The 62,757-nt window shown below is 44.3% G+C and overlaps 3 protein-coding genes across 4 annotated transcripts; 2 read left to right on the top strand and 1 right to left on the bottom strand.

Annotated features, from left to right (window-relative positions):
• Window positions 1-597: 597 nt before the first annotated feature.
• Window positions 598-5,113, top strand: LOC100827506 (receptor-like protein 18). 2 transcript variants are annotated; one of them, XM_024454856.1, is made up of 3 exons: window positions 601-890; window positions 977-2,066; window positions 2,992-5,113. In XM_024454856.1, exons 2-3 carry the CDS (start codon window positions 1,172-1,174, stop codon window positions 4,860-4,862), a joined length of 2,766 nt encoding a protein of 921 aa, XP_024310624.1. In that variant the 5' UTR covers window positions 601-890; window positions 977-1,171; the 3' UTR covers window positions 4,863-5,113. The 2 variants fall into 2 exon arrangements, with proteins under 2 accessions (XP_024310623.1, XP_024310624.1); XM_024454855.1 differs by having other exon boundaries at window positions 598-2,066.
• A 19,667-nt stretch (window positions 5,114-24,780) lies between these two features.
• LOC100828118 (dnaJ homolog subfamily C member 28) lies at window positions 24,781-28,901 on the bottom strand. Its single transcript, XM_003576069.4, has 3 exons — window positions 28,556-28,901; window positions 25,378-25,708; window positions 24,781-25,282 (listed from the first exon to the last, which is right to left on the bottom strand). Exons 1-3 carry the CDS (start codon window positions 28,798-28,800, stop codon window positions 25,193-25,195), a joined length of 666 nt encoding a protein of 221 aa, XP_003576117.1. The 5' UTR covers window positions 28,801-28,901; the 3' UTR covers window positions 24,781-25,192.
• Window positions 28,902-29,119: 218 nt separating this feature from the next.
• Window positions 29,120-29,738, top strand: LOC100822168 (polcalcin Phl p 7). The gene has a single exon (XM_010239489.3). The coding sequence runs from the start codon at window positions 29,269-29,271 to the stop codon at window positions 29,509-29,511; it is 243 nt and encodes an 80-aa protein (XP_010237791.1). The 5' UTR covers window positions 29,120-29,268; the 3' UTR covers window positions 29,512-29,738.
• The last annotated feature ends 33,019 nt before the right edge of the window (window positions 29,739-62,757 follow it).

Raw genomic sequence — 62,757 nt, forward strand, 5'->3', positions numbered from 1 at the left:
AAAAAAGAACACACAGGAGAACCAGACCAATTCTTTTTCCTTGTGTATAAAAGCCATAAGAAAATTTGAATTTTCAGGAGAATTTTTGCTTTCCAAATCCATCTATGATGGCTGCCATGAATATTTCTTTCCAACCACTTATACATTGATCTCACAGAATATACTTCTCCAAGGACCAGCACAAATTTTCTGGTCCAGTAAAATAAAGATCAGATGTTTTGCTTTTTGTTGGATTTTACCATGTATATCTTCTTTTTGGTTAATCCTTCATGTTCTTTTAGTATATAATTGTCTGATTTTCAATAACCAGTTCTCATTCTGTTCTGTTTTATACTTTCACCAAAATGGGCAGCTTTGATCTTTCTGCCAAAATAATTTCGAAACGATGTGATGAGTATTTAAATCCTTGAAGGTAATAGGAGGAAGAAATTCTCGCAAAAAAAAAATAAGCGGAAGAAATACATCTCAATCAGGTCAAACTCCAGATTCATAGTCAAGTCTTCCCCGGCCGAAACCGAGAGTGATGTTCACCATCTCAATCAGTGGAACCTCCACCACTCACGAAAGCAATCATTCACGACAGGTAGATAAGAACAAATCAGCCATCATACACTACACCTCATGCACCTCAGTCTTAGACAAATTTACTAGCAAAATGCCTTCCACTGGCTGGCTTATATTACTTCTCCTTGTTCTTACAAAGCTCACGTTCAGTGGTGTCCATGGCAATCTTCCTAGAAATTCTGTCCATTGCCTTCCAGACAAGGCTGTGTCGCTCCTTCAGCTGAAGCAATCCTTCTCCTTCGATTTCTCTACCACCACCCTCCCTTCATGGCAAGCCGGTACCGACTGCTGTCTTTGGGAAGGCATTAGCTGCGACGTCTCCTCCGGTGAGGTCACTGCCCTCAGCCTCGCCGGTCGAGGCCTGTATAGCTATGGCATAGACAGTGCAATCTTCAATCTCACCTCCCTGCAGCATCTTGACCTTAGCAGGAACAATTTTGGTGGGTCACACCTTCCGGATGTCGGGTTTGAGAGGCTCTCTTTGCTCACCAACCTCAACCTCTCTGGTTCAGGTCTCTATGGCCAGATCCCTATCAGCATAGGGTACCTCACAAGTCTCGTCTCCCTTGATCTCTCCAACAGAGACGTGACTACTTACTTTGCAAATATGTTGGTGTTGTGGGAACCGAGTTTTATGGTGTTGGTGGCAAAACTCACCAATCTAAGGGAGCTTTACCTAGATTGGGTGGATGTATCTGCTAGTGGAGAAGAGTGGTGTGGTGCCCTGGCAAGACATGTTCCTCATCTTGAGATTCTTAGCTTGGACCTATGTAGGCTCTATGGTCCAATTCATGTGTCCCTCTCAAGAGTTCGCTCGCTTTCTGTGATTAACCTCCATAGTAACTACAGAATATCTGGTGCAGTTCCGGATTTTTTTGCAGATTTCCAAAATCTAAGTGTTCTTCAGCTTGGTGATTGTCGTTTTGATGGGCTATTTCCTCCAAGGATCTTTGAACTAAAAAAACTGAGAGTCCTTGATTTGTCCTATAACTCAAACATGTTGGTTCACCTTCCAGATTTTCTGAATGGAAGTTCTTTAGAGATATTAAATATACAAGATACAAATTTCTCTACTGCCAGCCCAAGGTCCTTCAGCAACCTCAAGTTTCTCGAGGAGCTACACATTGATGGGAAATATAAATACCTCACGGTGCTTCCTCCATCCTCATTTAAGTCCTTGAAGAAGTTGCACTTGTCTCAGCTAGAATCAGAAACACCAGCCTCCTGGCGGATTGGGGAAGCTCAGAACTTAACATATTTGGAAATTTCAAGCAGCAACTTCTCCGGGAGAACGCCATCTTGGATTGACAATCTCAGAAACTTGAGGAAATTGCAAATCTATGACTGCATCTTCTCTGGGCCTATACCATCAACAATTGGGAATCTGATGAATTTGACAGATTTGGCACTTCAGAATTGTGGTTTTTCTGGAAGAATACCAGCATGGGTTGGTAATTTAACCCAACTATCTTATTTGGACCTTGACACGAATCATCTGAGTGGTAAGTCTACATACCAAAATATTATTCCAATCACCACAAATCTATGATGTAACTGCACAATTTAGTTTTATGAGATTTTTTATTGAAAAGAAGTGTTTTACTTAGATTTATTTATTGAAATAAGTGTTTTAATGAGATTTTTCTTTTCAAAAATATTATTGCACGGAAATCACATTTGAATGTGTTATGGGTGCTTTAAAAATTCATTTGATGGACCTATATACAGTGTACTATAGGATTACACCCACCAAGTTAGTGGTTAGTTCTGATTAAGTGGTCAATATGGGAATATACTGTTTCATTTATTTAGTTTTGGTTACTTCAAAAAAACTGGAAAGTGAAGATCAGGGGCCAATTAACCTAAGAGCGAGCGTGCCGGCGAATACGAACCAAGGCCCCGAGATAGTTATAACAGTATAGGGGCCAATTAACACAAAATCCTTTTTATCCAGTATTAATTTGGAACCACGTGCATCTAAAGCATCCTTTACAAAAATCAATGTAGTTGTATGCAACCTAGAGCAATAGCATGAAGAACACGACACGAACACGAAGAACAGTTAGAACAGAACGTAATAGGAACACAAGCTAGGAAACAAAGCGGAGTCGAGAACAGAATCACAGTAGATGTAAATGATAGCCCTTTGGGTCAGATTGTTTTGCATTGAATTAGTTTAACTTGTCCTGTCGCCAGTGGGCCAGGGAAGGTACAGCGGCCAAAGAAATACACAAGCTGTCAAGCTATTCTGCTGGTGGCGACATTTCGTAGATCCGTAGAGGAAGTTGTGCTTAGCACCGACGATTGTATGATATCAATATGTTACGCATGTGAATCCTATTCTGGTAACTTTATTTCTGATGCAAATGAAGAAGAATGATTGGAGCAGATTTTAACTGAACTGACATTTATTTTGCTTATTCTCAGGGGAAATACCAGATTCCATATTTACTCTTCCAGCATTACAGATGCTGGATCTTTCTTCAAATCGACTTTCTGGCAAGCTAAGGGACTTTCTTGCTTCATCTTCTTCCTTGTATTGGATTGACATGACTGACAATGAATTGGATGGGTCAATAAAGTCACTCAGCCAACTAAAAAGATTGCATGCACTCTTTCTCGGTTCTAATAACTTCATGATAGATCAGGTAGAGCTCAATTCGTTGTTGGGATTAAGAGAACTCCGGGCACTGGACCTGTCAAATAATAGGCTGTCAGTAATAGAGGTGACAGATGGACAAGGAGTTTCAGTTCCTTCTGTATCTCGACTTCAAGTTTTGGACCTAGCATCCTGCAACCTAACTAAAATTCCAGATTTTCTACAGTTTCTGCACCATGTCGGTTACTTGGATATTTCTAATAACCATATTTCCGGCAGTATACCTAAGTGGATATGGGACAATTGGAGTAATACACTTCTCTATCTGAACTTGTCAAACAACAATTTTTCTAGCATGGAACTATCTTCGCCTTTTCTTCCAAAAGCCCTACAAATTATTGATCTTAGCTCCAATAGACTCCAGGGAAAGGTCCCTATTCCACTGAAGCCAACAAACCTACAGTTCTTGGACTACTCAAATAACAGATTCTCATCAATCTTAAAAAACTGCACCTCATGCCTTGGAAAAACTTTCTACCTTAAGATGGCAAATAATAGAATAAGAGGAGAGATCCCACACTTCATTTGCAACGCGAGCAAGCTTGTAATTCTTGATTTATCTAATAACAGTTTCAGTGGAACGATTCCATCATGTCTAATACAAGGTGGCCATCTCAGCATATTGAATTTGAGGGACAATCACCTCGAAGGAAGACTAGCATCTAGGGTTGACAAGAGATGCGCTCTTCAGACAATAAATTTGGGTGGAAATAGGATTGGAGGTCAACTTCCCTGGTCACTTTCTAACTGCAAGGATTTGGAGTTTCTCGATCTGGGTAACAACCAAATTGTTGACTCTTTTCCACATTGGTTGGGAAAGCTTCCCAAGCTTCGCATTCTGGTCTTGAGATCAAACCAGCTCCATGGCACAATAGAAAATTCTCCAGGAGATGATGACTATGGAGAACACTTTTCAAGTATGCAAATAATTGACGTTGCCTCGAACTATTTCTCTGGCAATCTGAGGTCACCATGGTTTGAAAATTTACAGTCTATGATCAAAAGTTCTGATTTCGAAGGAGACATTATAAAAGCTCAAAACGTGACAGGATCTTATCAAGATATTGTCACCGTAATGTTCAAAGGGCAGTACATGACATTCGAGAAGATATGGACCACTCTTACAATGATCGACTTCTCGGATAATGCATTCACTGGTTCCATTCCTGAATCATTTGGAAGACTTGGTCAACTACATGGACTCAACCTGTCAAATAACATGTTGACAGGAGAAATTCCAGCACAACTAGGTGGTATGACTGCTCTGGAGTCAATGGATCTATCTTCAAACGAGCTTTCTGGGGAGATACCAGAGGAGCTGACAGACCTCACTTCTCTAGGTACCTTGAATTTGTCCAACAACCAATTCATCGGAAAAATACCGGAATCGCGCCAATTTGGAACGTTCCAGAACAATTCGTATGAAGGGAATGCAGGACTGTGTGGACCGCCCTTGTCCAAACAGTGTGACAGCCAAGGAGGTGGACCAATTGGAGTGCTTGCGAGCAAGTCCTCAGATCAGGTTGATGTCATTTTGTTTCTCTTCATCGGCATAGGATATGGCCTTGGGTTTGCAGCAGGTTTACTAATCAAATGGAGTCGCATAGGCAAGTGGTTCAGGACAACAAACACGTCTTGATAGTGCGCAAGCAAAGGTTTGTCTGCGGAGTGCAACTATGCCTATGCTGAATTTTGAAGTATTTGTTGTACTTACATTGTTGTTATCAGCACCTGCAGCTTCATAATTGCAGCAAAAAAAAATGTCTCTACTGCAAGTTGTCTTTCTGTTGCTATCAGTGTCTGTACTCAGCAATCAAAACTTTGTACTACGTGATTTGCATGTTCAAGAACGATCTAAATTTCCGTATATTTTTAAGGCAGATTTTATTTCGGATGAAAACCTAAAATGTACATGAAAATTAGTTCTGGGCTCACATTAGCGATATGTACATATAGGTAAAGGAAGAACAATTGTAAAATTCAGATTTCATATATTACATGTCTTAATTGAACCAGAGTCCAGAAACAGGACCATAATAAGCTGAACAGAAACAAATGATTCTGAATCTGAATGAACAAGCATGCCAAGAAGAGAAGAGACCTGTGAACCTCTCTTGTTCTCGAGGTGGGTGCTCCATTCCCGCCAGCCATGGTCTACCTTGAGTGATTCTTCCGCCCATCACGATCACGATGCCTCCAACGGCCGGCTCCTGCGCCCTCCTTCCTTGGCGGAGCATCTAGGCGACGCGCCGCCCAATGTCGTGGTGCCCCCACCCGCGACTTGACGGCTGCGGCGAAAGGACGTGGCCGGCGGCGCGTAGAAGGCCGCCGGATTCCCATAAAAAAGAAGCGTGCGGCAGCAGCGCATCTCCGCCGGTCGCCGGAGAGGGAAGGGGAAAGGCTTCGAAGAAAAAAGGGTAGCGGGGATGATACTTGAGCCGGTCTTTCTACGCTCTTGTACAAGGCGACCAAAAAGAGCAAAATGCACCGTAGCTTGTAAAACTACGAAAGATGTGTCAATTCGGTCCTCACGACATAAGTTTGTAATGCATTTTTAGTGGTCAGCTAAGTTAGATGCTCTCTTCCTCCAAAAAATACAAACACAAATTGAAAATTAAGTGAAGAAAGAATTGACACGGTACCATTGTACAAAACCAAAGGTTTCAATATACCACTCAAATAAACATCCTTTCCAAAAAACCACTACAATTCAGTTTTTCATGCCAAAATGCCGCTATCGTCAATTGACTGTTAGTCAAAGTGGTAGAAAGATGCCAGTAATCTTACTATTTCAATATTATCCTTCTCCTTCCTCATGCGACACGATAATGGCAACTCTCTACTGTAATGGTAGATCGTAGCTTTGTTTTTTTTCTCAACGTGCGCAACTCTGAACCACTATCTTTTGTTTGCTGCTATCTAAATGCTACTGAAATGTTGAAGGTTGTCCAATTGATGTCGAAATTTGTCCAAATGTGCTACTAAAATCTGTCCATATGTGTTGCCGAAGTGTTGTTGAAATATGTCCATATTATTGTTGAAATGATGTCTGAATGTGCTGCTGAAATGCAAGCAAATGTTGTTGAATTGTGAAGAGGCGAGGGTATATATGCAGGGACGGAGTCAGAAATTTGACATGAGGGGGCGAGTTGGGATTAGGGGGGCGAAATTAAAGTCTTCACCTATTTTAAAGTGATTTTTAATGAGCTGATTAGTAAGTATTAACTAAAATGAGTCCATTTTTGTGGTTGTTAGGGGTTGTTAGTCTTTAGTGGTATTTTGACATGAAAAACTGAATTGTAATGGTATTTTGGAAAGGGTGGTTATTTGAGTGGTATTTGAAACCTTTGATTTTGCATAGTGGTACCATGTCAATTCTCTCTCAAGTGAATGTTTTCTTGTTGAAGTTTATGAGTTTTATTATGGAGTAAACATTGAGTAGATATGCAATTAAGAACCAATTTGACAAGGAGTAACGACGAAACGGATATATGTGATGGCAGCTCAATGATCATTGATCAACTTATTTTTGGATTTCTCAAATTAGAATTTGTCCTTATATTTTTTTGATCGAGTGAGTAGAATAAAACAGAACCTAAAGTTTACTGGCTCCTCTCTGTATTTTCCCACCTGAGCTCACAATCACAAACAATGTGATTCTAAGGCGATCGGATTCGGCGATTGGAACTTCGACGAGCTCGCAAACGCTTTGAACTCCTGACCATGGTGGGAGGAGACTGAGAAGTCTAGAAATAACAGAGAGAACGAAGAAAGGGGAGGAGGCCGTGAGATAAATGCAAAATGACCAAATGCTTCCGGTGAATTTTCCTGCCAAAACCGACCCTTTCTGTCTGGCGTTGGTTAACGAGCTACGTGGACAAGTTAGGTCCCGATGGGACTTACTACTTTTGTTTCACAAAACACATGTAGATTTGTTCATTCGGATAAAATCAGCTCTCATTTCTAATGTCTCACTATTTATATTGATTATTACTAAATGAATGTAAACTATTATTGGCCGGTTGCGGGAGCCAAGAGAAAAAACGAGCTATATTATTGAACAAATCAGGAAAATCTGTGTGATTTGTTTTGTGAAATGGAGGGAGTATGATGAAACACTTGATACACACGGTTAGAACTAAAATGTGCATTTTTATACTTTCAGGACTCGGTTGATACATTTCACATGGTTTTACGAGCTTTGATGCAATTAACTCGGACAAAAATGTACCAGTAGAAACTCCAAATATTGAGTTCTCTTAATATATTTCATCATTTTTTTAACTAGTACCGTGGCCCTCTCAAATAGGAGGGCAATATATTTAGTGTGTACATAGAATTAAATGTTCCAACTCAGATGAAAAGGTCACAATGATAAACACATAAACTTTACGATCTTTCATCATGTCCTTACTTCCCTAATACCAAAATACATCATGTTTTAGACACGGGCAGCACCTAAAAGACAAAATTTTGGCGTTCTGCTTTGTATGAACATGCTACTAATTTTTTGAAAAGATGTATAATTATACAATATTTTCATGATTAATCTCATGGCCTTAATTTGGTCTCTCACAATAATGTGTTTATACATCGATAGTTAAAGTTAGAGAAATATGAAAAAAAAAAGCTTTTGAGGACAACAATCTATCTTTGAACGGAGGTGTTGTTGTTGTTGTTGTTGTTGATCTATAAGTGCTATCTGATCCACTCCTCAATTCAGCTATTGTACATTCTCGTTCCCTTATATATGTCGTGTCATGTAACGTCATTATATCTCCTTAGTCTTGGCTTGAATGCATGGCATAGTCCTGACAATTAATAATCTCATTCAAAAAATAGTTATCCATTTTACTTCACCTTTACCATTCCCAGGACGAACCAAATTTGTGGTGTGGCAAAATCAGTAGCACGGCGACAATGTACAACACAACATTTCATTCATTGGGTAATACGGGTGCGAACATATTAAGATAAAGGTAAGTTACCGAAAAATACCTCATTAAGCGAAGCTCAAACAAAAACTCACCATTAATCTAATAAATCTAAGTAGGGGAAACCACTACTTATTTCTCTCATCATGCAAGCATGCCACATCATCACACAATTAATTAATTTGTTCACACATCTATTTTTTGCACATGCGTTACTTTCCATCAAGCTATTTCCATTAAGTGAAGCATGTATAATCTATCATACAATTACATTATATGTTTTCAATGCATACTCTTTTGTTGCTACTTTTTACTCATGTATGTTAACTAAGAATTTCATTCAACAACGTGGGCTCACGTATGTTAACTAAAAGTTTTCGCGACAACGTGCGGGGAATCATCTAGTTTATCTAATGTATCGGTATAAAGACTAACAGCAACGTCATACATAGTAATAGTACATAGTTACATACAGTAACAAACACTGATATACATACCTCTAAAATTTGCCGTGGCCTTGCAGCCCTTCGTCTTCTTTGAAGGTGTCGGGCGGATGACCCCGGATAGGGTCTTGGCGACACACATTAGCCGAGATGACGAAGGCAAATCCGGCACAGGCATGTACGTCGGCATCCTTAAGACAAACTAATGCTAAGCCGGCATACCAAGTGTATGCCGGCATGACTATCTTGTCTTATGAGATGGCAGGATAAGGACGGATACACTGATCTCGGCCAGCGCCGAGATGTCTTAACGGTCTTATCCTCATCGCGTGGCGCAAAGTAAAGCAACGCTATCTTTATCACGGAAAAGCAGTCGCTGCTTACGTTGTGATGGCAGACGACCGCGCAAAGAAGCACCGAAAGAGAATCAGTGACGGAAGCCGGCAGGCGGCTGGTGTACTTGTTGCAGAGCGTCAGGAAAAATACAGTTGTCTTGTCCCCTGAGGTGCCACCCGGAGGGAACCAAGGCGCGTGCCCGGCGGGACTCATAGAAGATAACGTTAGCCCTTGACCCACATGTCAGTGTGACATGGGCGGTCCATAAATAGAGCACTACCCCTCCCAGGAGAGGGATCCAACACTTAGGCATCTAGGGTTTACCCCTTCTTCTTCTTATTCTTCTTCTTCTTCTTCTTCTTCTTCTTCTTCTTCTTCTTCTTCTTCTTCTTCTTTCCTCAAGAACACTGCTCAAGGAGCGCCATTGTAGATCTTGTTATCTCGGCTTATTAAAAAAAGCAGGAGTATGAGTCTTACCTCTACAAGAGGGCTCCGAATCTGGGTAAATCTGTGTGTGCTAGTGTGCTTGTGCGTGTTTCTCTTCACGTCCTCCCTCCTCCGGTTCCTCTTTCGTCCATCGGCCCCAACTTAAGCCATCCTATGGCATCTGCCGTGACACCACCACGACAGTTGGCGCCCACTGTGGGGCCAGCAGCGGCGCTGGCTGGAGTTTTCATCCGGACGGAAGCTTCCTCGTCACCGGGGAGCGCGTGGTCTCCGGTTTGGTCTAGAGATTTGGCTCTCTGGGCTTCATCGACAACAACGCCGGCTGCTTCAACAACGCGCCGCTTCCTTGCGCAGGCCGCTTCATCAACTTCGGCATGCATGAGGTTTATGTCGCCACTGACAGTCCTTGCAGGTACCCCGAGCAGGTAGTGGTGGCCGAAGATCCCCCCACCGTCTGCACGGTTCGCGGCCGGCATGTCGACTGCCCCGCTGACCGTGTGGAGGTCATGGTGACGGCTCACGGCGTCGATGCTGGCAAGGGCACCGCAGAGAGCGGCACGGTCCCGAGCAAGTCCGGCAGAACGGCGAAGTTCCCTTTGGAGAAGCCGGATAATGTCGCTGCTCAAGCCGGCACGTCGGCTCTACCGCCAAAGTCGACTCAGCTCCAGGCCTCCAACGAACGGCTGACCGTGCCGGTGGCGTCAAACTCTAACCCGGCCCAGCTGCAGGCTGAGTTGGAGTTGGAGCGCCAGAAATTGCTGAAGGAAGCTGTTGACGTGGCTCGCGCTCGGCAAGAACTTGATATTTCGCTCCGTATAACAAAGCTCATGGTTTCAATTCTATCGCATTGACTAACCCTAGCCGAGTTGGGGAAGTGCGTAACCGAGGCAGGAACTTGAACGCCGAGATAGCTAGAGATTGCAGAGGGGTGCCTGCGGTGTCGGCAAGTTTTGCCTCGGCATTGAAGCCGAGATACAACACCCCTGTCAAGAATCTCAGGGCCACCGAGGCTGCGGCCGAGGAGTTGCCGAATCCCACGGGAGAGGCACTCCGGCTGTAGCAATTGCGCGTGAAGGAGTTACTCCGCACGGCTAACGAGCAGAATGAGGCATACATGAGATTGCACGGCAAGCCCAGTGCGTCTCAGGTCATTCACTCGGTAGCGGGCGCTGATGGCCGGGCTGACAAGCAAGCGTCCTCGCCTGATGGCAAACGGGACAAGAGTGTCAACTCAGGCCGAGATAAGCGCCTAGAGCATTATGACCCGGTTCTGGCCGAGAAGCAAATGGTCAAGAGAGTTGAAGACAGCCAGAGTGGTATGCGTCTCGGCAACAATCGCCGAGATCAGCAAGAGCGTCACTCGGCTGGTCTTGGACACCGACCTCGGGGTCCGGCACCCAATACTGTTGTAGGTCAGCAGGGTGTCGGGCGCAACCCCCTGTATCGAGGTGAAGATCGCCGGCAAGACCGTTACGATGACGGGTACTCGGCCATGGGTGATGAGGGCTCTCTCAGGCAAGAACGCCATAATCTCGGCCCGCTCGGAGCCCGAATTGGGAACAAACAAGTGTCGCCGCTGGATGCCCAACATCGGCTCGACAGAATATATCTGTCAGAGGTTTTGGAAGAACTAGGCCCTTCGGGACAGCGTTGTTTCGCACACCGGATCATGAGGGAGACACCAGCCCAGGGTTTCCAGCTGCCCAGGGGTACGAGAACATATGACGGCAGTACTAAGCCGGAAGATTGGCTGGAAGACTATGTCACGGCGGTGCATGTGGCAGGCGGCAATCGCCGATGGGCAGTACATTATGTACCCCAGATGCTGGTAGGGCCGGCAAGGATATGGCTGAACAATTTGCCGGAAGGCAGCATCAATTGCTGGATAGACTTTGAGGAAGTTTTTGTCAGCAATTTCACTAGCACTTACAAGAGGCCAAACCGCTCTCAGCGGTTCTTCATGTGCATGTGCAAACAAAGAGACAATGAGACTGACCGGAATTACCTGACAAGATGGAACAACCTCCGCAATTCCTGTGAAGGGATAGTGGAATCGCAAGCCATAGCGTGGTTTGCCCAATGATGCCGACATGGCAGCATGTTATGGCAAAAGCTGCAAAGAGAAATGCCGGCCACTCTGTCTGAGATGATCAAGATTGCCGACATGTATGCTCTCGGTGATCCGACTCAGCCATCATTGATGCCGTCAGAGCCGCAAAGGGAGCAGCCGATATACAACCCTGCTAGAGCATTCCAGAGGAACGATTATCAAGATCACCGCAACAAGAGAAGGGACGACAGGTCGGATTACCGGTATGGGCCAGCCCATGTCGCCGCTATTCAGGATCAACCTGATGCCGGCTCTAGCCAGTGTTGAAAGACTGAAAATCAGCAGTGGGTCAAGAAAGGAGAGCAAAAGAAGCCCTGGCAAGATAACCAGAAGTATATGTTCGAGGTGATGCTGGATCAGCCTTGTCGTTTTCACACGACTAATCCCAGCAAACCGACAAATCACACAACCCGGCAATGCAACTGGATGCAGCGGGCCGAGAAGGGTGAGGCAAGTCGGCTGCCCCCTCCTCCACCGCTCACAGGCGTTAACGCCCAGATCCAAGGACCCCCTCCGACAAACAATGCTGTCAATCAGGTGGAAGACCAAGGTATCCCGCAATATGCCGGAAGAAATAAATACAAGGAGCATCACGAGAGCTACATGATTTTCATCACGGAGCCGACTGACAAGCAGAGTCAGCGTAGGCGAGAGATGGAAGTCAATGCTGTGATGCCGGCGGTTCCAAAGTTTATGTACTGGTCGGAATAGGAGCTCAACTGGAACCGAGCGGATCATCCCAAGGTTATGCCAAATCCTGGTAGATATGCTCTGGTGGTTGACCCGACACTCATTGGGCCCGGCATTAACGTCAAGTTCACTCGGGTTCTCATTGATATTGGAAGAAGCATAAACATCATGTACCGGGACACGATGCTCAAATTTTGGCATTACTCATAACATGCTTGAGCCTAGCCGGACTACCTTTCGTGATATCGTGCCGGGAGTGTCTTGTGCCCCGGTAGGCAAGATCCGAGTCGATGTCTTATTTGGCACCAGGGAGAATTGTCGGACCGAGAACCTGGTGTTCGAAGTGGTGGACCTTAGCAGTCCGTACCATGCGCTACTTGGCAGACCGGCATTGGCCAAATTCATGGCGACTACCCACATAGGCTATCTGAAGATGAAGATGCCGGGGCCAAATGGTACCATAACCATTACTGGCAACTACAAGCGTTCAATGGAGTGCGCGGCGGCAGGGTCTGCCTTGGCCGAGTCACTGGTCATCGCTGGTGAGAAGAAGAAGTTACAAGAAGCTGTTGCGATGGCTCAAGCGGTACAGATTGGCCTGCGGGCTATGACCAATCCCCATGGGAGTGTGGCGTTTCAGGCAGCCAGGAGACGAAGAAGATACAGGTCGACAGTGAATTCCCGAACCGCACCGTCATCATTGGTGCCGGCCTGGGTGAAAATAGGAAGGCGAGCTCACCAGCTTCCTCTGTGAGCATCGGGACATCTTCGCATGGTCTAATCAGGACCTGCCGGGTGTGCCGAGGGAGCTGGTTGAGCACTCATTACATGTCAGACCAGACGCTAGACCGGTGAAGCAGCCCTTTCGACGCTTCGCCGACGACAGAAGGAAAATCATATCGGACAGAAGGAAAATCATATCGGAAGAGATATCCCGGTTTCTAGTTGCGGGCTTTATCATGGAAGTATTGCATCCCGACTGACTGGCGAATCCGGTCATGGTCAAGAACAAGAAAAACGACCCAACTGCTGCCAAGGTGTGGCGCATGTGTATCGACTACACAGCCTGAACAAGGCATGTCCAAAGGATCCTTTTCCGTTACCTCGGATCAATCAAGTAATCGACTCCACTGCCGGTTGTGAATTGCTGTATTTTGTAGACGTGTACTATGGTTTTCACCAGATACCGCTGAACCCTAATGATCAAATAAAGACATCATTTATCACCCCGTTCGGGGCTTATTGCTATCGCACTATGCCGTTTGGTTTGAGAAATGCAGGAGCTACTTATCAAAGATGCATGCAGAAATGCTTGCACGATCAACTCGGCAAAAATGTGCAGGTATATGTCGATGATGTCGTCATAAAAACCAAAGAAAGCGCCACGTTGCTGGATGATATCCGGAAAACATTCGCAAATCTGAGAAGATTCCGAATGAAGCTAAACCCGGCTAAATGCACATTCAGTGTGCCGGTAGGGAAGCTGCTCGGGTTCCTGGTATTGAGCCGAGGTATAGAAACGAACCATGTGAAAATCGCCGCCATAGAGAGAATGAAACTGCCGAAATGTCTCAAAGATGTGCAGAAATTCACTGGATGCCTAGCATCGCTAAGTCGTTTCATTAGTCGGCTGGGTGAAAAGGCAATGCCCTTATACCAGCTGATCAAGAAAACCGACAAATTTGTGTGGACGCAACACGCAGAAGTAGCCTTTCAAGAACTAAAGAAGATGATTGCTACAACGCCAATATTAGCCTCACCAATGGAGAAAGAGCCGATGTTATTGTACATAGCAGTAACAAATCGAGTCGTTAGTGCCGTCATAGTGGAGGAAAGAGATGGAGATGGCAAATCAGTGCAAAGGCCCGTATATTATTTGAGCGAGGTGTTATCGTCGTCTAAGCAGAATTATCCTCATTACCAGAAGATGGCATACGACGTTTATATGGCGGCAAAGAAACTGAAGCATTATTTTGATCTGCATCAGATTCGGGTTATATGTGAGGCACCCATGTCAGAAATCATGAGCAATAAAGACGCAAGCGGCCGGATCGCAAAATGGGCTATCGAGTTAGCACCCTACACGCTGCAGTATGACAGACGGGATGCCATAAAATCTCAGGCTCTCGCGGATTTCCTGGTACACTGGGCCGAGATAGAATATGAGCCACCACCGCCTGAAACTGGCTATTGGAAGATGCATTTTGACGTCTCCAAAATGAGAAGTGGGCTTGGTGCTGGCATAGTATTAACTTCGCCTAAGCGCGACCAACTTAAATATGTGCTGAAAATTCATTTTGCGGCATCCAACAATGTCGCCAAGTATGAGGCACTCGTGCACGGACTAAAGATGGCAAAAGAAATTGGAGTTTGTCGGATTCAATGCTTTGGCGACTCGGACTTGGTAGTTCAGCAAGCTTCCGGCAATTGGGATGCATTGGATGCCAATATGACACTATACCGCTTTCATGTTCAGAAGATCAGTGGTCATTTCGAAGGGTGTGACTTCCATCATATACCGCGGGCGGAAAATGAGGCAGCCGACACGCTGTCGAAGCTCGGCTCAACGCGACAAGCTATCCCGGCTGGTGTGGCATTGGAGCATTTACGCAAACCATCCATCAAGCCATCACTAGAATCGGAGTCAATCTTTATCCCGCCGATCTCAGAAGCTGACATCACCCCAATGGACATTGACAGTGGTAGCGGTTCCGGTAACTCAGTGACTGAGCGCCCTAACTCGGCGGAAGCAATGGCGGTTGAGCCAATGGAGATAGACGAACCAGACGAGCCGATCTTTGCTACTCGTCCCGTGCTGGCCTGGGCACAACCGATAATGTCTTATCTCAAAGATGGGAGTCTCCCGGAATAGTAAGTGTCGGCAAGGCAAATTTAGAGAAGGGCAAAGGCATACACTATACAAGAGAAGTGTTACTAACGTCTTGCAGCGATGTGTCGAGCCGGCAGAAGGGCAAGAGATACTCCGAGATATTCATCAGGGAGAGTGCGGTCACCATGCGTCTTCAAGAACATTGGTTGGCAAGGCATTCCGGCACGGTTTCTACTGGCCGAGTGCGATGCAAGAAGCAGAAGACATGGTCCGGAAATGCAATGGTTGCCAGAGATATGCCAGCAAGATTCACATGCGGCATCTGAGCTCAAGACTATTCCAATCACTTGGCCATTTGCTGTTTGTGTTTGGATATGGTGGGACCTTTCAAGCGGGCGCGAGGAGGCATGACACATTTCTTGGTCATGGTTGACAAGTTTACTAAATGGATTGAAGTGAAGCCGATACAAAAGTGTGACGGCAAGACTGCGGTATCATTCTTAAAGGACATCATCTTGAGGTATGGTTACCCGCACAGTGTCATCACGGATAATGGAACGAACTTTGCGGAAGGACCTTTTGCGTGATTTCGCGCGGAAAAGAAAATCCGGCTGGACATCGCCTCCGTGGCACATTCTCAATCCAACGGACAAGTTGAGAGAGCAAACGGCATGGTTCTAGCCGGCATAAAACCTAGGTTGATTGAGCCACTGGAACACACTCTAGGATGTTGGTTAGATGAACTCCCAGCTGTGCTATGGAGTCTTAGGACAACCCCAAATCGCTCTACAGGCTACACGCCATTTTTCCATGTATACGAGGCGGAAGCTGTCTTACCAGCCCACATTGAACATGACTCTCCACGAGTGACCATTTATACGGAGGTGAGGTAAAAGAGGCCCGAGAAAATGATGTCGACCTGCTCAAAGAAGCATGGGAATTGGCTCTATCTCGGTCAGCCATCTATCAACAACACCTAAGGCATTATCACAGCCGGAGGGTAAACCCGCGAGTATTCCGGGAAGGAGACCTCGTGCTCCGACTTGTGCAGCGCACAGCCGGCATGCTTAAACTATCACCCCCATGGGAAGGATCCTTCATTGTGAGCAAAGCGCTACACAACAATTCCTACTATCTTATATATGCGCAGGATCCCAAAGCAAACAGGATGGACAGGTCTGGCGAGGAGACCAAGAGGCCATGGAATGTAGCTTTACTTCGTCTGTTTTATATTTGAAAGATGAGTATTTGTATCGCTTTTTCCTTTATGTTGAATGTTTTGAAAAAATGAAATTATCTGCCGGGTTCTTAAAAAGGACTCGCAGACTCCCATGCTATTTAAGTGTTGTATTGCATTTACCGTTTTGTATGTCGGCATGTCTTAGTTGTGCAATCTTATGTCGGTTGAGTAGTCTGTCGGTATTCAAAATCCCCTCTATGACTTCGTTGTTGTGCGCAACGCAGCTTCATGGCAAGCTAGAGATTGGGTACGAGATAACTGAACACATGAAAAACGATTGCGGAAACAAACAAAAAAGCGAGCCGAGATGCGCGTCGTTTTACTTAACTCGGCATTTCATTCTTGTCTCGGGTATTTCCAAGCGAATTTGTCGAGTTTAAGTTTTTTGAAAGGATTGTTCTATGAATTCGTGATTCATACGTCGAACGCCGACAAGGCAGACAAAAGAACCGAAGTCCTAAAATCACCAACAGAAAAAATAGACACGGGGACTCGGTTGGGAGATCGGTAATTAAAAGACTGAAATAAATTAAAAGTAGCTTCATAGAACAAAAGTGTTTTAACCCGGTTACATCTGCACCCGGCATCCCGGGGATCTGATAAATTTAGAGCATTTTTCCGGCTTGACTAAGAAGAAACAGAAGGATTGGCGGCGCCGGAACTCGGAGCATCCGTTGCAGTAGAAGCCGACTCGACGACAATCTCTTCGTCGACTTCTTCTTCGTCGTCTTCCTCGACCATCTCCGCATCTGCTTCTGACACCGGGCCCTCCACAAATTTATGCACATCGGCATATTGGATAAAGGAGTAGGCCCGCTGCTGCCGCTTCGTGATGAGTTCCGGGTCTGAGAGGAAAGGGGAGCCGACTTGCATCGACTGCAGCACGTCGAGGTTGATGCCGTCGTACCAAGAGAGTACAAACGACAAAGCCTCGTCGGCACCGACACAAGCGGCCGATTCCCGCCACTCGTTCAGCCGGTCCTCCACCTCCAGAAGGCGCTTCGCCAATTCCGGGATGCCGGTCGGAGTTTCTTCTCCCGGCCACAACGCTCGGAAGGCCCGGATGCCGGCGTTGAGCATGTTTACCCCGAACGACTTCAGATGCTTAACCCGGCTTGCAATGCTGACCAAGTAATCCTCCAAGTCATATTCGAAGGGTACTGCCCCAGCTGGATCCCTCCTTCTACGGGCCTTGATCACGGCAGCTTGGGCAGTCTCAACAGAATGTGGGAAAAATTCTGACAAAGGCAAAAAGATCGTAATGAGTCTCGACACTCCATTGCTGCTTTCGGACAAATGATCAGAGGAAGAGACTTGGTCAAGGGCAACTTACTAGTCAGCATTGCGTCGATTTTGATGAGGTCACGCCGGGACACGCTAAGTAGGCGGGCGTTCTCGGCCTTCTCCTTCTCGACAGCAGTGGCGCGAGTCTCGACCTTGGCGACAAGATCCTTGCATTTCTGCACTTCGCCTTCTAGGCAGATCTTCTCGTCAGCTTGGGCGGAGAGAGGCGAGGTAAGTTGACCTACCTCGGTGTTATGCGCCTCCGCCTGAGCTTCGAGCTGCGCTTTCTGCCGGGCCACTTCGTCCCGGTGCTGCTCTTCTAGCCGAGTTTTCTCATCTGTTTAGCAGACGTGTGTTATAGAAGTTTGAGTTTAAGATGGATGAAACCTGAGATAAGGACAAGCCTATACCTTGTACTTCGGCGACACGCTTCAAGAGCTCAGATACTTGAACATTGTCCCCGGCTGTAAACAAGAGCACGTATCAGTTTTTGCAGTGCATTAATACTCGGACAAATTCTTTATGTAGGTAAAAATGTACTTACTCTGGCTCTGGCGCTCGGCTACCAAGGCCTTGTGCTCTGCCGCCAGCTTCTTGTGCTTCGCCAGCAGGACCTTAAAGGTAGCGGTGCGCTTGTTCATGCAGGTCTGCAAGACAATAATCAACAGTTAATTCTATTGCAGGGGGAATAAGTGTTTGAAGTTTCTAAGCTTCAGGCCGACTATTCTAAATCCGACCTGAATCTCGGGGAATAAGTGTTTGAAGTTTTTAAGCTTCAGGCCGACTATTCTAAACCCGGCCTGAATCTCGGGGAATAAGTGTTTGAAGTTTTTAAGCTATAGAAGAAGGTCTTGAGCCACTTTTTGCTGGACTCAAGACCTTGGATCCGAGGAAAGGCTGAGCCTCGGCGGGGTATCACGGTGGCGGCGCCGCACTGGGTCATGGGTTTGGCGGCGCCGGGATTCTCTTTGTCGAGGAGAACTTGGGGCCGGAACATAAAGTATTTGGCCCACAAGTCGACGGGAGGCCAGAGGCCGTGATAGGCCTCACAGCAAGTGACAAACGCCGAGAGTGTGAGGATAGCGTTTGCCGGAAGATGGTGCGGCAGAAGGCCAAAGAAGTCTAAGAATTTCCTAGTGAAATCACTAGCTAGCAGAGCGAACCCTCGTTCAAAATGAGCAAGGAAGACGACATGCTCACCAGATTCGGGTGCCGACACAGTCTCGTAACCGGGGGTCCGACACTCTACATCTTCTAGAATCCGCCGGGAGCGGCGGAGCCACTCGATGTCTGCCGGGGAGACGTCGGAGCCTTCCTAGCCAGCTTGCTCCGAGCCCGTCTCCTCCTCGGTGTGCTGAGCAGCGAGGTCAACGGTGGCGGCATCACGGGAAGAAGAAGCCATTGTTGGAAACTAGATCTAGGCTTAGCTTCTCCGGCGAAGAGGTGGTGGTGCAAGGCTCAAGCGAGCAAGGAAACGGCGGCAGAGAGTCAAGCGAGGGCGCACGAGGATATGGCGACGAGCTCGGTTGCTGGGAGCAAGGAAGCGCACCGGCGGAAGATCTCGGAGCTATCGGCAATGGTGGAGCACGCAAGAAGCAGAGAAGAGCAGAGGAGAGCGAGAAGGTTGGGGGAGTGCGAAGGGTTTTTCTCCCTCGCCCCCTCCCTCTTTTTGTACCCGCAACGCACTAAAGGGGGCGCGGATCTTTTGCGCCCACGATGCCTGTGGCCAACGGATGGGCCGCGCACGATCATGGGGGCAATCAACCCCATTAACGCGCAAGCGCTCGGTTACCACGCGGCGTGGCTCAGTTAATCCCGTCGAATCCGGGAGGATAAGGATCCGCGTGGGAACCAAAATTCCTCTCTTAATGGCCTATCAGTTTTACTGTCCGATGGGACGACGTGCTCGCCTCAATGGGCGCGCCGGCAGTACTTCGGGTTTTATCTTTCCGTTATTTATGCAGAGTGCAGAGTACAAGCGACAGGTGGCACTAATGTCGGCAGAAACGAGTTTTTTGTTGTCGGCCATGTAGGGGAAAAGAATCTCGACTCAATGCTGAATAAGCACGCCAGCTCGGTATGTCGGAATAACTTGATCTCGGCTAAGAGGAACTCGGGGTTGTCTCGGCATCCTTTTTGGCTAAGCCCTGGTGAGCTTCGGTGGTTCCTGTGTGGGAAGTTGTCGTGGCCCGACATTCTTCCCTGCCGGACCGCAACAGTTTCGGGGACTATTATCGGGGGGATGACCCCGGATAAGGTCTTGGCGACACACATTAGCCGAGATGACTATGTTGTCTTATGAGATTGCAGGATAAGGACGGATACTCTGATCTCGGTCAGCGCCGAGATGTCTCAACGGTCTTATCCTCATCGCGTGGCGCAAAGTAAAGCAATGCTATCTTTATCGCGGAAAAGCAGTCGCTGCTTACGTTGCGGTGCCAGGCGACTGCGCAAAGAAGCACCGAAAGAGAATCAGTGAAGGAAGCTGGCAGGCGGCTCCTGTACTTGTTGCAGGGTGCCAGGAAAAGTAAAGTTGTCTTGTCCACAACGGTGCCACCTAGAGGGAACCAAGGCGCGTGCCCGGTGGGGCACATAGAAGATAACGTTAGCCCTTGACCCACATATCAGTATGACATGGGCGATCCATAAATAGAACACTACCCCTTCCAGGAGAGGGATCCAACACTTAGGCATCTAGGGTTTACTGCTTCTTCTTCTTCTTCTTCTTCTTCTTCTTCTTCAAGAATACTGCTCAAGGAGCGCCATTGTAGATCTTGTTATCTCGGCTTATTAAAAAAAACAAGAGTAGGAGTTTTACATCTACAAGAGGGCTCCGAATCTGAGTAAATCTATGTGTGCTAGTGTGCTTGTGCGTGTTTTTTTCACGTCCTTTCTCCTCCGGTTCCTCTTTTGTCCATCGGCCCCAACTTAAACTATCTTATGGCATCTGCTGTGACATCTAAAATTTCTGATATCTGATAGCGTCCTAGCAGAGTAACAATCTGCTAATCTGCTTTGCTGCCGCCGCAGGCGGGCCTGCGCGCGGTTCACCGTCCTCGACGGGCGGTTGTGTTCCAATTGCAACTCTGGTTGCCACGGTTGACCGTGCCCACCGTGGATTAGGATCTTGGGTTCTGCTTTTGCGACTCTACTCTATGCTAGCGCCGATCAGAATTCAGAAGGATGCAGACGCACACACAAGACGATGTAACGATCTCTGATTAAATCGATCGATCGGACCAAACCTTCACGTACGCTAACACCCAGACCTCTGCTAATTGATTGCGAGCTAGCAGTTGTTCCTAGGGTAGTACTGAACTACTGCATGTACCAGCTGCGGCACGGCGCCGCGGCGCCATCGTCACCAGACTCACCGTCATGCGCGCGCACTCGCCTCTCCTAATCGGCGTGTCCCAATTTCTGTGTTGACCTTCGTCACGATGATCATGGCTGTGATCACGTTGTTATTTCTACTTTCCTTCGCTAACATGGAAATTTATAGTTTCTACTTTCCTTGGTTAACATGGAAATTTCTAGGGAAAAAGATCTAACGGTTGTGATCTAGATGGGACGTTTGATGTCCTGATTTATTTAGATGCGATTATAAAGATGCAACGGTTGTGATCTCTCTATAGAAAAAGGTCCACCCAATTAATGTTTTGCTTTTTTGCGAGATTTTTGAGCCTCTCTATTTTTTCCGTGGTTGTTCTGTCATGTACTTTTAGTATATAAGACATTAATAAGACGCCGTGCAAACGAACCAGTAGCATCATCATGCATGCATACATGTACTAGGCAAAAGTCCATTGTTTTAAATGCTTTAACTCTTAAACTGTCAAGTTAATTTAAGATATGTCTTCTCGATTAATTTTGTCTCGACGAGATCTTCGAAACTAGATCTCATGTTGACATGTTTAGACAAATTTAATTTTTGTTTTAAAAGTTTCCATCCAATAATCTATGAAGTTGCCATCCTGTTAGTAACAAAGTAACACGTTGTAACTTTATATAAAATATGGTGGCGATTTGTGTATCAAAGGTATTATCTGATAATACGTAAAGTCACCACCCTGTAATATATGAAGTTGCCGCCTTATTAGTAACATAATACCATGTGTCAACTTTATATAAAATACGGTGACGACTTGTTTATCAAAGGTACCATCCGATAATACGTAAAGTCACCGCCCAATAATATATGAAGTTGCCACCTTATTCATAAATATTACCATGTGGCAACTTTATATAAAATACGGTGGCGATTTGTGTATCAAAAAGGTATCCGATAATATATGAAGTTGCCACGTTATTCGTAACAACTTACCACGTCGTAATTTCATACAGTATAAAATAGGATGGCGATTTGTGCATCAAAGTTGTCATCCGATAATAATGTAAAGTTGCCATCCAATAAAATATGAAATATTAATGTGTTAGTAATAAATTAGCACGTGGTAACTTTGTACGAAACATTTTGACTCTTAAAATAACTAGTATGTATATAATATGCACTCACACGCTAGTTGCCAACATAAAATAAAAATTACATGCAAAGAGACAAAAGAGACAGTGCATGCAAGCTGCAGGCTGTTCGCGCAGGCAGCTGAATACAATTCCTGAGTAGCAAAGGGGAAAAAAAATCATGCGTGCAAGCCACGCAAGTGCAACAGCAGCAGCAGTCAGCATTGGCAGTAGCCCACTAGCGCTCGATCGAGCGCGTCGCCCAGCCAGACAAGAGCGCGGACGTACGCGCGACATATTTTCCGTTTAGGTTTTTAGACATCAATCTGATTATATGAATTCACGTGATTTAGTTTTCCAACAATTTAATTTTGTCTCTACTAATTATATATAAAGTCACCAACATATTCTTTTCAACGTCCACCTCACTAAACGTACACAGATTATTTATAGTCCACAATCAGACTTACTGAACACAGATTACTTTTTAACCGTGTGCGTTTAGTAATTACTCCCGGAGGCTGAATTCCACAAAGCATGAGATAAGGTTGCACCGTCTGCTCTCTCGCAAGGAACACACCGGATCCTCGCGCACCCCCGCTGCTTATCAAGCCGGACTCCTTGCGCCCGCTCAAATCTTCTCGCTGCTGCCGCCGAACTCCTACTCCTCCTGCCCCGTCGCCTCGCGGGCCTCGCACCGTCCTATCCCTTGCCCCGTCGCCGCCCGTCCCCATGCCCTTGTCGCGCTCCCCTGCCCGCCTGCCCTATCCATCAGTCAGCCTGGCAGGAGAAAATCAGGCTCGTCCTCCGTCAATGGCCAGTGCGCCTGGCCGCCGTTTCCGGCCAACTCCGCCGCCCCGCATGCTCCACCCCAGGCAACGCCGCTGCTCGCCGTCATTGCCGCCCCGCCCCAGGCGCCCTGTCCCGCCGTCGTGCGCCACGGCGACCAGGCCGCGGTCGTAGCACTCCCGCACCCCGCCCCACGCGCCCTGTCCCGCCGTCGAGCGCCCCGGTGCCCCGGCCGCGGTAGCCCTTCTGCGACCTCCGTCCCCCGGGCGCCACGCCGCTGCCCCACCGCTGCTCATCACGACATCACACCGAGGCCGCGTTAGAGGTTAGTGCTTCAATCTCATATGATTTGTTCCATTGCGTTGTATCCGTGTAGGTCTTTTCCAGCCCGAGGAGTATATTTATTTGTATTTTTTGTGAGATATTTGTATTTTATGATGCAGAAAATTAAGCATGAGTTGATACATATGCCCTACGAGTTATGGGCTTAGGTTTTGTGTCAGTACCCCAAAATAAACTATGCGGATCTTAAAGGCAAAAGTTATAAGTGATTATGGAGAATTCTGTACTATAGACGGGAGCTATAAGTCCCTATCTGTTTACTACAAATGAATTGTGGTCTGTATTTTAAATACATAGATGAACCAATGTCTGTAAAAAGCTTCTAGATATTCTTAAATAAGGAGTAGAAACTTATGACTCAATGTACATCCTCCACATTCTTACATTGGCATACATTGTTTGGTACTGTGCATTCTTTCTCAGTTGTTCAGTTAGCTTGAACTACATAAATCCTTGGCTCTGTGCTGCTGCTGCTACTGTTAACATGCACCGGAGATGATGAAAATATGGGAAGACAATCCAAAATACCTATTGTCTCTTCGAAGGAAAAGATCAAAGAGAGGGAAAAAAGTGAACGAATATATATCTTATTTCCCACAAATTTTATGATCTGAGGTTAAATCATAGTATAGATGTCCATCTTATTACAGACATATATAAGAAATAATTAGAAGAGTTTTTTTATGGCCGTGACCGAGCATGCATATTCTTTTAGCTTAGACATATAAATTATCGATGTTGCTGGTCTTTCTCATGTATGGGGTTGTATATCTGCAAGCAAGGAGATGGCTGACCATTTCTGCTGTGTTGCAGGTGCAGTTGTCCGTTCTTGTGATGGAACTATCTTTGATGATGATTCAACACCGCTTGTTTGTTGTCATACTTGGATGAATATCTCTGACAGTTGGAATTTGTTTTCATGTTTGGCTTCAGTTATGCGAAGGACAAGTGTTACTATTATACATGGATTGACAAGAATGGCAAATAATCATGGCTACTACTTACAAAGTTACAAACCATATTTTGGTGTTGGTCTGGGACCTTTGTTGGTAGCTTTGCACTTCTAAATGAAACTTGGATGGATTTTGTCTGCCAGCCATATTAAAACAGTTTGTTGACTGTGCCACCAATTATTTATTATTGGGCTTATGAAATGTCAGTTAAAATTATATTACAATCGTCATAAGAGTATGATGGAACAATACAGACTAAAGTTGAGGATAGCACATCGTGAAAGAGTTGATGTTGAACTGGGTTTCAGGTGACAACAGGTGATTATTTTGAGCTACAACTCTTTTTTATTTTCGAGCTAACCGTAAATATTGATGTATTTTGTAATGGAATCTTCATTGGTGTTACATGCCTCAACACACATAAGAGGCCTCTCCAACTATCTCTTGTTACTCTCCATATGTTGCTCCGTAATATGGAAAAGAAAATTGTACAGCTTAAAGCTACTACAAGAAAGACCATCGAGTTGCAGCTTTCTAACAAAGTATGTTTCTAACCAACATGAAAATATATATCAATACTAATACTGTACTAACATTTAGATCCAATGAATTTAAGGCGAATGACCAGCTTGGTCAGTGGTTAGTCCACCGTGCGTTGCACGGGCACACTAACTAGTTAGTTTAATGAAAAACAACAATACATCAAGTTACCACCTCTAGCCGGTGGCTGATGTAGGATTAAATGGGGTGCCAAACTAAATGTTCATAGTTCAAATTACATTTACACGTATTTTTAACAGATGTATGCACTCCCTCCGTAGTAGAATTAGATTGATGACTACAAGGTTAAAAAATCTCCAATTTTCCGGGGGTGCCATGTGCACCTGTAGCTCCATGCATTCAAGATCCCATCGCTTGTAATATTGTGTAATTTGTAAAGCTTTACTCCCATGGGTTGGGTTTGAATCATAGAAACATAACTGCATAAGATCTACTGGCTATACTATATATCTTGATTTCCTACTCGACGAACTAGGTTACTAACATACAACAAATCCAAGACTCTGAAAGCATGTCCTAGTAGACTAGCAGCAGCCCAGTGCTCTTTCCTTACTTCAATTTCAATTTTTCGAACTCCCTGTCCCAGTTAAGACCAGACATTTGCCGTCCAAAGGGTACTATAAGATTGTATCGGAAAACCTGCAAAAGGAGAATCCCAGCAAAATGACACCACAAAATTAGTTAGCCATTTTGAAGCATTGACTATACATGTGAGACCTGGTATGGAGCAGTACCTTGTCGTTTATTTGGCGAATTTTCTCCTGTAGAGCCCTGCGATCATCGTGCCAGGTAGAACCATTTTGTTCACAGCGGTTTGCCCAAGCCTTCCTCAACACTGACCTCCATCTCGCAATCATTCCACGGATTTCCTTGTTAAGCTCTACCCATTCTGGTGCACAACCATTCTTCGAAAGTATCCTGTAAAGGGTGTCTTCTGCAGGATCTGCGTGAGGATTTGTGGTGAGGTTCTGGGGCCTGCCCTTCCCAGGTAGGTTTTCAAAGTGCCCTTCCTCCATTGAATGCCATATTCTTTGTTCCACAACGTTCACTATGTCAGTCTCAGATCTGCAAAATAGCAAGGAAGTTCCTAATTAGGAACAATCAAGAGTCCACATGATCGGTGAGACAGTAATGCGCAGGCACCAATGAGAAAAAAACCTAACCAACTGTCCAGTCTGAAGAATTGCATATTGTTATCAGCATCGATTTATACAGGCCAAGAGATTTGAATGCAGTACTCCACCAATGATTGTCTAGGCTGTAGTGTGCACACGGATAATTAAACTGAGAGATCGACAGACAAATTACAGACATCAGACAACTGGATGTGTATATAGGGCCTTCAACAGCTGAACCATCCTAATCACTACACTGGGCTTGGCTCAGAACTTCCTGGGTTCAACAGTCCAATAAAACGTTCAGAACAAAACCCATGTTTTATTACCACCAAGGAAAAATGATTACCTTAACTATTACCATTGACTAGAGATTTCTTTCTAATCAACGTTGAACATCATATAGACGTTGGAGAGGCCTGAGGATATACAGCATCCAAATAGTGACCCACAATTTGGTCATCATCACCCAGCCACAGAGGCAGCTTTGAGTGACAATATGTTAAGGACGGCAAACATACATAGCCATATTGTCAGAATCTTATGAGTAAACCACTATGCTTTTGAGTAGAACAAAGAGTTCCACCGCATGTACTCCAAATCTGGAGGGTTACTGAATAGGTTCACAGTTTAACATGCTGACTTCAGATGCTAAAAAAACTAAACTCAGGAAAACGCCAAGATATACCGAGGTAGTTAAGTTTCCATGAGAGGTTAATTGTTGTTGTTGACATACTGAGCATAAATACAAAACTATGAAGATACCGCACTATAATGTATATCTGGTTAACCTCCGATCCTAAATTCTTGTTGTTTTAGTTCAAATTTGAACTAAACAATGACAACTATTTAGGATCGGAGGAATACAAAATAGATCAAGTAAGTGACACAAACATTATTTTCCATGTTTGGCATGGTAGTTCTACTTCTATTTGTCAGTTGAAACTGCATTATAGTTGTTGTTCTTACAAAACGTTAACCGTGTAAACTGTGTGATAAGTGAACATGCCTACATAACCCCAGGAAACAAATTTATATCATAACTGATATATAGCTATCTAATTGCATAAAACTACCTCAGCGTATCATATTTTTGCAGTACACTTACGTAACCAACAACAATAAATTGGCTGCATTTGACACAAGTATGCCTTCATACTAAATACTATCACAGACTACAGATGCATAAAGGGAGCATGCACAATTGAACTACGTTGATCAGTATAGTGGGAAAAGTTCAGTTCCCCTTGGCTTCAACAGGTCAATGAGACGTTCTAGAAACGATCACATTATCACCTAGGGGATGAATTTTGAACATGTCACATCTTCATGGATGATACCGCCGACAATTTAACACAGATAAAAGACCAAAAGTTTATTACCGCCAGCTAGAGATTGTTTCGATGTTACACGCCGTCTGAAGTTGGATAGGCTCTGAACAAAAGCAGCACCCAACCTAGTTTTGTTTTGCTGGTGAAGCAGCCAACATCATGAGCAGACATTTGACCATCATTGCGAAGGCCCTGGAGGCAGCTTTCAGCAATAGCATCACAAGGACCATAAAACCATATGCTTTGAGTAGAACAAATGAGTTTCTCCCCATGCACCTAGATCTGGATGGTAATTGAACAGTTTTGAAAGAATATTCAAACTTGAACAAGCTGGATTTTAGAATTTCTTGTGGATTTAGCTCACACACAAGGCGTTGGAGTTGTTGAATAGTTTTGAAAGAACAGTTGAACATGCTGGCTTTACAATTGCATATTGATTTAGCTCACACGACAAGATGTTGGAGCTAGTTAAATTTCCCACGTAGGTGTGGCAAAGCAGTTTTGGTGCATGGTCTCTGCCTTCTTTAGGCAGCTAGGTCACTGTTTTGAGTCTATTGCTGAGCTTTGGATTGCTAATAAAAAGTTGTCTGTCCTTCACTTGTCTGTGCTACAGTTCTTTGGAGCATTTGGACATTTCACAATAGTATAATATTGAATAATCAGTTATGGTTGTCTGTTAAACAGATCTGGTGTTTGATCCTGCAGTCGCTCAGGAAATGGTCACAACTGTTCAAGGATTGCATGCTGGACAGTATGCACAGCTTCAGCCGAGCAGTTTCCCAGATTTTGGGGGCACCTTTGGCGCTGGCCTGGAGCCCTGGAGCTGAGGAAGGCAAGTCCTTGCCATTCTCAATCACCTGTTCTGTTTTCAAGTTCGCCATCTTCTGTTGTTGCTGTTTCAACATCGGAACCTCCGGTGAAGACTGCGGCTGACCGCAGCCCCTACTCTGTCCTCGACTGTGCCCCGACTCCCTCTGAGCTGCTGCAGCGAGACCTGCTCAGGAACAAGCTGGGGTTGGTGGTTCGGCGCTTTTCTGAAGGCGCCGGCAAGCTTCAGTTTTTGAGCCGGATGTTTGTTCCACTGCATTTTCAGTTTGTTTTTCAGTTTATCTTCAGACTGCGGTTACAGCTGAGTAGACTTGTTTACCTTTTCTGGTTACACTCTGAGGGCCTCCTGTCGTTCTAAAAACTACGACGTAGGTCAGGTAATCGTTGCAAAGACTAATTTACGTGCTTGGCCGATCTGTTTGTCAGTTGTTCAAAGTGAAGTATATTGTTCCCTCAAAAAAAAAAAAGAAGTGAAGTATATTGTTCTTCTCACAACTTATACTCTCACAGCGTAACCGTGTAAGATGTTTGGTTGCGTAAATGGCTTCATAAAACTTGGAAAGTAACATAAACTTACCAGAGGTGATCTGATTGCAGGAAATATCCAAGCCTTTGAGGCGGAAAGGGGGTGAGGATACCTGACGGCGTTGGGGCGGCCGCGGAGCTCGGGAGGGAGCTTCCGTTCGTTTACGGCGTCCCTCACGTCCGCGAGGCGGTGCTCGGATGACGAAGGCAGCTTCTTCTTCTTCTCCGGCGACGGCGACGGGGACGCTGCGGCGGAGGCCTCCGGGTCCCCGCTCCACGATGCGGACCAGAAAGCCCGGCAGCAGCGGGCGGGCCGCGAGAGGAGGCGGCGCGCCGCCACGGAGATCGCCACTGCCATGGTAGAAGAAGCACAGAAGAGACGCGGCCGAGGGGGGGAATGGACCTGACCGCCGCCGCCGCCTGAGGCGGTGCAGTTAACACGACCACCGTCCGAACTGGGGATTCCTCTCTCGCGCTTCTAATGGGCCGGATATATAATCCGGCCTTTGTGCTTTCACCCCCATGGAATTCGGCCCAGAATGGTTGTTATGGGCCTTGATTGAAACGAATGGTTGAACGGTTCTGTCGGTTGGCGCGAAATGAACGGCCGTTTGGGGACGAGACGGATGGCTTAGGACCCTCGGAATCCAGTCTCCACAAACTCAGCTACAACAATGGCGAGCAAGGCTTGAACGATCACCATATATAGGCATCCGGCAGCACAAACAGGAGAATCTAAGCTGATCAAGAAAGCCCCATTGCTGGATCCGTTTCCACGGGAGAGAAGAGGAAGAGGAAAGGCAGGGCAAGGAGGGAGGGATCGAGGATGGCGGCGGCGGAGGACATGGAGAGGATCTTCAAGAGGTTCGACACCAACGGCGACGGGAAGATCTCGCTGTCGGAGCTGACGGACGCGCTGCGGACGCTGGGGTCGACGTCGGCGGACGAGGTGCAGCGCATGATGGCGGAGATCGACACAGACGGCGACGGCTTCATCGACTTCGACGAGTTCATCTCCTTCTGCAACGCCAACCCGGGCCTCATGAAGGACGTCGCCAAGGTCTTTTGAGCTGCACTGCCGATCTGCCATCTGCGTACGGCGTCATTCTCTTATTACAACACGTCTATATATGTCGGTCCTGTGCTATTTTTCAGTTGATGAGACCGGTGATTAATTGTTTTGACAATTTAATAGTTTGTTAACTGTCGATCAATGTCGCATTATATGTATACACTTGTTTTTTTGAATGGTTGAGCTTTATCGATAATTATATAATGTTCAGTTGTTCATATAAATACGCATAGCCAGTTCTTAACAAGGTTTTGGCAGATCCCTTTTTTTTCCGGGGACAGGGATTTGAGGTAACCACATATTGTTATTTTTTTTTGTAAATAACGGATCTAAGTTTTTTTCTTTTGAAGATGATTCTGTATTTCACGTATGTAATTCTGTTAACACAAGATAGTATAATGGATATGGAGCTATCTCTTCTAACTCGAGGATTACAGGCTCAATCATGCCTTAAATTCAAAATTTCAAAATACAACACTTCTATTCGATAAACATATTCATGGGACTGGAAAAAGAGATTAGGGAACGGTAGCCTAAAATACCATCAATTAACCAAAACTTTGGTTTGTAAACACAAGAAGACACAGCACAGCCTAGCCCATAGAAACACACCACTGCACAACCCACGGTCTCCTAACTGAACGAACAATGTGCCACTTTGTTGCTTGTTTGGTTGATATTAACCATCTGCGCACCTTTGGAAGAAGAGCCTTTGTGATCTACCACCAAATCCAGTCTGCTAGCCATATATTGAATCAAGGACTAAATTAAACTAGTACAAGAAAAAGAGCATACACAGGACATCCAACACTACTACAGAAAGGCTTATCAGTAACGGTCGAAAAACAACATCAGTAACGGTCGGTGCCGCCGTTACTAACTTCGTGTTACTGATGATGGGTATCATTAGTAACGGTCGCAGACAGTAACGGTCTCTGCGACCGTTACTGATGTACATATCATCAGTGGCGGGCGGCCCGACCCGACCGTTACTGATGTACCATTTAAACAACATCAGTAACGGTCGCTTTGCCACATCAGTGTCGGGCGAGCGACCGAAACTGACACATTTTCAGTAATTAAAAAGAACTAAAACCACAGAAAATACACAGAAAAATATATATTTGAATACACAGCACATCACATCACAGCACAACACAGAAAAATACACAGCCACACCATTTAAAGCATACAAATGTATATAAAGCCACATCATTTAAAGCATATAAAGAATACAAATGTATCTCACTTCACGACATTGATTACAAAGTGTCAAAATTTCACAGAAGCATATAAAGAATACAGATGTATCTCATTTCAAGTTTGAAGCTATTGTTGTGGGGGAACCCTAGTCACCACTTGTTCCACGCGTTCGTAGAAGTCTCCACTAGGTTTGATGACCTCATTGTTGATGACATGGTCGAACTCCCTTTGAATGTTATACACGACCCATTTAGGTCGGTGTGCCATTGTCATTCGAGGCCGCCAGTACTCTTCCATAGCCGCGATTGACCCCTTTCACTCAGGCTTGAACATGCTGGCATTCTCCATAAGGATGTGACAGCAGTAGTAGCCACAGTACACGCTGCCGGCCGGCGGTTGCTGGCAAGGAAACCTGTGGTTGTGGTGAGGCTCGTCTTTATAGCCTTTACCAGCTAGTTTTCCCTTGGTCGCCACTTTCCAGGCAGTGTTAATCAGTGATTTGATGGGTTTCCAGTACCGATCTCGAACACCCTTCTTCGGAAGTAGTGAATCCAAGTAGTACACCGCGGACCAAGGCAAACAAATGAGTAGTGTCACCCAATGGTTTCTGTTTTCAAAAGAAACAAAATTTAGTATCTAAGGGTGTATAAGGAAGAGTGAATTAGAAAAAACAAACGGTTCCATATATAAAATTGAACTTACTCCAAATTAAGGAAGAAGAGGATAAAGTCGTGGTCCGCGTATTTCTCCAGACATGCCACCAAGTATTTAGATGACAGGGTTCTTGAGGGATCCTTTTCTGGCTCAAGACCAATGTCACCGTAGTTGAACACCGCGGGGTCTAGAATGACTACTTTTTTTTACCTCCATTCGCCGCATTTCTCTTACTTCGTAGGCAGACCATAGCCTTAAGAGGTTGATATCAAGCTTTTGGCGGTTGAAGAGGTGGAACAGTTCGTTGAACTCCACACCAAAAGTGATAGGACGTTCCTGAATGTCCCTAGTTTCTTGGTCAAAGAAGCCATAGTCTCGTGGGATTCAACATTGATTTGTTGGGCATGCTGTTGAGAACCAGCTGATGCTTGCATGTAGAACTGATGAAGCTCTCGCATCTCTCTGGACACGGCACGCAGGGAATCTTCGGTGACCATCGGTCTTCCAGTATAGTAAATAAGCACCCGGTCAAACTCCCTAGCCACGAAATATGATCCGTCTTCGAATCTCTGGCCTTGACGGGGGTTCTTCATGAGAATGTCAGGCCTATTGTCTTCCCAGACTCCAGTTATGTCAGGCACATAGTGCATCTCATCTTGATTGACATTGGAGAAGTCCTTGATGGTCTTGCCACCGTGCCCCCTCTTTTTATTCCTCCTCTTATTGTCCCATGCCTTTTGCTCCTCTGCCTTGTACTTGTCATCGATCCTGTTGCCACTGATGGACTCAGCGGCACCCAAGAGAGAGAAGGTAGGAGGGACGCTTCCAGCCTGTGCCGACCCTGTGGTCTGGCTATCTTTGAGCTGTGTAGGCATCGACATTGCCCGCTCCTCATCTCTGCCGGCATCGACAGGAGGAAGTATCCTAGGGGAAAGGCCGAGCGGTGATTGAGAAGTACCTTTGTGGGCGGAGCGAGATGGAGTCATAGAAGGCCGGCGCTGGTTGTAGAAAGACCAAGCTCCTAGGCCACATAATACGGTAGTTTGGACAACCGCCTAGGATATCCACGCCTTCCTCCGGAGGTAGCGAGATAGCATAATCACGATGGTCGTTGATGACGGAGTCCACCATCACACTCACTTGTGTGTCGTTCATATGCCGTGCACCAGTGGCGGTGATTGTCTGGGCATCAGGCGGCCAATGGCGCCTACAGGCTTCCTAGGCTTGTCTATGTGGATACGAAACTTCACCGGTGCCTGCGTGTAACAAGAAGAAGGCATATGTGTGTAAGATCTTTATTCATGAAGGTAAGGAGTGAAAAAGAGTTTGAAAAGTATGCTTACAAGGATGTTGTCGCTCCGACCCGGATCATTATCCCGGATGCCCTCGCTTGGGTCCGGTTGGCTAACGGGGGGGTTTCGGCCATTCCTTTTATATGCTGAAGCACATCAGTGGCGGTCACCTTACCACGCGACCGTTACTGATGAGCATCTATACATCAGTAATAGGCGAGCGACTCAGCAACCGTTACTGATGTGCTCACATCAGTAACAGGCGACAGAGCGACAGACCGTTACTGATGAGCACCTATACATCAGTAACGGTCACAGAGTAGTTGACCGTTACTGATGTGCTCCTATGCTTGTTGGGGCAGTTGTACCAATTTAAATTTAGAAATCCTGTCCCATTGAAAATATGTTTGAGGAATAAATTCATGCATTTCTCTAGTATTTGTGCTACATTAAATTCAAAAAATTCATCACATGTGATGAAGACATCCCAACTAATGATACAACCATAGCCCCTACAGCACCTACAACTCAAGTACCGGACATACATGGACCAATTACTAGAGCTCGTGCACGACAACTAAATTATCAGGTACTTCCGTTCCTCGGTAGTTCATTTAATATTAATGAGAATATGCTGCTGCCTAAGATGGGTTCTTTTATGTGTTTTAGGAATGAAGGGCCTAGCTTGGACCTCAAGGATCAGCGTTAGACAGCAAACCATGGAGGTGGCAGCAAGGTGGCAGGAGCTAGCTCAAGTGATGATTTCAGAACATTGAAACCGCCATAACGAGAGATGAGAAGAAGGCCGCATCCTCTTCATCAATGGGATTTCGGCCAAGTGGAGGATTCCCCCTCCAATGGGTATTTATGGGCCAAAGATGAGGGTTATAACCTTGTTTTATTGGGTCTAAGGCCATGTAATAGGGTCCAGCCAATTTTTAGATGTTTTCGTTATGTTTTAGGAGGATTCCTAGGCCGTTTCGGAGTCCCTCAAGGGCCTGACCGAAAACCACCTAGTTCCCCTCCTATTTATACCCCATGAGCCCCCCTATGGTGTTGGAAATATGCCCTAGAGGCAATAATAAATTTGTTATTATCATATTTCATTGTTCTTGATAAATGTTTATTGCCCATGCTATAATTGTATTGATTGGAAACTCAAATACATGTGTGGATAAATAAACAAATACCGTGTCCCTAATACGCCTCTACTAGATTAGCTCGTTGATTAAAGATGGTTAAGGTTTCCTAACCATAGACATGTGTTGTCATTTAATAACGAGGTCATATCATTAGGAGAATGATGTGATGGACAGACCCAAACCTAAACATAGCTTTTGATCGTGTCACTTAAGTTTAAGTTGCTTATGTTTTATTATGTCAAGTATTATTTCTTTAGACCATGAGATCATGCCACTCCCTAGTACCGGAAGAATACTTTGTGGGCATCAACCGTCATCTCGTAACTGGGTGATCATAAAGGTGTTTTTCAGGTATCCCAGAAGGTGCTTGTTGGGTTGTATGGATCAAGACTGGGATTTGTCACTCCTTGTGACGGAGAAACCTGCGTCAAACGAAATCAAAAGACAAAAACAAGTTCGATCTAGTAGAAAAAATCTGAAAAACGATCCAATCTAATCCAGCAACTCGACACGATTAATGCAGCAAAGATTCAACAATGCAAAACTAAAGTGAAAATTGCAAGGCTCAGATTGGTTCTAGGACAACGTAACTAATCTAAATTATTATTTTTGGCTTTTTCTTGACAATAGGTAAAAAACAGATCTAAGCTAGGGATAAATTGAAAGATCTCAGCGAGCAACGTTAAGCTCTGATACCACGTGATAGCCTCGAGGGTGTCCCGATATTTCGGTGAGATACCTAATTATCGATTTGGTAGGAGGTGACGTTGACGATCCGACTACAACCTAGGAGGCAGCGCCTTAGCAATCGATACACCAACTCCAGAAGGTTATTGATCCCGCAGGGGCACGATCAACCTGACCACGAAGGTCTTTGTTCCTGCAAGCAATCGAAGAACAAGCAAGAACAAGATGAAAAGCAATCTGAAATTGTGAATAGGAGATATGAAGGTTCACGAATCTGAATACTCAATATAGTTGGAGTCTTGATGACGGTAAAACAGGTGGTCTAACCGACACACGCGATTACACGAAAGTAGCAAAGGCTAAACTTTATCTAATCAAAACCCAAGGCTCCATATGTTGGGTTCGTTGCATAGGAAACAAAAATTTTCCTACGAGAAGTGCGGAAGAAACCCAAGAATATATATACTAGATGTATGTAACGAGAGGGATCATGAACACCATACCCTCGTAGACCGCTAAGCGTTACGATCACGAGATCGTTGTTGGTGTAGTGGAACTTTCAATGAGATCAATCTCAGTGCCGAACGGACAGCACCTCCTTGGTATCCACACGTTCAGCTTCACGTTATCTCCTCCTTCCTCGATCCAGCAAGCGAGAGGGAGAGGTGGACGAGATCCCGGCAGCACGACGGCGTGGTGACTATGGTGAATATTCTCACGGGCAGGGCTACGCCGTGCGCGTGAGAAGAGGAGGAGAGCCCAACAAGCACCTTCTGGGATACCTGAAAAACACCTTTATGATCACCCAGTTACGAGATGACGGTTGATGCCCACAAAGTATTCTTCCGGTACTAGGGAGTGGCATGATCTCATGGTCTAAAGAAATAATACTTGACATAATAAAACATAAGCAACTTAAACTTAAGTGACACGATCAAAAGCTATGTTTAGGTTTGGGTCTGTCCATCACATCATTCTCCTAATGATATGACCTCGTTATTAAATGACAACACATGTCTATGGTTAGGAAACCTTAACCATCTTTAATCAACGAGCTAATCTAGTAGAGGCGTATTAGGGGCACGGTATTTGTTTATTTATCCACACATGTATTTGAGTTTCCAATCAATACAATTATAGCATGGGCAATAAACATTTATCAAGAACAATGAAATATGATAATAACAAATTTATTATTGCCTCTAGGGCATATTTCCAACAGTCTCCCACTTGCACTAGAGTCAATAATCTAGTTTACATTGTAATAAATCTAACACCCATGGAGTCTTGGTGTTGATCATGTTTTGCTCGTGGAAGAAGTTTAGTCAACGGATCTGCGACATTCAGATCCGTATGTACTTTGCAAATCTTTATGTCACCATCCTTGACATATTCACGAATAGTGTGAAACCGGCGTTTAATATGCTTGGAATTCTTGTGAGACCTCGGCTCCTTGGCGTTGGCTCTGGCACCAGTGTTGTCACAATAGATGTCCATGGGATCCAACGCACTCGGAACCACACCAAGTTCAGATATGAACTCCTTCATCCAAACTCCTTCCTGTACCGCTTCTGAAGCAGCCACATATTCCGCTTCAGTTGTTAATGCTGCCACAACGCTCTGCTTGGAACTCCTCCAGCTAACTGCACCACCATTCGAAATAAATACGTATCCGGATTGAGACTTAGAGTCATCCGGATCAGTGTCAAAACTAGCATCGACGTAACCCTTTACGACGAGCTGTTCGTCACCTCCATAAACGAGAAACATTTCTTTAGTCCTTTTTAGGTACTTAAGGATATTCTTAACTGCTGTCCAGTGTTCCACTCCTGGATCACTTTGGTACCTGCTAGTCAAACTAACAGCATGACACACGTCTGGTCTAGTACACAGCATGGCATACATAATAGAGCCTATGGCTGAGGCATAGGGGATACTATTCATCTTTTCTCTATCTTCTGCCGAAGCTGGACACTGAGTCTTACTCAATATCTTACCTTGCAACATGGGCAAGAACTCTTTCTTTGCTTGATCCATTTTGAACCTTTTCAAAACTTTGTCAAGGTATGTACTTTGTGTAAGTCCTATCAGGCGTCTTGATCTATCTCTATAAATCTTGATGCCTAATATGTAAGCTGCTTCACCAAGGTCTTTCATTGAAAAACTTTTACTCAAATACCCTTTAACACTTTTAAGAAGTTCTATATCATTCCCAATCAGCAATATGTCATCCACATACAGTATTAGAAATGCTACAGAGCTCCCACTCATTTTCTTGTAAATACAAGCTTCTCCGTGAGTTTGGACAAATCCAAACCCTTTGATCACCTTATCAAAACGGAGATTCCAACTCCGAGATGCTTGCTTCAGCCCATAAATGGAACGCTGAAGTTTGCATACCTTATTAGCATCCTTAGGATCGACAAAACCTTTGGGCTGAACCATGTATAACTCTTCCTCAATGTGACCATTAAGGAACGCGGTTTTGACATCCATCTGCCAGATTTCGTAATCGAAAAATGCAGCAATTGCTAACATAATCCGAACAGACTTTAGCATCGCTACGGGTGAGAAAGTCTCATCGTAGTCAACTCCTTGAATTTGTCGAAAACCTTTTGTGACAAGTCGAGCTTTATAGACGGTAACATTTCCATCAGCATCTGTTTTCTTCTTGAAAATCCATTTGTTCTCAACGGCCTTTCGGTCATTCGGTAAGTCTACCAAAGTCCATACTTGGTTTTCATACATGGATCCCATTTCGGATTTCATGGCTTCTAACCATTTTTCGGAGTCTGGGCTCATCATCGCTTCCTCATAATTCGCAGGTTCATCGTTGTCCAACAACATGACATTCATGACACGAACATTGTACCACTCAGGAGTATTACGTGTTCTCGTCGACCTGCGAAGTTCAGTAGTTGTCTCATTCAAAACTTCATGATCATTATCATTAGCTTCCTCTCTAGCTGATGCAGGATGCACGGGAACAGTTTCTGGTGCTGCGCTACACTCAAATTCGAGAGAAGGTTCAATAACCTCATCGAGCTCTACCTTCCTCCCACTCACTTCTTTCGAGAGAAACTCCTTCTCTAGAAAGGACCCGTTCTTAGCGACAAACACTTTTCCTTCGGATCTGTGATAGAAGGTGTACCCAATTGTTTCTTTAGGGTATCCTATGAAGACGCATTTTTCCGACTTGGGTTCGAGCTTATCAGGTTGTAGCCTTTTTACATAAGCTTCGCATCCCCAAACTTTAAGAAAGGACAGCTTAGGTTTCTTGCCAAACCATAATTCATACGGTGTCGTTTCAACGGATTTAGATGGTGCCCTATTTAAAGTGAATGCGGCTGTCTCTAATGCATAACCCCAAAACGACAGTGGCAAATCAGTAAGAGACATCATAGACCGTACCATATCCAATAAAGTACGATTACGACGTTCGGACACACCATTGCGTTGTGGTGTTCCAGGCGGCGTAAGTTGTGAAACAATTCCACATTGTCTTAAATGCGTGCCAAACTCGTAACTCAAATATTCACCTCCACGATCCGATCGTAGAAATTTAATTTTCTTGTTACGATGATTCTCCACTTCATTCTGAAATTCCTTGAATTTTTCAAATGTCTCAGACTTGTTTTTCATTAAGTAAATATACCCATATCTACTCAAGTCATCTGTGAAGGTTAGGAAGTAACGATATCCACCGCACGTTGTAACACTCATTTGTCCGCACACATCAGTATGTATGATCTCCAACAAGTCAATGGCCCGTTCCATTAAGCCTGAAAACGGGGTTCTAGTCATCTTACCCATGAGGCATGGTTCACATGTATCAAATGATTCAAAATCAAGTGATTCAAGTAGTCCATCAGAATGGAGTTTCTTCATGCGTTTTATACCAATATGACCTAGACGGCAGTGCCACAAATATGTTGAACTATCATTATCCACTTTGCACCTTTTGGCATTAACATTATGAATATGTGTGTCACTACTATCGAGACTTAATAGAAATAAACCATTCACAAGTGGTGCATGACCATAAAAGATATTACTCATATAAATCGAACAACCATTATTCTCTGATTTAAATGAATAACCGTCTTGCATTAAACAAGATCCTGATATAATGTTCATGCTCAACGCAGGCACCAAATAACAATTACTAAGGTTTAAAACTAATCCCGAAGATAAATGTAGAGGGAGCGTGCCGACGGCGATCACATCAACTTTTGATCCATTCCCGACGCGCATAGTCACCTCATCTCTTGCTAGTCTTTGTTTATTCTGTAGCTCCTGTTTCGAGTTACAAATGTGAGCAACTAAACCAGTATCAAATACCCAGGTGCTACTACGAGTACTAGTAAGGTACACATCAATAACATGTATATCAAATATACCTTTGACGTTGCCAGCCTTCTTATCTGCCAAGTACTTGGGGCAGTTACGCTTCCAGTGGCCAGTCCCCTTGCAGTAGAAGCACTCAGTATCCGGCTTAGGTCCAGATTTGGGCTTCTTCGCGGGAGTGGCAACAGTTTTGCCACCCTTCTTGAAATTTCCCTTCTTACCCTTTGCCTTCTTGAAACTGGTGGTCTTATTGACCATCAACACTTGATGCTCCTTTTTGATTTCCACCTCCGCGGTTTTTTAACATCGCGAGGAGCTGAGGAAGTGTCCTATCCATCCCTTGCATATTGTAGTTCACCACAAAACTTTTATAGCTAGGTGGTAGTGACTGAAGAACCCGGTCAATGCCTAATTCATTAGGAATCTCAATTCCCAGTTGTCTCAGGCGGTCGGCGTACCCAGACATTCTGAGCACGTGCTCGCTAACGGAGCTGTTCTCCTCCATCTTGCAGTTAAAGAACCTTTCGGAGGCATCATACCTCTCCGCACAGGCTTGGGTCTGAAATAAAGTATTCAGTTCCCCAATCATAGCATATGCCGAGTGGTGCTCAAAACGCTTTTGGAGCTCAGGTTCCATACCAAGCAAGAGGCCGCACCTAACTACATTGTGGTCCTCAGATTGAGTCAGCCAAACGTTCCTAACGTCAGCAGACTCAGTTGCTGCGGGTTCTGCACCAAGCGCTGCATCAAAAATATAAGCCTTTTTGGCAGCTTCGAGGATAATCCTCACATTCCGGAACCAGTCCGTAAAGTTGCTTCCATTGGACTTCAGTTTATCTTTCTCTAGGAGAGTATTCATATTGAACGTAGTACGAGCCATTGATCTACAGCATATTTGCAAAGGCAATTAGACTAAGTTCATGATAATAAGTTCAAGCTAATCAAATTACTAATGAACTCCCACTAAAATCAACATCCCTCGGGTTGTTTAGTGACACATGATCCAAATTCACTACACCAAGTCCGATCATCACGTGAGATGGAGTAGCTTCAATGGTAAACATCAGCATGTTGATCACATCATTCATATGACTCATGTTTAACCTTTCGGTTCCTTGTGTTCCGAGGCCATGTCTGTACATGCTAGGCTCGTCAAGTTAACCAAAGTATTCCTGCATGTGTAAAACTGGCTTACACCCGTTGTATGCGAACGTAGAGTTTATAACACCCGATCATCACGTGGTGCTTCAAAACGACGAACTTTTGCAACGGTGCATACTAAGGGAGAACACATTATTATCTTGATATTAACAATGAGGGATCATCTTATAATGCTACCGTCAACTAAGCAAAATAAGATGCATAAAAGGGATAAACATCACATGCATAAATAATGTGACATGATATGGCCTTCTCTTCGTGTGCCTTTGATCTCCATCTCCAAAGCACGGGCATGATCTCCATCATCACCAGCATGGCGCCTAGGTCCTCGGGCGTCATGTATAGTTGCCTCCACCAACTATTGCTACTACGACTATTGCTACTACTAGCGATAAAGTAAAGCAATTACATGGCGATTAAATCATTGACACGAAGGTCATACAATAATTAATGAGACAACCATACGGCTCCTGCCGGTTGCCAAACTCATCGACATGCAAGTCGTGAAATATTACAAAACATGATCATCTCATACATCAAATATATTATATCATATCTTGGCCATACCACATCACATGCCCCTGCAAAAACACGTTAGACGCTTCTACTTTGTTGTTGCATGTTTTACGTGGCTTTAGGGGCTGCACTAAAAGAACCGTTCTTACTTACGCAAAAGCCACAACGGTGATATACAAATTGCTTATTAACCATATAGGCCTCCCATTGCAAATCAGATTTCAACTATAGTGGGAGAGACAGACACCCGCCAGCCACCTTATGCAATACAAGTTGCATGTTAATTGCGGAACCGGTCTCTTGTGCGAAGACAAGTAAGGTTGGTCCGAGCCGCTTCATCCCACTATCCCGCAAAATCCGATAGTGCACAAAGGAAAACTTTACGTCAGTCTGTCGAAGAACAGCAAAGGCTGCAGTAAGAAAAATTCAGAAAAATATGGAAAAATATGGGTTAGAAGCGTATCGACACAAACTTTCTAGCAAGGGCAAGATCACTCAAAACGGATGTCGGACGGTGGAGAAAACTCAAAAACACCGGGCTGCAGCGACGCCGAAAAACGGATGCAGAAACTTGGAAGTCCGAGTCCACCTTACAAACCGAATTTGAGGGTCAAAGTGCAGGGCTATTGCCCTGGATATTTCCTGATGCGCCTCGTCGTGAGCTTTCCAAAAAGTCTAAGAACGTCCAAATCCGAGTTGATCCGCAAAAGATACGTCCGTTTTACTGAACACGGGTCAAACCCACCCGAAACTAAAATTCTACTCGGACTCGGGTCCGAAACTGACTCAAACTCTTTCTCTCTTTTTTTCGTTTTTTTTTTCTTTCTTTCTTTCTTTTTTTTTTCTTTCCCTTCTTTTTTTTTCACAACTTTCCGAACAACTTGATCTCTAAACAAAATTCGATCTATTATGAAACACTTTCTAAAAGCACTCTTGATTGGACTCGGACTCAAACTCGCGGCTGAAAACTATAACTTGCCTCTTCGATGTAGAACTCGAAGAGGGACTCGGTGTAGGACTCGACAAGGGACTCGGTGTAGGACTCGAAGAGGGACTCGGTGGAAGATATGGTGGCGGTAGAAGATTATGACGGTGGTGTGGCAGGAAGTTTGGCGGCGGAAGATGGGCCCTCTCGGTAATATAACATCCTAATGAGGTTGCAAGCATGCGACTAATGTGTTTAGTTGCGGGGGTATTATATTACGGAACGAGTAAAGAGAACTTGCCGGTAACGAGATTAAACTAGGTATGGCGATACCGACGATCAAATCTCGGGCAAGTAATATATCGCGAGACAAAGAGAATTGGATACTGGATTAATTGAATCCTCGACATAGTGGTTCAACCGATGAGATCTTCGTGGAATATGTGGGAACTATTATGGACATCCAGGTCCCGCTATTGGTTATTGATATTTGATCATGTCCACATGTTCTCGAACCCGTAGGGTCACACACTTAACGTTTCATGTTGCTTGGGTTAGATGAGATAAATGATGATGATATCGAATTATGATTCGGAGTCTTGGATGGGATCCTAGACGCAACGAGGAGCTCCGGAATGTTCCGGAGATAAAGATTTATATATGGAAAGTTGTTTTCAGGGTTCTGGAAAGTTTGGAATATTTCCCGGTTTTGACCGGGAAGCTTCTAGAAGGTTCCGGAGGGATCCGGAGGGTTCCACCTTGAGGCCCACCTATCCCTGGGCTAAATGGGCCTGTGAGGGAGCACCCTGGCCTTAATGGGCCGAGGGGCTAGCCCACAGGGCCCATGCGGCCAGGAGGAGAGTCCTGGCCGCGGGAGAGTCCTGGCCGCATGAGAGTCCTGGCCACGGGATAGTCCTGGCCGGCCACGCCTCCTCTACCCCTATATAAATAGAAAGGGGGGGCAAGGGAGAGAGACACCCCAAGCTTTCAGTTGGATCTCTCTCCCCTGAGCCCTCCTCTCCTCCTCTTCTCACGCGCACGGCGTAGCCCTGCCCGTGAGAATATTCACCATAGTCACCACGCCGTCGTGCTGCCGGGATCTCGTCCACCTCTCCCTCTCGCTTGCTGGATCGAGGAAGGAGGAGATAACGTGAAGCTGAACGTGTGGATACCAAGGAGGTGCTGTCCGTTCGGCACTGAGATTGATCTCATTGAAAGTTCCACTACACCAACAACGATCTCGTGATTGTAACGCTTAGCGGTCTACGAGGGTATGGTGTTCATGATCCCTCTCGTTACATACATCTAGTATATATATTCTTGGGTTTCTTCCGCACTTCTCGTAGGAAAATTTTTGTTTCCTATGCAACGAACCCAACATATGGAGCCTTGGGTTTTGATTAGATAAAGTTTAGCCTTTGCTACTTTCGTGTAATCGCGTGTGTCGGTTAGACCACCTGTTTTACCGTCATCAAGACTCCAACTATATTGAGTATTCAGATTCGTGAACCTTCATATCTCCTATTCACAATTTCAGATTGCTTTTCATCTTGTTCTTGCTTGTTCTTCGATTGCTTGCAGGAACAAAGACCTTCGTGGTCAGGTTGATCGTGCCCCTGCGGGATCAATAACCTTCTGGAGTTGGTGTATCGATTGCTAAGGCGCTGCCTCCTAGGTTGTAGTCGGATCGTCAACGTCACCTCCTACCAAATCGATAATTAGGTATCTCACCGAAATATCGGGACACCCTCGAGGCTATCACGTGGTATCAGAGCTTAACGTTGCTCGCTGAGATCTTTCAATTTATCCCTAGCTTAGATCTGTTTTTTACCTATTGTCAAGAAAAAGCCAAAAATAATAATTTAGATTAGTTACGTTGTCCTAGAACCAATCTGAGCCTTGCAATTTTCACTTTAGTTTTGCATTGTTGAATCTTTGCTGCATTAATCGTGTCGAGTTGCTGGATTAGATTGGATCGTTTTTCAGATTTTTTCTACTAGATCGAACTTGTTTTTGTCTTTTGATTTCGTTTGACGCAGGTTTCTCCGTCACAAGGAGTGACAAATCCCAGTCTTGATCCATACAACCCAACAAGCACCTTCTGGGATACCTGAAAAACACCTTTATGATCACCCAGTTACGAGATGACGGTTGATGCCCACAAAGTATTCTTCCGGTACTAGGGAGTGGCATGATCTCATGGTCTAAAGAAATAATACTTGACATAATAAAACATAAGCAACTTAAACTTAAGTGACACGATCAAAAGCTATGTTTAGGTTTGGGTCTGTCCATCACATCATTCTCCTAATGATATGACCTCGTTATTAAATGACAACACATGTCTATGGTTAGGAAACCTTAATCATCTTTAATCAACGAGCTAATCTAGTAGAGGCGTATTAGGGGCACGGTATTTGTTTATTTATCCACACATGTATTTGAGTTTCCAATCAATACAATTATAGCATGGGCAATAAACATTTATCAAGAACAATGAAATATGATAGTAACAAATTTATTATTGCCTCTAGGGCATATTTCCAACAGTCTCCCACTTGCACTAGAGTCAATAATCTAGTTTACATTGTAATAAATCTAACACCCATGGAGTCTTGGTGTTGATCATGTTTTGCTCGTGGAAGAAGTTTAGTCAACGGATCTGCGACATTCAGATCCGTATGTACTTTGCAAATCTTTATGTCACCATCCTTGACATATTCACGAATAGTGTGAAACCGGCGTTTAATATGCTTGGAATTCTTGTGAGACCTCGGCTCCTTGGCGTTGGCTCTGGCACCAGTGTTGTCACAATAGATGTCCATGGGATCCAACGCACTCGGAACCACACCAAGTTCAGATATGAACTCCTTCATCCAAACTCCTTCCTGTACCGCTTCTGAAGCAGCCACATATTCCGCTTCAGTTGTTAATGCTGCCACAACGCTCTGCTTGGAACTCCTCCAGCTAACTGCACCACCATTCGAAATAAATACGTATCCGGATTGAGACTTAGAGTCATCCGGATCAGTGTCAAAACTAGCATCGACGTAACCCTTTACGACGAGCTGTTCGTCACCTCCATAAACGAGAAACATTTCTTTAGTCCTTTTTAGGTACTTAAGGATATTCTTAACTGCTGTCCAGTGTTCCACTCCTGGATCACTTTGGTACCTGCTAGTCAAACTAACAGCATGACACACGTCTGGTCTAGTACACAGCATGGCATACATAATAGAGCCTATGGCTGAGGCATAGGGGATACTATTCATCTTTTCTCTATCTTCTGCCGAAGCTGGACACTGAGTCTTACTCAATATCTTACCTTGCAACATGGGCAAGAACCCTTTCTTTGCTTGATCCATTTTGAACCTTTTCAAAACTTTGTCAAGGTATGTACTTTGTGTAAGTCCTATCAGGCGTCTTGATCTATCTCTATAAATCTTGATGCCTAATATGTAAGCTGCTTCACCAAGGTCTTTCATTGAAAAACTTTTACTCAAATACCCTTTAACACTTTTAAGAAGTTCTATATCATTCCCAATCAGCAATATGTCATCCACATACAGTATTAGAAATGCTACAGAGCTCCCACTCACTTTCTTGTAAATACAAGCTTCTCCGTGAGTTTGGACAAATCCAAACCCTTTGATCACCTTATCAAAACGGAGATTCCAACTCCGAGATGCTTGCTTCAGCCCATAAATGGAACGCTGAAGTTTGCATACCTTATTAGCATCCTTAGGATCGACAAAACCTTTGGGCTGAACCATGTATAACTCTTCCTCAATGTGACCATTAAGGAACGCGGTTTTGACATCCATCTGCCAGATTTCGTAATCGAAAAATGCAGCAATTGCTAACATAATCCGAACAGACTTTAGCATCGCTACGGGTGAGAAAGTCTCATCGTAGTCAACTCCTTGAATTTGTCGAAAACCTTTTGCGACAAGTCGAGCTTTATAGACGGTAACATTTCCATCAGCATCTGTTTACTTCTTGAAAATCCATTTGTTCTCAACGGCCTTTCGGTCATTCGGTAAGTCTACCAAAGTCCATACTTGGTTTTCATACATGGATCCCATTTCGGATTTCATGGCTTCTAACCATTTAACAACAGCGGTAAGCTCAAGGTAACTAGAACAGTCCGTGCACACTTTACTATTGGTACATATTCTGATTTTGTGGATTGTGATGTGGTACCTATGCAAGCATGTTCTATGTTACTCGGTCGTCCATGGCAATATGATACAGATTCTGTTCATCATGGTAGAACTAATCATTATTCTTTTATGCATGTTGGTAAGAAAATTGGTTTGAAACCTATGACTCCTGAACAAATTGTGAAAGATGACCCTGCTAGAGCTAGTAGAGCAAAGAGCAAAGAGAAGGATAAGAGTGAGAACCAGAATGTCGGTAAAGAATTTAAGCACCAAGCGTCAACTAGCAAATCTGAACCGAAACATGTTAATGAAATTAAATTGAAAGGTGCAAGCTTGCTTGCAAGTAAATCTGATATTTCTGAGTTAGATACGAATAATTCTGTTTGCTATGCATTCGTTTGCAAAGAGGCTTTGTTTTCATTTGAGGACATGCCTCCCTCTTTGCCCCCTGCTGTTACTCACATTTTGCAGGAGTATTCCGACGTCTTTCCACAAGACGTACCACCAGGATTACCACCTATTCGAGGGATTGAACATAAAATTGATTTAATTCCTGGTGCTTCGCTGCCCAACCGTGCGCCCTACCGTACCAATCCAGAGGAGACGAAGGAGATTCAACGACAAGTTCAAGAATTGCTTGACAAAGGTTATGTTCGTGAATCCCTTAGTCCTTGTGCTGTTCTTGTTATTTTGGTACCAAAGAAAGATGGTTCTTGGCGTATGTGTGTAGATTGTAGAGCTATTAATAACATAACTATTCGCTGTCGTCACCCAATTCCTAGACTTGATGATATGTTAGATGAATTAAGTGGCTCTACCGTGTTCTCTAAAGTTGATTTACGTAGTGGTTACCACCAAATTCGAATGAAATTAGGCGATGAATGGAAAACAGCATTTAAAACTAAGTTTGGAATATATGAGTGGTTAGTCATGCCTTTCGGTCTTACTAACGCACCTAGCACTTTCATGCGGTTAATGAACGAAGTTTTACGTGTTTTCATAGGACGATTTGTGGTGGTTTATTTTGATGATATATTGATTTACAGCAGCTCTTTAGAAGACCACTTGAATCATTTACGTGCTGTTTTTGATGCTTTGAGAGATGCACGTTTGTTTGGTAACCTTGAGAAGTGCACCTTTTGCACCGATCGAGTTTCGTTTCTTGGCTATGTTGTCACTCCACAGGGCATAGAAGTTGATAAGGCCAAGATCGACGCTATTCAAAGCTGGCCAACTCCAACAACGGTCACCCAAGTGAGGAGCTTTCTTGGACTCGCTGGGTTTTATCGCCGCTTTGTAAAGGATTTCAGCACCCTTGTTGCACCGCTTAATGAGCTCACAAAGAAGGACGTTCCATACGTATGGGGCGCTGCACAAGAAGAAGCTTTTCTCATATTGAAAGATAAGTTGACACATGCTCCTTTACTCCAACTTCCTGATTTTAATAAGACTTTTGAGCTGGAGTGTGATGCTAGTGGAATCGGTTTAGGAGGTGTGTTGTTACAAGATGGAAACCTGTTGCATACTTTAGTGAAAAATTGAGTGGGCCTAGTCTGAATTATTCTACTTATGATAAGGAATTATATGCTCTCGTTCGGACTTTAGAAACATGGCAACATTATTTATGGCCCAAAGAATTTGTTATACATTCTGATCATGAATCTTTGAAGCATATTCGTAGTCAAGCAAAGCTGAACCGTCGTCATGCTAAATGGGTTGAATTTATTGAGTCTTTTCCGTATGTTATTAAACATAAGAAGGGTAAAGATAATGTTATTGCTGATGCGTTATCACGTCGTTATACCTTGTTATCTCAGCTTGATTTTCGGATATTTGGATTGGAGACTATAAAAGAACAATATGAACATGATGCAGATTTTAAGGATGTTTTGCAGCATTGTAAAGAGGGCAGAACGTGGAACAAGTTCGTCATTAATGATGGATTTGTGTTCCGTGCTAACAAGCTATGCATCCCAGATAGCTCCGTTCGTCTTTTGTTGTTCCAGGAGGCACATGGAGGAGGGTTGATGGGTCACTTCGGCGTGAAGAAGACCGAAGATGTGCTCGCTGATCATTTCTTTTAGCCTCGGATGAGACGGGATGTTGAGAGATTTATCGCTCGCTGTACTACATGTCAAAAAGCTAAGTCACGACTCAATCCTCATGGTTTATATATGCCTCTCCCCCTCCTAATGTTCCTTGGGAAGATATATCAATGGATTTTGTTTTGGGATTGCCTCGAACTAAGAAGGGAAGGCATAGCATATTTGTTGTTGTTGATAGATTTTCTAAGATGGCACATTTTATACCTTGTCATAAGAGCGATGATGCTACAAATGTTGCTGATTTATTCTTTCGTGAAATTGTTCGCTTGCATGGTGTGCCCAATACTATAGTTTCAGATCGTGACACAAAATTTCTTAGCCACTTTTGGAGATGTTTATGGGCTAAGTTGGGGACTAAACTTCTTTTTAGTACTACATGTCATCCCCAAACAGATGGACAAACTGAAGTTGTTAATAGAACATTATCTACTATGCTTAGGGCTGTTTTAAAGAAGAACTTGAAAATGTGGGAAGAATGTTTACCCCATATTGAATTTGCTTATAATCGTTCACTGCATTCAACCACAAAATTGTGCCCTTTTGAAATTGTTTATGGTTTTATATCTCATGCACCAATTGATTTGTTATCTTTGCCAACTTCTGAAAAAGTTAACTTTGATGCTAAGGAACGTGCTGAACTTTTAATAAAAATGCATGAGACGACTAAAGAGAACATTGAGCGTATGAATTCTAAGTATAAACATGTGGGAGATAGGGGCAGAAAACAAATTGTGTTTGAACCTGGAGATCTTGTTTGGTTGCATTTGTGCAAAGATCGTTTCCCTGATTTGCGCAAGTCTAAGTTAATGCCACGAGCTGATGGTCCCTTTAAGGTGTTAGCGAAAATTAATGGTAATGCATATAAACTTGAGCTACCTGTAGATTTTGGGGTTAGTCCCACGTTTAATATTGCAGATTTGAAGCCTTATTTGCAAGAAGAAGATGAACTACCGTCGAGTACGACTTCGATTCAAGAAGGTGAGGATGATGAGGACATCCCAACTAATGATACAACCACAGCCCCTACAGCACCTACACCTCAAGTACCGGAGATACATGGACCAATTACTAGAGCTCGTGCACGACAACTAAATTATCAGGTACTTTCGTTCCTCGGTAGTTCATTTAATATTAATGAGAATATGCTGCTGCCTAAGATGGGTTCTTTTATGTGTTTTAGGAATGAAGGGCCTAGCTTGGACCTCAAGGATCAGCGTTGGATAGCAAACCGTGGAGGTGGCAGCAAGGTGGCGGGAACTAGCTCAAGTGATGATTTCAGAACATTGAAACCGCCATAACGAGAGATGAGAAGAAGGCCGCATCCTCTTCATCAATGGGATTTCGGCCAAGTGGAGGATTCCCCCTCCAATGGGTATCTATGGGCCAAAGATGAGGGTTATAACCTTGTTTTATTGGGCCTAAGGCCATGTAATAGGGTCCAGCCAATTTTTAGATGTTTTCGTTGTGTTTTAGGAGGATTCCTAGGCCGTTTCGGAGGCCCTCAAGGGCCTGGCCGAAAACCACCTAGTTCCCCTCCTATTTATACCCCATGAGCCCCCCTATGGAGCCTTGGGTTTTGATTAGATAAAGTTTAGCCTTTGCTACTTTCGTGTAATCGCGTGTGTCGGTTAGACCACCTGTTTTACCGTCATCAAGACTCTAACTATATTGAGTATTCAGATTCGTGAACCTTCATATCTCCTATTCGCAATTTCAGATTGTTTTTCATCTTGTTCTTGCTTGTTCTTCGATTGCTTGCAGGAACAAAGACCTTCGTGGTCAGGTTGATCGTGCCCCCGCGGGATCAATAACCTTCTGGAGTTGGTGTATCGATTGCTAAGGCGCTGCCTCCTAGGTTGTAGTCGGATCGTCAACGTGACCTCCTACCAAATCGATAATTAGGTATCTCATCGAAAGATCGGGACACCCTCGAGGCTATCAACATGCATACAAATTTCACACATAATTTCACTTAGTACAAAGTTTGCATTCAATTCAGTACGAGTACATTACAATGTGAATACTAGTGCTTCTCCTTCCTTCGGTAAGTCATAACTTGACTCCTCGCAGTAGTCCTTCTGAGGTAGGGTTTTTGCGGTATTTTCTCCCTCTCGCTCCCATCACTTCTTCTTTTTCCTCTCCTTTTCCTCGTTAATATCGTGCGTTCTGCTTCTTCGTCATCTGCGGCGGTCGTCAGACCCTGGAAACCTTCGTAGTCTTCTTGTGAAGTAACTCCGTCCACTCCAACAATGCTTCTTTTCCATCTTCTTACTACGATGTGGCCTTTATTTGCCAAGTCGTCTATGTAGAATACCTGCTTGCATTGTTTAGCAAAGACCCATGGTTCCTCTGTTGCCGGGATTTTTCTCACATCAACTTGTTCACGAGGGATCTCAGGAGGTACCACCATCGTCGTGAACCTATGATTTTCTTCTTTGTCACCTTTGGTCCATCTTACACGGAACATTGGGATCTTTGTGATCGAGTACTCCAATTCACAGATCTCCTCGATAACGCCGAAGAACGCTTTGGTTTTGCTGTTGTCGTCGGTCTCAGAAGTCAAGACTACACCACTATTTTGATACTTGCTTTTACGGTCCTGAGACGCAGTGTAGAAGTTATAACCGTTGATCGCATATGATTGCCAAGTAGAGACGTGGTAAGCAGGTTCTCGTGACAAACATGCAACCGTCTCTTCAGATTCATTGGTCGTCTCCCTGCCGTACCGATAATTCTTCAGCCACGCTGCGAATGTTTTATTGTACTCCCAGTGGATCCAGACTTATCCTCTTTTAGGGTTTTCATTTCGTAGTTGTTCCATGTGCATTTCTTGATAAGGCCGGCAGCAATCGACAGTTTGGAACACAACCAAATGTGCTCTTTCAAAGTCAGCTTCCCTTCCTCTTCCAAAGACATTAAGGAATGTATGTCCAAGGCCACCTTCGCCATCGAGCTTGCCCTTGTACCGTGATTCGGGAACACCTATTGATTTCTGGTCGGCCAACCAATCCGTGCAGAACTCGGTGCACTCTTCTGCCCTAAAGCCTTCCACGATACTACCTTCCGGACGCGATCTGTTACGAACGTAGCGCTTCAGAACCCCGTTGTATCGTTCAGGGCCATACATGTTATGCAGGAACGAGAGCCCTAGGGACAAGATCTCATCGCATATGTGGATCATTAGATGGACCATGATATCGAAGAATGATGGAGGGAAAAACATCTCGAGCTTGCACAGAATCTGTATCATACTATCCTTTAGTATCTGGTATCGTCTAACGGTGATTGACTTCTGCGAGATGCTGTCAAAGAAGTCAGAAAGCTTCATGATTGTCTTCCTTACGTGCGGCTCCATGATACCTCTGATTGCGACTGGAAGTAACTGAGTGAGTATGACATGGTTGTCATGAGACTTCATGCCAGATAGCTTGTGACTCTTCATGTCAACTAGATGCTTGATGCTCGATGAGTAGTTCGATGAGACTTTAATGCCCTGCAGGCACTGACACATCCTATGCAACTTGTCTTTGTACAGGTTGTAACATGCAAGACGACACCGCGTGGTCACCGTCACGAAACCATTCTTGTCGGCTGCCGACACTTGATCTTTGCCCCACAACTCTCTTCTGATAGACATGAGTTCTAGGTCCTTCCGTGCATTGGGTCCATCTTTCGTCTTCTCTGAAATGTTCATCAGCAACCCCAGCACGTTGTCGCATACATTTTTCTCCACGTGCATGACATCTATGCTATGGCGGCATTCTAAATGTGCCCAGTACTCCAGGTCCCAGAATACGGACCTCCTTTTCCACACGACGTCTTCAAGTTTCTTATATTTCTTCGCAGCAATCTTTCCGGGACAATTTCAAGATCGTTCACAATTTCGAGGATTTGCATACCAAACTTCTCCTTCCGCGCTATCCCGTGCTCCGTCTTCCCATTAAACCTTTCCTTGTCATCCCTTCAAGGGTCTTTAGCATCCAACCGCTTTCGGTGGCCCATGTAAACAATTTTGGATGAAGCGGGCAACTTCTCTGATGCCGTGTTTTCCCCGCACTTTGTACAGGTCTTGTAGCCATGTGTCACCTGGCAAGAAGTATTTCGATTCGCAAGGTAGTCATGCACGCAGGTCAGAAGCGTTGCTCTCATCGTGAAGTACTTCCTCCTGTTTGCGTCCCAAACCACTCTGCCATGGTTCCAAAGCTGCTTCAGCTCATCCTTCACTAGCTGCAGATATACATTTAGGTCAGCTCCCGGCTGCTTTGGACCCTGTATGAGCATGCACATGTGGATGTACTTTCTCTTCATGATTAACTATGGAGGAAGGCTGTAGACAAACAAGATCACTGGCCATGTGTTGTTCATGTTTCCGATAGGATTTATCCCCTCAGTGCTGAGACCAAGCCTCAGGTTTCTGGGCTCTGCCCCGAAATCTGGAAATGCCGTGTCAAAGTTCCTCCACTGAGTCCAATCGGCAGGGTGTCTTAAGACCCCAGCTTCCTCCACACGGTAGTGCCCGTCAGGATCGAATGCAACCTGCGCCGGATCGTGATAGACGAGATACCTCGCGTCCTTAACGTTCTGTATCCCACGCTCAACTCGGCCACCTGCCGTAAGATACCAGACAGTCTTTGCCGGCCTGCCCTTCATCACTTCTTCCCCATCATCTTCGCCACCTCTGGCGTTTTTCTTCTTGTATCTCGATGCACCATATATGTGGCAGCTCTCATGGTTCTCGTACTCTCCAATGTATACCATGCAGTCGTTTGGACATGATGATGTTTCACGCAATCTAATCCAAACGGGCATGTAATCTTCTTCGCCTCGTATGTGCTCTTGGGCAACTTGTTTGGTTGTGGAAAAACCGAAGCAAGGTAACTCAACAAGTCCGTAAAGCCCTTGTCTGACCAGCATGATGCTGCCTTCAGCCTCAAAAGTTCGAGCGTCACTTCGAGCACGTTGTTTTCTTCGCCAGCTCCATCATAAAAGGGTTTGTTTGCGTCCTCCAACAATTTTTTGAACTGAGCAGACTCTGCCTCATCTTCGGGGTCCTCCAGCTCTGGTTCCGTAGGTACGGGTCATCTAACATTTCGGCAATCCTGCCACGTGGAGCTCCTTCACCTTCCATATTAGCCTCCTCATCGACCCTTGTTTCTTCATCGGAATCATTTGCCAGATTATACCGCAGGACATCAACATTTTTGCTACCGCTACCGACATCAACCTCATCCTCCCCGTGACAAGTCCAGCGAGAATAACCTTCCACAAAACCCGATGCCAGCATGTGCATCTGAACATCTTCAGGCTTCATCATGCATGTGTTTCCACATTTGCGACATGGACAACGCATCTTCACAAGTCCTTTTCGTTCCATATCACATTTCGCGACTCCAAAAAAGACCGTTCATTTGGTTATCCATCGAGCATTGATTCTTTCCTTGACGTACATCCAAGAACGGTCCTTCGATCTACAACACAATACATAAGAAAACACACAAAGCAAAATAGTTAGCCTAATCATTGACAAGGGGATTAAGGTGTTAATTAACCGGGGCTAACTAAAAATTTGAAATTAGATACATTCAGAGAGAAATGGGAAGCCGGCGAGAAAGATCGGGATGGAGAGAGAGCTCGCAAGGGAGAGGGAAGCTCCGGGCGATGACGAGGAGGCCGCATTTTGGCCAGCGACCGGAGCTCAAAAATTTGAAATTGGGAAAATTCGGAGATAAATTGGAGGCCGGCGAGACAGATCGGGAGGGAGAGAGAGCTCGCAAGGGAGAGGGAAGCTTCGGGCTCGAAGATCGGAGCTCGCCGGCCATGGAGATGGCGGCCGCCGGCACAGGGTGGGGGGGGGGGGAAGAGGAGGAAGGGAGAGGGAGGAGGCGCTACCTGGTGGGCTCGCCGGCGGCCATGGCGCCTTCGGCCAGCGCTTCGCTATCGCTGGGGAAGAAGGGCCGCAGTGGTCCGTTACGACGCGCAACACGACTAGCTGCGGCTCTGCCCCACGTACTTAAAACGCGACAATCATCAGTGGCGGTCGGAACTTGGGCGACCGTTACTGTAACGCGACCATTACTGATGCGTGGTTCATCATCGGCGGTCATCTCTTAATCGACCGCCACTGATGTCTCTCGCGAGGTATGATGATTCATCAGTGGCGGTCGCCTCGCGCGACCGCCACTGATGTATGGCTGGGCGGGGACGGGCAGACCCCGTTCTGTTCATCAGTAACGGTCGCGGCCGCGACCGACGCTGATGTTGTTCATCAGTAACGGTCGCGCCGGACCCGTTACTGATGTGCCTTTACATAAAGACCGTTTTGTATTACTGCAATGTGTCAAGAGACTAAGAGAGGAATAATGCCGGAATTGAGATGTGAATATGATCACATCAGGTTGGCCGGTGGAAATAAAACCCAGGTACTAGATGCTCCGATGCGTGCTGTGCTGCATGCTTCCCACCAGGTAATCAGAATCATTCTCCCCTTTGAATTCGGACCGGCAAAGAAGTGTTAATTATTCTCTTCCGGTGCCATCATTTCGCCAGTTCCTCTGGATCTCTCTTTTCAAAAGGACAAATAGATCCAACAGGAATCTCCTAAGCAATCTAAGAGATGCATGGTTGATTAATTAACCCACGTGTCGTTCATTCCAGAGGTTCGGATGCCATATATTCCTATCCTTCGAGGCAACACATGACGCATCTGGACATTCCAACCTTTTGCAATATAAATTCAATGATAAAAAATGTGTACCACATAATATACATATCATTGGTCTAATTGTTGGTTATAGTTGAACCTCGAAATGTGTCTACGCCGTTTTTTTGAAAAGGAACGAGCATTGAACAACGAGTATGAAAGTGTCAATAAGTTAGTCCCAATAGTATGAAAGTGCATATTTGGGACACACATTATAGTTACAGGACATCCAAATTTGTAGTCAATTGTGTGGTAATTAAATTCTTTTTTTTCTTTACGTGTATTATTTTCCACTATAGAGAAAATTGCATTAGAGATCCTTAAACTTGGCAGCGATGTTTACTTTCATCCATAAACTCACGGATTTGAAAAACGGCTCCTTAAACTTGACAAGTTGGGTCATTTTAGTCCAAAATGACAATTTCGGACCAAATTAGACCACGCTGACATCTGACGTGCCTCTCGGGGGGGGGGTCATTTTGCAAAGTTGTGGCTTCGGGAATCTTGCGTTGCCCTCCTGGAAAAATATAGGTTCTATCCCGCAGCTTAAATCCCTAACCCTAACCTCAGAAATTCGTAGCGCTGCCTGGACCGCGGGTTATAGGACAAAAAATACCGGGAGTTCAATGAAAGAAAACAGCGGCAGCAAATTTGCAAAGAAGACCCCCCCCCCCTCCCCAAGCCAAATCAGATGCCAGAGTAGCCTAATTTAGCCTGAATTCGTCAATTTGGATTATACATTATATCATAGTTTAAGGGGCCAGAGTTTAAGGGGCCGTTTTTCAAATCCGTGTGTTTATGGATGAAAGTGAACATCACTGCCAAGTTTATGGATCGCGCATGCAATTTCCTCTCCACTATACATTATATCAAGTGAAAACCCCCCTTACAATGTAAACTTCATATAATGTTGTAATTTTCTGATGGAAATATTTTCGCATGTATTTTTTACAACATAGAAATCATGTTTAAAAGTTTCAGAAAAAACTCTACTCCCTTCGTCCAACAAAAGATGTCTCAAATTTGTCAAAATTTGGATGTATCTAGACATGACTTAGTGTATAGATGCATTCAAATTTAGTCAAAACTAAGACATCCTTTGTTGGACGGACTAAGTACAAAAATTCAATGTGTTGAAGGTGTGGTTTTCTACAAACTTGCAAAATTTCAAGTTGAAACTCAATTGCATTTGAAAAAAATTAAAAAGAGCAATATATAAAATGAATAACGCCAAAACAACGAAGAACCACTACCCATTCTGAATTTGTTTTTTGATCTACTGCTAAAAACAAATTGAGTTTTGACTTGAAATTTTGAATATATTTAAAACATAATTTCCTTAACATATGCAGAAAAAAAATATTGTTTAAACATTTTACGATGGCTACACATATTATAGTTTGACCGTAAAGACGGTTTTCACGGAACCAACCGTCTTTTGACTTACCTCAACGATCGATGGTTTTCACGGGACCAATCGTCTTTTGACTTACCTCAACGATCATACCGACTATACCAATATATTTTTTGAGGGGCATAATATACCAATACTCACCTACTCATTGCAGGAACTGACATAATTTTCTCACTCATAACACTCATCGTATATACGTGACGGTGACCCACTTTTATTGGCCCAACTGAAGACGACAAACTAAAGCTCGTCAAAATATTGACGTACGGACTAATAAGAAAACAAATATCTGCAACGAAAGCTTTGGTATGAAGCGTCAAATCGTCTGTCAGCGGTACTTGATCCTATAATTACGTGTACCCGGATACCATCATCAATCTTATGAGTATACGCCGACTAGCATGTAGTACAATTCAATTGATCGATGGAGAGGCGTGCACGGCCGATACACCCAACAGAGCAGGAATTAATTGTCTGAATTGCTTGCCATTTCAGTCAATCTGATGGGGAATGTAAGCTAGAAACTGTGTGCTAGCTAGTTGCTAACCTCTCGCGAGTACAAGTGCAGCACTCTGCGCTCTCTGCATATATGTTGTTGGTTCTCTTCTCTTCTCAGTCATGTCATCAACCAGTACAAGTTTTTTTTTTTTGAAAGGAGGATGAACCCCGGTGTCTACGCAGACAGTCACATTTTATTGATTTATTAGGAACACTGACAAAACTCGATCAAACAAGTCAAATGCATCAAACTATGCCTACAAGCCTAATGAAAGGGGGGTCATTATCGGAGCCGCATGTCCTGACCGCAAACCACCGCCTAACATCTAATTCGGAGACCACGAAAACACAACCGGTCTAGCAAATCCTTCTCGTGTGCCGTCTGCTCACGCTCCAGAATTAGCCGTCGTCGTCTTCCACCAACCAATCTTCAGGTGAATGATCGAAGCATTACAACATGTTAGGCTTGGCATTGATGAAAAGGACCAGACCCCACCATGCAGCACGTGTTCCAAAACGATGCCCTGGAGAGGGAAAACGACACTGAAAGTGTCACCATCGTCCGATTCAGGACACCAAGATCTAGGGTTTTCTCCTGAACATCTGGGCGGGAAGCGGGAGAATCACAATGATGACACCTTCATAAGGACGCATGCGGACGCAGCCGTCGTCAGCCCCGATCGAAGTGGAGCCTCACCTCTAGATTAGCACGAGGACAGGAGAGCAGCCGGAGTACGCTCGAGACGCACCACCGGACTTTGCAAGGTACCTGCAGGTATACGTGTACAACAGCATTTCAAATGCAGAAATAACTTTGCAAGGTACCTGCAGGTATACGTGTACACATTTACGTACAAGAATCAATTAAGGGTCATGACGAAACGCAAAGCGTGTATCATCTCGATTCCTGGGCTGTACGATATAGCAGGAGTAGAACGCAAGGTGAGCTGAGCTCATGCTGCCGGAGCAGAGGCGGCCGTAAGCAGGCATGATGGCCCATTATTACCAGTACTACTCCTTGCTTACCGCAGCTGCTAGCTACTGGTAGCCATGATTAAGCAGCAGCTGGCTTATGCAGCGAAGTTGACCGACACACAGTTGTCGGAGCTAGTAGTCCGTAGACATATATGCTTTGGCTCCAACGATCGAAGCTTAACCGCACGAATCCCAACGCAGGTGGCCAAGCTGTCGCTGCACGTACGCGCGTGCACTCGAGTGGTTATATATTCTTGTAACCATGCTTTCACCTGCATCTCTGCTTTCGATCCTTAATTTGCTTTTGCTACTCCTACTCCAGTCTCCAGCCAGCCAGCTTTGAGTTTGAGAGTCCCCTGGCCGGTGGCTCTGCGTGCCTTTAAGAGCTTTTTTACCTGCTGGTCCTGTTCCTGTCAGCTTGTTGGAGTGCAGCATGTCTGAACTGTTGAATGTTGATGTTTTTTTGCTGGCCAAGCACATGAATCCAAGCTCATCTAGCTAGCTGCATGTATCGCGCGGCCCAGGGGAATAGCTTCTCTTGTTCTTTCTTCCTTGGATTTGGTGTACATGATGGGACGTGCGCTATGTTGCACTGGTGATGCTCCCTCCTCTTGCTGCTGGTTGCCTGACTAGATGCTTCCATCAGCTACCTTGCTCTAACAGCCATATGCCCTAGATTAAGACTATTCTTTCAAAGTTTCAAACAAAGAACCTTAATGCAAACGATTTTTAACGTGATGTTTATATCACATGAAATTGAAATTACAAATGTTGTCTTCAAATGTAAGATCTAAGCTCAATTTGCAATTAGTTTCAATTGTGGTTTTTGTAACAAGGAGATTCATTGTAGTATAAGATGAACTCCAATAACAGTCGGATTCTCGGAGGAATTACGTGTCCAGTGTGTCCACTAGGAGTCTAAACCGAGTTGTATCGGGTAGCGCCGTGTTGGTCAGATTCCTGACGTGTTGGACGCGGAATCGATCAACTTGTTGAGTCCCATATAAAGGAATAAAAAGGTCACGGCATAGGCAGCTCGTTGCCACAAAAAATATCGTGTTTCATATCTCCTCTAATCGCTAGTTCTCTGCTGTTTTGTTTTTCTGCCGCGGCAGGAAGAACTCTGCCGCGCCAGGACGTGAATCAGGGGCTGATCTAAAATCGAATATACTTGTTTGTAGTTATGATTCGTGACATATAGATCACGTTTTAATCGAGTGATTTTTAAAAAGCATAAATATGGAGACTCCCAAGCAAGACAACCTTTTAAACTGCCCACTGAATCCATGAACAGACAAGATATAACCTGGCGAACTAAAACAGCTTAATAGCCAAAGAAAAAGAAGGCGTAGTAGCAGCGAGCAAAATGGGAGCAGCCTAAACCGTGAAAACGAGCATATGGAGAGGAATACACGCGTTGTGCTTTTAGACAAAGTGGTTGCAGTGCTGCACCCTAGATGGTTAAAGTTCAACAGCCAAAAAAATTCTTAATAGAACTTAGGCCTTGTTTGTTTGACCTTAATGGACGCTTATATTATGAAAAGGAGAGTATGATGCAAGCACTCAAGTTTTTTTTTCACAAATTAGCTACTGAATCCTGCATATGCAGCAAACCTTGACTTTTGAGGAACGCATTAGGCAAAAGGATGCATGTGTAAGACTAATACGTGCAATAAAGCATGGAATCAAGGTTTGGATCCACATAATGAATGTCACAATGGTCGGGCCTGGTAGTGTTTTCTTAGTTCTAAACAAGCACCATGTGTGTATAAAGCTGTGAATGATCGATATGGTGGCAGACATGTATCTTTACATCATTGCAACCCTGCAAATGAAGTACATAATCAAGAGCGCAGCACCCCGACCACACCACTTAAGTACAGCTTGATATCTTAAACAGATAAAGTAAACACAGCAAAGTGTAAATAGATCAGAAAGCACAGCAATGTGCGAAAAGTTAAATTTACTCCCTGGAAGATTTCTGGTGTGTATTTAACATCCACACGTATACTTATTCGATCCCTTTATTACAAAATATATAGAGTAGTATCTTTTTAGACTCTCTAAATATTTTCTTTCCTCTCTTTCGTTGTAATTTTACTATTTATTTATATTTTACCCACCAAGTCACCATCATATCAAGTACACATTAACTTTATTTGCATTCACCTGCATTTAAAAAGGAAAAAATAAAAGATGTATATTCTCTCATAATACTCTTATTTTGTGTGCTAAGAACTATACATAATCTATTCAGAATTTGACACTTTTTTATATATTCTAACCACATTAAGGGCATGTTTGTAAGAATGACATTTGTTATTAAGGGCCTCTTTTATTCATAGGATTGGAAAACAAAGGAATATGAAAAATGAAGGATTGCAATGTCATGTTCACTTGATCCCTACAGGATTTTCTTCGCACCAAAGTTTGTTTGATTGGATCAAAGGATTTCTTCTAAGGATTTTCTTTGCACCAAAGTTTGTTTGATTGGATCAAAGGATTTCTTCCAAGAGGTTGAAGTGGATTTTAAATTTCGTATGGAATGCAGTACAAATGAATCCTTAGGAAAAAATTCTATAGGATTCAATCCTACGAATCAAACGACCAATATAGGAAAAATTCCTAAGGATTTCAAACCGTCAAAATTCCTATGGAAATCCTTTAAATCAAAGAAGGCCTAAATTCTTCATATAAGTCAAATTTTATCTAGAAATCTTACTACAAAGCAGGCTGGTATTCATGTATGAGATCTACAATGTGCCATCCTTTTTTTAGATATCGATTAATTCCATCTTTCGTTTACGGGTGAAACAAAAAAATAATTCTTCCATGCCTTAAATGATAACATAGACTTTTCTTTTAAAGATTTAGAGGTTGGTCTAAAAACGGGCTATAGGGGGTACTATTTTCTTACTTTGGCGAGACGATGAAATACCCGGTTTTATAGTTTGAAGTAAAGTTAGAAAAATACAGATCAAAGTAGATGTGGACATACCCTGGTCCGGTCTGTGTTTCCGCGAGCCCAGGCAAAGAAAAGAGAGGCCTTTTTGCTATAATAAATTTTAAATTAAATGTTTTGGGATAAAATTGTTATACTTATTTTGCAAAAATAAACAGTTTTAAATCATTTCGGACTTTTTGACCGGGCTTAGGCAGGAAGCTGAGGCTTGAGGCTAGCCCGGCCTGGCCTAGTCTTAGTCAAAGGGTTATGTGGACTTTTTTTTTCTCTTTTTTCCTTATACGCATGCGTGGTTCCAATTAATTAAGAATCTTATGATAAACAGATAAGAGTAGTGTTGTCTAAAAGCATCTCAAAACGGTTCTTCGCTACAATTAGTTCCTAAAACTATACCGAGCGAAACTGAAACCATCTTTCTTAAAAAAAAACTGAAAACATAAAGCAGGCTAGACCGAGCAAAACAAAAGTTGAAGGACTTATGACTTATCTCTACCCAAAATACCCCCATAAACTCGTCCTACTGGCAATCAAGCAAAGCACTGATGTGTGCAACAATTTCCACACGAAAATGAACACATCCAAGTGTCCATAACGATGTGACGCTATAACCAAGTGGCAACGGTGGTGGTGGCGCGTCCATCATCAACCAAAACGACCATTGCTATGCTAAGCTGTACGTGGTATTGCTGCAGAGTATGGTACTGGTAGCCAGGGAAAAGCATGGAGGGCAAGATATGGTTGCTAGTGCTGGCACATCTCCACGCCTTTGTCGGCCTCAAAGCCCTCAACGCTCTCTGGATTAGATTTTCTTGCTTCCGGCTTAATATTCCAGCGATCTCCTCCTCCATCATACTCCCTCCGTTCCATAAGAGGGAGTACGTATTTAGACCATACGAATAAATGAGTATTCTGATTCCGATCCATTTCGTCACCCTGAAACGCCAACATTCCAGCAGCCCTGATCCAAATGCTACTGCTCCAGTATTATCAGTAACGGTCGAAAAACAACATCACTAACTGTCGGGGCCGTCGTTCCTAACTTCGTGTTACTGATGATGAGTATCATCAGTAACGGTCGCAGTAACCGTTACTGATGTATATATACATCAGTGGCGGACGGGCTGACACGACCTTTACTGATGTATATATCATCAGTAACGGTCGAGCGACCGACACTGATACATTTTCGGTATTTAAAAAAATAATTAAAATCACAGAAAATACACAGAAAATACACAGAAAATACACAGAATTGTATATACAGCACAACACAGATTGTATATACAGCACAGCACATAAAAATACATATAAAGCAGCATCACATCACAGCACAGCGCATCACATCACATCATTTAAACCATACAAATATATATAAAGCCGCATCGTTTAAAGCATATAAAGAATACAAAAATATCTCACTTCACGACATTGATTAAAAAGTGTCAAAATTTCATAGAAGCATAATTACAAAGTGTCAAAATTTCATAGAAGCATATAAAGAATACAAATGTATCTCATTTCAAGCTAGGTCCTAATATTGTGGGTGAACCCTAAACATCACTTGTTCCACGCGTTCGTAGAAGTCCTCACTGGGTTTAATGACCTCATTGCTGATGAGATGGGCGAACTCCCTTTGGATGTTATACACGACCCATTTAGGTCGGTGCCCCATTGTCATTCGGGGCCGCCAGTACTCTTCCATCGCTGCGACTGACCCCTTCCACTCAGGTTTGAACATGCTGGCATTCTCCATAAGGATGTGACAGCAGTAGTAGCCACAAAACACACTGCCGGACGGCTGTTACTGGCAAGGGAACCTGTGGTTGTGGTGAGGCTCGTCTTTATAGCCTTTACCAGCTAGTTTTTCCCTGGTCGCCACTTTCCAGGCAGTGTTAATGAGTGATTTGATGGGTTTTCAGAACCTACCTCGAACACTCTTCTTCGAAAGTAGTGAATCGAAGTAGTACACCACGGACCAAGGCAAACAAATGAGGAGTGTGTATAAGAAAGACTGAATTAGAAAAAACAGACGGTTCCATATATAAAATTGAACTTACTCCAAATTAAGTAAGAAGAGGATAAAGTCGTGGTCCGCGTATTTCTCGAGACATGCCACCAAGTATTTAGATGGAAGGGTTCTTGAGGCATCCTTTTCTGACTCAAGACCGATGTCACCGTAGTTGAACATCGTGGGGTCTAGAATGGCTAACTTTTTTACCTCCATTCGTCGCAGTTCTCTTATTTGGTAGGCAGACCACAGCCTTAAGAGGTTGATATCAAGCTTTTGGTGGTTGAAGAGGTGGAACAGTTCGTTGAATTCCACACCAAAGGTGATAGGATGTTTCTGAATGTTCCCGGTTTCTTGTTCAAAGAAGCCATAGTCTTTTGGGATTCGAACATTGATCTGTTGGGCATGCTGTTAAGAACTAGCTGATGCTTGCATGTAGAACTGATGAAGCTCATGCATATCTCTGGACACGGCACGCAGGGAATCTTCGG

Source organism: Brachypodium distachyon, chromosome 4 (genome assembly GCF_000005505.3).
Source record: "Brachypodium distachyon strain Bd21 chromosome 4, Brachypodium_distachyon_v3.0, whole genome shotgun sequence".
In the NCBI taxonomy this organism is placed as follows: domain Eukaryota; kingdom Viridiplantae; phylum Streptophyta; class Magnoliopsida; order Poales; family Poaceae; genus Brachypodium; species Brachypodium distachyon.

Bases quoted from the DNA above. Each gene is read 5' to 3' on its own strand.
- LOC100822168 (XM_010239489.3), top strand. From the start codon at position 29,269: ATGGCGGCGGCGGAGGACATGGAGAGGATCTTCAAGAGGTTCGACACC.
- LOC100827506 (XM_024454855.1), top strand. From the start codon at position 656: ATGCCTTCCACTGGCTGGCTTATATTACTTCTCCTTGTTCTTACAAAG. The intron at 2,067-2,991 runs GTAAGTCTACAT...GCTTATTCTCAG, and splicing joins TGACACGAATCATCTGAGTG to GGGAAATACCAGATTCCATA.
- LOC100828118 (XM_003576069.4), bottom strand. From the start codon at position 28,800: ATGGCAGTGGCGATCTCCGTGGCGGCGCGCCGCCTCCTCTCGCGGCCC. The intron at 25,709-28,555 runs GTATCCTCACCC...GCTATTTTGCAG, and splicing joins GGCCGCCCCAACGCCGTCAG to ATCTGAGACTGACATAGTGA. The intron at 25,283-25,377 runs GTACTGCTCCAT...CTCCTTTTGCAG, and splicing joins TTCGCCAAATAAACGACAAG to GTTTTCCGATACAATCTTAT.